This window comes from Calypte anna, chromosome 10 (genome assembly GCF_003957555.1).
Source record: "Calypte anna isolate BGI_N300 chromosome 10, bCalAnn1_v1.p, whole genome shotgun sequence".
Lineage (NCBI taxonomy): Eukaryota > Metazoa > Chordata > Aves > Apodiformes > Trochilidae > Calypte > Calypte anna.
Genome location: NC_044256.1, coordinates 2430507 through 2491454, shown reverse-complemented (window position 1 = coordinate 2491454; position 60948 = coordinate 2430507). Strand labels below are relative to the sequence as shown.

Here is a 60948-nt window from a genome sequence, read left to right as displayed (position 1 = left end):
GTGGTAGGACCAGAGCTGGGTGTCCAGCTGTCCCAGTGATGTACAGGACTGTGAGATGCCTTTTGCAAAGCTGTCACTGCTGGGCTCAGGGCATATTCCTGACCTTTTATTTTGCAGGTGCAATGTTCCTGCCTGCTCCTTTCCAGGTTGGCACACACAGCTTGGGCTGGAGAGGATGATGAGGGAGGACAGCCCCTGCCTGCCCTGCTCTGAGGGCACAGTGACAGCTCTGGTGATGTCTGGAGCTGAGCACAGAGGGGCAGTGCCTTTGGGGGAGCAGTTCTCATGTATCTTAGCTCTGGGAAAACCCTTCTTTTGCCCTTCTTCATCCTGCCCTTGCTGGCTCTGTGGTGATGGTGAGTCCCAGCCCCCCTTGGGCTGGTGGGGTTGCTGAAGTGGGGGCTGCAGAAGTGCTTTGTGCTGGGGATGCTGCTGGGGGCAAGGCTGGGCGGAAGCTTGGGAGAGATGTGGAAACAAAGTGGGAGGAAAGGAGGAGGAAAAAAGCCTCATTTTCTGTGTCTAGGGGAAGGGAAGTGCTCCCCAGGGGCCTGGTTCTCAGCTTTAGCAACAACTGCTTTAGCAACAACTCTCCAGCTTGCATTTCTCAGAGGAAATTTTTGCAGCTGAAACAAAGAGGAGGCTTTTCAGCCTGCAGGGTCTGCTCCGAGGCAGCTGCAGAAATCCTCTGCAAACAGAGCAGCTTCATCTTCCTGCTCCTGAGAGCCCTGCCTGAAGTGAGAAGGACGGGAGTGCTGTGGTTCCAAGGTGGCAGTGGCAGCCAGACATCCCTGCAGCCTGGAGCTTCACAAAAATGCTTCATGAGCTTCAGGGAATGTCTGGTCATCCCAGCAAGGATCTCACCTGAGCTGTGTCTGGCAGGGGCTGGCAAAGGCCTTGGGTGCAGAGCTTTCTTCCACCACTGTTGCAAATTTAATACCATTAAAAAAAAATAAATACCTTTGGGTCTGTGCCAGGGAAGGCTGGGTGGGCTCAGCTGATGTGGCTTGGCAGGGTTTTCCTGACATGGCATTTTCTGGAGCTGCAGACCCCTGTGCTGTGGGGAAAACCTCTGCTCACCCTCCCTTGTTACCCCTTGCAGAGCCCTCAGGGTAATTTCACAACACTTAGGGCAAAACTAAGGTCAAGTCCCACCCTTTCTCTTGCCCCAGCGTTCCCTGGTGCCAACCTGGGGTGCTGATCCCAATAAATTGTTAACTTTTCAAATAGAAGTCAGCCAGATTGGTTCATCTGCAGTTGGGGGAACACCAGCACTGGCAACTCAGCCCTCAGCACCCTCAGCTATTGCTATCCTGAGTCCCATCTGGAGTTTGAGATAAAAAAAAAAACCCAAAACCCTGAATTTAGTGGGGGACCATTTGTTGTAGCCAGCCTCAACGAAAGGACAAACCAAGGCTTGAACCCACCAGTTTGAGCATCTCCTGGTGGTGGGGACCTGCTGGGTGTGTGCTTGGGTAAGAGGCTGAGTGTACCTTGGCCAGATGTGCAGCAGCATCTGGGATCTCATCCAAGTTTTGCTAGCAGGGGTTGCTTCAGCATTTGGAGCCCATTGCTGGGCTTTTTGCTCATGAATGCCCCTTGTGTGCTGCAAAACCAGGGAGTGCTCCAAAGCAGCTCCTGCCACGCTTGCAGACTTCAGACATCTGCTCTGAATGAGTGCCTGTCCCCAGCCCTGACCCTGCCTCTCAGGACAGCCACAGCCAAAGCATCTCAGCTCTGTTCCTCCTGAGGGAGCAGGACTGAGCTTGTCCAGATGCAGCTTCCCCAGGAAAGGCTCAGGAGCCCCAGGTCAGCTTTGTGGTGTGTGTTTGCTCCTGGAACTGGGCTGCTGCTCTGCCTCTTGCTTCAAAGCAGCCTCCAAAGCTCATTCCTGCTTCTCCCCAGCCTTTGCTTTGTACCCTGATGTTCCCTGTCCTCCTTTGAGGCTGCAGCAGAAGCCAGAGCTGTTTTCCACATGTCTGAGGACTCTGTGGCTGCAGCCACTTGCCCAGTTACCAGCACAGGGATCCATCCAGCTGATGGTTGGTTCCAGAGTGCTCCAGCAAGGATCATCTGGGCAGCTTTTGGGGGATGGAAACCTGCATGGAGCCCAGGTGGGATTTACCCTCCACTGCCCTACCTTGTACCAAATAGGTTATGAAGGTGACCAGGTGTGCCAGGTGCCCTTTGATGGAAGGAAAGAGAGGAGATTGGGCATTGCCTCTTTGTTATCAGTGTTATCAGCTGGGAAATGCTGCTCTGCTGTGTGGGTGGTGGGAAGGATCCCCTGGGATGCAGATAGGTGACCTGGTCACTGGGGATACCCTGGTCAGCAGCTCTGGATTTGCAGAGCACCTCCATCCACTCCGGCTATTCCTCCCCTCCTTGATCAAATTATGGCTGAGCATGACATTAAACTTGCAAACTGCAGCCTTTTTCTTTGCCTTTCAGTATATTTTTTGTTACCAGCTTCATTATTATGCACATTTCTTATGCAAATACCTCGGGTACTGCAGGGTCTGAGGATGGAAAATTCGCCAAAATAATAATTTGGGATGGAGAACATCTATGATTTAAATTCCTCCCCAGAAGCCCTTTCATTGTTAATTATAAGCAGGCTTGCAAGCAACATGGATTTTAATTTTTAGCTAGTTTTGATGTTGAAAAACCTGCCTTTATTTCTTTTGTGTGCTTGTATTTAACACTAAGAAAGCTCAGGTGCACACTTTGTATCTTCAAAGCCTGACAGGAGTGGAGTTGCACTTGCAGTTAAGATATCAAAGCCAAGATGCTGCTTTTATCATCTGAACTGCTGGGAGCAGGGACAAAGTGATGGAGCTGCAATGGTGGGAAGCCCCAGGCAGTGCTGGGAGTCTGTGCCTACTTTTGGAGGAGCCTTTGGGTTCCACCTGCATTTTTTAGGGGTTGCTGAGCTTTGATGCTGGAAATCATGGATGCATGAAGCCAGGGGAGAGAAGAGGCTCAATGCAGAAGGTTCCTGGCCACCTACTCCCTGCTGCAGCACTGGGGGATGATGCTTGAGTCTTGTCCATCAGCCCCCAAAAAATAAGGATGGGGAGAAGGTGCCAAGGGGGTTGACATTGCTCACGTCTGGTCTGCAGGAGCTGGGATCCCATCCAGCACTGCCCACGCCAGGCTGGGCACGGAAAGAGAAATCCTCCTGATTCCCAGGGCACATCTGTGAATCCAACACAGATTTAGTAGCAGGCTTGGGGAGGATATTGGCTTCCTCCTGGCTCATTCTTCCTCTTGCCACTCCCAGTGCCTGAGTCAAGATGTGCAGCCTTATTACCACCTCTGTTGCTGCAAAATCCTTCCTTGCCTGCAAAGGGAATAAGAAAAAAAAACAAAAAACAAACAAATGCTTTTAAATATAGCCTGGTTTGGGTTATTTTTATTTGCCTTTCATTTTAAGCTCTCCACCTTTGCTTGTTCTGTCTTTTCCTCTGTAATCAAAGGGGTGAGGCACCTCTGATGCTCGGGAGCAATGAAAGACCTGAACCTCCTGTGTGGTCACCTGGTTCTGAGGCAGCCACCAGAGCCTTGGGGACACCACCAGAGCCTTGGGGACAGGCGACATCTGCCTGCCAGAGAGAAAAACATGGTAAAAGCAAAAGCTGCTTCCTTTGGGGACACAGCCGCTGTGTGTGCAGCTGATGCTGAAAAATTGGTCTTACAAAGAACTCGGCTTCCTCCCAGTGCCCTCCCTGCTCGTCCTCCTCTTCCTCCTTCCCTGCCCTGCCCCGGCTCCGGAGGGGATCCCTGGGAATGTCGGGGAGCGATGCTTGGGATGTAAAAGGAGAAATTTAGTTAAAGGAGCGCGGGGGGCAGCTCAGGACAACGGCCCCGGCCCGGCCAGGAGCAACCCCATGGGCTGCGGGAGCGATGAGGAGGTCCCCAGGAAAACAGCAAAACCCCAAAGGCAGGGATAGGGATTTTCCCCAAGGAAAGGGAGGGGGTGGTCTTGGCATGGCGCCTGCAGGGGGAAGGTTGCCCTGACGCTTCGAGCCTCTCAAGTTTTATTCTTTTTAGGTGGGGGAATCTCAGGGCCGTCCCCTTCCACCGCGGGGACTCCCAGCTCTTTGGGGGATCCCTTCCGATCCCGGCAGCATCTCCCACCCCGCAGGGCACGGGGTCAAACCTTACCCAGACTTCCCCCCCCCCTCCATCCCGGTGCCCCCCCCCCCCCCCGTCCCCTCCTCTTTTAGGCCCCGCCCCCTCCTCTCCGCCCCGGCCGGAAGTGGCCGCAGCCAATCAGGGACGGGGACTCCACCCCGGGACCCGCCCGCGGCAGAGCGCGCGCTCCCGCCGTCCCGCGCCGCCTTCCCGGTAAGTGCTGGGCCCCCCCCCCCCCAACCACCCCAACCCCCCCTACCCTAACCCCCCCCCAGTGCCCCCCAACCCAACCCAACCCCCCCCAACTCAACCCAATCCAATCCCCCCAGTTCAACCCAACCCACCCAACCCACCTCAACCCAACCCAACCCAACCAACTCAACCCAACCCAACTCAACCCAACCAACTCAACCCCACCCCAACCCAACCCAACCCAACTCAACTCAACTCAACCCAACCCAACCCAATCCCCCTCTCAGCCCCCCCCAACTCAACTCCCCACAACCCGACCCAAGCCCGTCCCGTTCTGAAGAGCGGATGGGGACGGGCGGACCCGGGGGGATCGGGAGCTCTGGGTCGGGGCGGGGGGGACGGACCCCGCCGGAGGTGGAGCCGCCGCTCGCTTCCCGCTCCCGTCCCGCCGGGTTGGGGCACGGAAACCCCGGGAGCTGTTCCGGGGCGGTGGAATGAATGAGGTTCTCCCACCCGGGGGGGTGTCGGGAAGCCCCGTCGGGTTTTGGGGTGCCGGGGTCCCCTCCTCTTGCTGTGGGAGCTCTCGATGGGCGGGCGGGGTTCTCTGGTTGCCGGTGAGGCAGCGCACCCCGGGCGCTTATAAATCCACCCCGTCTCATCTCATCTTCTTGTGCCCCCCCCGAGGGGAAGGGTTGGAGCCGTTTTCCCTGGGGATGAGCACAGGGACACCTTTTTTTTCCTTCTCCTTTCCTTTTCCTTTCCTTTCCTTCCTTTCCTTTCCTTTCCTTTCCTTTCCTTTCCTTTTCCTTTCCTTTCCTTTCCTTCTTCCTTTCCTTTCCTTTCCTTTCCTTCCTCCTCTCCTCTCCTCTCCTCTCTTCTCCTCTCCTCTCCTCTCCTCTCCTCTCCTCTCCTCTCCTCTCCTCTCCTCTCCTCTCCTCTCCTTTCTTTTCCTTTCCCTTCCCTTCCCTTCCCTTCCCTTCCTTTCCCTTCCTTTCCCATATTCTGCCAGGGGATGGGGGGCTGCATCTCAGTTTTCCATCCCCTTCCTCCCCACAGGTTCCTGACCATGCTCCAAAAAATTAAATTGGGATTAAAAATAATCTCGGGCCGTGCCGGGCACCATCCCGTGGGGGGAGGAGAGGGACAAAGTGGGGGGATCATCCCAGGCACCTCCCAAAGCTGGGACCGATGGGTGTGCAGTTCTTCTCCCCGGACTTTTCACTTCCTCTCAGGTCAGGAGGAGAATTTGGCAGCTTGGTGGGAAAAAGCAGGAGTTTGGCTGCGTGGTGGTAAAGGTTAAATGGGGAACGGGTGACACGGGGTCCCCAGGGCCCTGCTGTGACAGGGAATTTAATTCCTTGGATTTCAGGAGGGTTTGGCCCTCCTGGCTTGTCATTCCCTCTTCCAAGGGACATAATCTTTTTTGTTTGTTAACATCCCAACAAAAGCTCAGAGCTTCAGCTCACGTTGCAGGGATGGGGAAACTGAGTTACAGAAAAGCAGAGAGATCCACTAAGTGCAGAAGGGAGGCTGGGGATGCAGGTGTCCCGTTCCTCTGACACCTCTGAGGTGGGCTGTCATGAAACCTAGGAATTAGAACTTATTTTAGCATCACCAGGAAAAGAGTCCTAGGGATGAGGGTGAGGAGATGAGTCACGGTTTCTCTTGGCCAGGCAGCTGAGCTGTGCCCTGCCACCCTCTCCCTCCCTTCTCAGCTGCCTGGAGTTTAGTGTGGGGCTCCCTCCAGGCTCCTCTGCTTGGGAAAAGGTGAGAGTTGGGGATATGGTTTGAGAGAAAGAGCTGGATGATTTGTTTTCCCCAAAGGAGCCTTGTGCTCAGGAAGGAAGGAGGGGAGATGCTTACATTTCTTGGGGCAGAACCGGGGGTCTCAGTTTCCTTTTCCCACCGTGCCTTAGATTCCCTGGGGGGAGCTGAGTAGAGCCTCAGGGCTGCCATTTCCCTGATCCGGGGGCTTTTAAGGACGCCTGAAGTTGTTCCCTTTTGCATCAGCCTCTGGATGGAGCAGTGGGGCTGTGGGATGACCTGGGGCAGGGACCCAGCAGCAGGGATTTGGCTGCAGGATCTGTGAGTCACACTCCGAGGGGAGGAACGTGGGTCACGAGCTCTTGGCAGGGCCAGGGAGGGATGCTGGGGAAAGAGCCACAGTAGCCAGCAGTGCCGGGCAGCTTGCCCTCACCTCTCCCCACATCGAGCTCCCAGATGCTTGGGTTTTATTCCCTATTTTCTCGGGGGCAGCTTCGCACCGGAGACTTTCCTACTGCGAGCAGGGCTGAGCCTTGCAGCCCTTGAGCTGCTGGTGGAGCCAAGAATCTGCAAATCTGTTTGGTTTTTAGCCAGCTGGGACGCCGGGAGTGAGTTGCCTCCTCTTGGAGGTTGGGGATGTAGCAGCCCCAGGCTGCAGGGAAAAGCTGGGAAAGAGGAACAAAAGGAGAGGAGAAGCAGTGAGGAAGGGAAGAAACTCACGTGTCTTCTCTGGGCCCCAGGCAGCACCTCTGGCACAAGAGCTGCCTCCGGGTCCCTCCTGTCCCCAGCACAGGTCCCGGGGCTGGTGTCACGCTGGAGCCAATCCTCCTCTGTTTGACCACGAGGTGGGTGCTCTGGTGGCCTCCTAGGACCCCCTGCCTCCTGCTGAGCTCCTGCCCTCCTTTGCTCTCTGCCTCTGGCTCCCAGCACTGGCTCAGTGTTTCTTTTTGTTTTTTTTCCCCAGCTCAGGACATTGGTTGGGAGAGTGCTGGCTTCTGCTCCCCTCCCCTGGCTCTGCTGGCACCAAGGATGCTCTGCCTGCTGCTTGCCCTGAGAGTGCTGCCACTCAGCCTGGCAGGTGAGTGAGGGCTTGGGGTTGGAGTGGTCTGTGTGTCCCCACCCTGTGGGAGGTGTCCTGAGTGCCACCTTCATCCTGACAGAGCTGCCTTTGACCTGTGTATCCCAGTGCCCACAAGGTGATTCTCCTGGTTTCATGGGGATCACCCCAGGGGTGTGATGGCTTCTGGGCCACCCTCATCACACGGGTGACCACCTCTCATGTGCTACAGCTGAATAATGAAGCCATGGGAGGACAAAATCCTGACTTACCTGGCTCTGTCCCCATGTGCTGCCCCTCAGCCCAGGAGAGACGTTAGGACCCAATTCTTTCGGGATGCTCAGCAGTGGTTCTGGCCAGGCTGGGGAATGCTCCTCAAACCTGCTGGCATTTGTCATTAGCTGGAGGTGGATGTGATGCTCTCGAGTCTGCCAAGAGCCTGGCAGGCTGCCCGGGTGCTCCTCTGGCCTGTCTGCCCATCTGCAGCCCCTGGCAGGACTGCTCCAGCCTGGCCTCCTTCCTGTGGGTCCTCAGCCTCCCCACTCAGGCTTTTGCTTAATATTTCAGATCCTGCTGCTGTCCTCATCCCCAGGGGGGGTGTTTGCTGTGGGTGGTGGTGCTGAGGTCAGAATATCAAGCAAATCCTTGACCCAGAGCAAGGTTTTTCCCCTTTTCCACTTTGTTTTTGGGTGGTGCTGGGGGTCTGCTCTGGGGGATGTCTCCAGCTCACTGCCAGTGAGCACCCTAGGACTGGCCCCCAGGGTCCTGCAGCCCTGGTGTGGTTGGCATCGTTGCTTGATGTGGGATGTGGCAGGCATGGTGCTGTGGCACAGCTGTTGGCATTGCACCAGAGCACTGGTGCCATCTAGTGCCTGCCAGCCCAGCCATGGCACTCTGGGGGATGTGGGGCTGTGTCCCCACTGCTGTCACCCTTCAACCTGCTCTCCCCATGGGGAGGAAGGGGGCTGCATGTCCCAGGGAGGTGCCAGGTTTGGGTTTCTCTAAGTGGCGTGCAATGCCCCCAGGTTGGTGCAGGATGCCTGAATCTCTGCTGGCAGGAGAGGCTGGGCTGGGCATTGGTGCTGGGGAAGGTCCTGAGATGTCACCCCTCAATTTGGCTAAATGTTTTCTGGGTGGAGAATCCAGGAAGTGCTTTGGCAGGGTCTCACCACCACGTGCATTTGCCCTTGTCACCTCCCCCAGCTGCCATGGAGATCCAGGTCCCGGATGAGCCCGTGGTGGCTCTTTTTGGCAGGGATGCCACCCTCTCCTGTTCCTTCTCCCTCGAGGCCAACTTCAGCCTGGACAATCTGACCCTCATCTGGGAGCTGACAGACACCAAGCACTTGGTCCACAAGTTCTCTGGTGGCCATGACGAGCTGGCAGACCAAGATGGGGGCTATGCCAACAGGACAACCCTCTTCTACGACCAGCTGGCCCAGGGCAACGTCTCCCTGCTCCTCCGGAGTGTGGAGATCTCAGATGAGGGCAGCTTCACCTGCTTCGTCCAGGTCCAGAAACACAGGAAGGCAGCTGTGACCTTGCAGGTGGCAGGTGAGGTGGTGTCCTTGCATGTGTCCTCCAAAGGGAAGGGTTCTCCATCACGCTTTTGGTCCTTCTTGGAGCCTCTTTCTCTCTCCGCCCTTGCCGTGGTCTCCTCAGGAATTCAGCTCTCTGTTAGAGACTGAACAACTACATCATCCCAAAATACTTCTGATGGAGGGTGCAGTCCCTTCCCTGCCGTGGTGAAGTGGCTCTTGGTTGAGAGGCCACCTAGAAGCATGGGCACAAATGAACCAAAGCTGGGGAGGCTTCAGCTGGTTGGCCTTACTGGCTTGAACAGTCTGTCCCAGGGCTTGCCTGACTTCCTTTGGTTGCTCCAATTCCTGTTCCTTCACCTCATGCCATCTCTCCTCTCCCTTGCAGCTCCCTACTCCAAGCCCAGTATGAACCTGGAGCCCAACAAAGACTTGAAGCCAGGAGATCTGGCAGATGTGACTTGCCACGCTTCCCATGGCTATCCCAAAGCCAGTGTCCTCTGGCAGGACAGTCAGGGGAGCAACATCACAGAACATGTCACCACTTCTCAGGTGGCCAATGAGGATGGTCTCTTCGATGTCCACAGTGTCCTTCAGGTGCTGGTGGAACCCAGCAGCACCTACTCATGCTTGGTGCAAAACCCAGTGCTACAGCAGGAGACCCAAGCCTCTGTCACCATCACAGGTGAGCCACCCAGGGACAATGCCAGGGGAGGGAAGGGATGGACTCCGTCTGATGAAGGTGACTGTGGTGGCACTGGGGTTCCTGCTGTGGCCCAGAGCCACCCTGGGGGTGGCTACCCCTTGTCCCAACTCTGCATCTGTCCCCGTGGACCCACAAGCATCCCTCCTCCTTAGCCTCCAGCTTTGCTAGCTGGCCTGTCCCAGTCCATAGCACCCAAGCAGCTGGCACAGGGCATGGTAGTTACCTTCTTAGCACCTGGCCATGGGATGCTCTGGATTTGGGGTTCTCCATCCCAGCTGCACCAGTTCTACTTCAGGAAGAAATCCAGGCTGGAGGTGTTCATCAAGCACCTCCAGCCTCGTGGCTTCACTTTGAGCTCCTCTTCCTGCCCTCCCTGAGCTTTCTATAGACTTGTGCATTAATTAGAGTTTAATTGCCCTTGGTTTGGTACTTACTGGGTTGGGAAGGTGCATCCCTGCTGGAACATAAATTTTTGGCTGGATACACCAAGTTCTTACTGGAAAACCTGTGTGGCTGGTGCTGATTTGGGACAGAAGGGTGGCTTACATGAGGGCTCCCAAGTACCAGAGCAAATGGTCAGCCTTGGGTGACATCTGTGGAGGGGCAGGGCTTGAGACAAGACCTTATCTGAGGAAGAAGCAATGTTCTGGGGAATAATCAGGTTACTGGTGCTCCAGGAGCTGCCCCTCAAACCCTGGTGGTCCCTGCCAGGCCATCCCAGGCCTTGGGGAGGTGGGTCCCATCCTTCCCCACTCTGTGGCTTGAGACGTGAAGGGGTGAAACACCATCTAATTCTTCCCTTGAGCTTCTTACTTTGAAGTTATTAGTGCAGTTATTTAAAGGTTAACAAAGTATTTTAGGGAGTGACTCAACCTGCTGCTTCCCCAGCTGGGTACAGACCCTGCTGGGGGAGGCTGTAATGAGAAGCACTGATGGGTTTACTTGAAAATCCCACCAAAATCCCTCTATGCCACGTGTCCCCCAGTGTCCTCCCCCTGGTGACATTTCCCTGTCCTCCCCCTGCCAGGCCAGCACCTTGCCTTCCCTGCTGCTGCTCTCTGGGTGACAGTGGGGCTGTCCCTCTGTGTCGTGGTCCTGCTTGTCATCCTGGCTTATGTCTGCCAGAAGAAAATCCGACAGAGCTGCGAGGAAGAGGAGGAAAACACAGGTAAGGTGGCAGCTCTTTCAGTCCTGCTTTTCCTCCCACCCCCCCAGCCCATCTCCTCCCTTCACCTGCCCTGCTCTCAACATGCTCTGGAGGGGCTGTTGCCCCCATCCCCCTGGCGTGGCTGGAGCATCCCCTCCTAGAAGGTGCCTCCAGTATTTGTCATCAGGGAAACACCAACTTCCTTGACACATGGAAATAACAAGAGAGGGGATGCTCCGTGCTTGTTTTCTGCATCCTTCTCCTGGTTTGGCTTTTTGGGTTTTTTTTGTTTTTAATTACACAGAGGTTTATGCACATAAAGGGGAAGCTTTATTGCTTTAAATAAGCTGCTGTGCTCCAAAAATGGCTGCAGAAGCAGCTTTGCTGGCGTTTTCCCTATGTTCCCTCTTGCTGCCTCCCCAGATGTTCTCTACCCAAATCCTTTCCCTGCTGACACTGTGCCAGAGGGAATGGGACCTGCTGCCTCCCTTCTGGGGGGTTCCCACATCCCTCCACCTGCCTGCGTGCCTGGCTCCCCCCAGCACAGGGGGATTTCCCCAGCAGATCCCAGGGAATCATCTGCAGGATAAAATAATAAAAATGTGTTGGGTTTGTTTTGGTTTTTTTCCCCCTCTGTAAGTGAGTGTTTTCTCCTCGTTGGGGGATTTATCCTGCTCAGCCATGGCTCCAGGCCAGCTGACCTCAGTCTTTTAGCATCAAGATGTGGCTCCAAGCCTGATGTTTTGCACCAGCAGCCTCACGCCCTCACCAGTGACCTTTTGCTGGGACTCTTGCTCACCCAGGGGCCAGGCCAGTCCCCTGCCTCCCAGCAGGAGCAGCTGGTTTTCCTGCTTTCTGCTGCCTGGGAACAACATCGTGCCAGGTCCTACCCAGGGGGTGCAAAGCTGCCAGGCACCCAGCTGAGGTGACAGCCTGGGAGCCCAGTGGGTGCTGCATGAGGGAGAAGGGGCTTCTTCTTTGCTGACTTCCCACCCTGGGGTGCAGGGTGGGTCCCAGCCACCTCCTTCCCAGTGGCTTGGGAGTGCTCGGTCCCCAGTGGGACCACCAAGGGATGGGGACAGAGGTTGGCTCCAACTGGGGGTGACAATCCAAGGGACAGCCACCAAGGTGGGCAGGGGCACCCAGCAGGTGCTTCACAGGCTCTGGTTTGCTTTTTTGCAGGGACAGAGGAGCAGGATGAAGAGGGGGAAGAGCCCAAGACAGGTGAGTGAGCGAGTGCTGCTGGTGTGTTATATATGGGAGTGCCTTCTAGTGTGTGCCTGTGCCACTGTCCCCCTGCCAGCTGACACCCAGCACCCTCCAGTGATGCTCAGCCCCCCCCATGCTTGCCCAGTGATTAGCTCTACCCTCTTTTTAATTGAAAAAGAAGCATCAAAGAGGTCGATTCTCTGCCCAGTGATTACCTGTGGGCACAGGGGTGCCGGCTGCATCGCTGCCAGGGGATTTAGGAACCAGGGGTTGGTTTGTGGTGGAAATCAGTGGATGCAATTCTTAGCCTGGGTTCCCCAGAATGAGGCTTTTAGCCTCATCCTCTGGGGAGGCTTTTAGCTACCTCTAGGGAGGTGTTTCCCTGCAAGACCCCCCCCCCTTTCCAATCCCTCCCCGGCGCTGAGGCTCTGACCCTGTCCTGTGCTTTGCTTTTTGCAGCCCTGCAGCCCCTGAAGAGCATGGAGAGCAGAGCTGGTGAGTGCCTGCAGCCTTGAGATGAAGATTTCTGGCCAAGCACCTTCTCAGATCTAAGTGCAAAGCATCTGTTGCACTCCCATCATCCATTGTCAGGGTTGGGTTCTTTATTTCCCTCTCTCCCCCATTTGTTTTCTAATTTTTTGGCCCCAGTTTTCAGTCAGATTTCCCCAGAGATAATTGTTTCTCAGCACTTTCCCACTCCCAATTTGGGCTGTGCTTGCTCAGGCCACCATCCCTACCCACCAGCAGTGATAGACTGAGGTGGCTGATGGCTTCAACGTGGTGATTCTTCTCTCATCCTTCCTTTTCTTGGGCACTTTGGGACTGAGAAAAGACTCCTGCCAGCAGCCCAAGTCCTTGCGAGGAATTCCAGCCTTTTTTTTTTTTTTTTTTGGGGTGTTGCCATGGGTTTGGATCCTCACCTTGCAAAGAGAGAGGCACGAGCTTCGTCCCTCCCCATGCAGATTTCCCCAGCAGCAGCCTCTTGCTGGATTTCTGGAGGACTCTGATCAAACTGGGCGTCCCAGTTCCTGATTTCACCTTCCAGGATCTTCTCCCACCCTCCTGGCTGGGTGCTGCCAACCACCCATCACCCAGCCCAGTGATGGGCACCAGCATTTGCCATGCAGCCCTGCTTTTCCCCAACTCATCCCTCTCCCAAGATCTCTATCTTTTAATTTATTTCCTTATTAAAGCAGAGGCACCTCTGCTGCTGGGGAATTACTGCTAATTTAACCCTCCCTTCTTATTAACATCCCAATTTTGTCTCTAATGCCATTCCCCCCACCCCCATAGGCTTATAAAAGCCTTTTCTCCCTTCACATCTTTAAGGAAGCATCAACCAACCCCACTTTTCCTCCTTTTTTTCCTCCCCCTTGTCCTTCTCACCCCTTTGCAAGCTGCTGCACACTGCTCAGCTTCTCAGCCTGTGTGCTTTACCCCCTGGGCCAGACATCCTCCACTTTTTCAGCAGAAACAAAGCTGGAATACTAATATCTAACAGGGTTTGCTGGCTGTGGTGGGGGGTTGCTAGCTAGAGGAAGGAGGGTGGGATAAAAACACCCCTCCATGTGCCTGGTTGTATTTGCCTGAGGCTGGCTGGGAGGGGGAATCCCAGTTTTCCAGGGCCAGGAGAGCCCAGAGCTGCTGGCCACCAAGTACTGACCTGGGAATTATTCTTCTTTTTTCATGTTTTTACCAATTTTAATTTAGTTGCTTATTGCCTTGTTGTTTTTCCTCCCCAGATAACGAGCAAGAGATTGATTGATGGGAGCTGAGACACCCCCAGGCAGTGCCCTGTGCCCTGGACCAGTTTAGGTGTCTCCAGTGGGGACGAGCTCCATGGAGGTCCCATGGGGAGGGCATGGACCTGCTGCCACCCCTTGTCCCAGGCTCTGTCACCCTCCTCCTTTCCCAGCTGTGTCTTTGGGGCACCCTGGGGCTGGAGAGAAGCTACAGCTCTGTATCCCTGGGAAGCCCCCAGGACCCCTGCATCCTTCCTGGGGAGGGGGTGTGCAGTGGGGAGGCTCCTCCTTGTCCATCTCTCCATCCCCACATGGGCTGTGAGCTACTGAGGTCAACTGATCTCCCAAAACTGACCCCCTCTGCGTCACCACAGCTGAGCCAGCCACCTCCCAGGACAAATTTTGGTGCCTTTTCCACAGCCAGAGGCCTCCAGAGGGGTGATGGGCTCAGCAGAGTCCTAGGGAGCGAGCCCAGAACCTGAGGCTTCATAGGAGATGGTGGATGGGACCTACAGGATCCCCAGGCAGAGGGGGACAGAGTTGGTGCTCCTGGCCCTGATGGGTTCCCCACTCTGGGGACTTCCAGAGACAATGATTTTTTTCACACTGTGCCACTGTGGTTCCCACTGGACTTTTTCTTTTTGCCTTAAATGCAAAAACCAACCAAACAAACCCAAAACCATTGGGGTGCTTATTCACTGCCTCAAATTAAGCCAGGGGATTTTTGCCTAGGGGGACCTTGAGGGGAACCTGCTGGCTGGGTGAAGCCCCCACGTCCTCCCTGTGGTGGCCAAACTGGTGCTTTGGGGGCTGAAATTTCGGGGGTTGGGGGTTTTTGCCCCCCTGAGTCCTGGGTGTCCTGATGTGACAGGGTGCCATGTCCCTGGGCCCACTGCCATGGCTGGAGAAGTCCCCTTGATGCCTCTTCTGCTGGTTTTTGTCCTTATTTAAAATCCAGAATCTGAAAGGGATTATTTTTTTTTTCATGTGTGTGTGTGTGTGCCTTGACAAATAAATTTGGGGGTTGTTTCAGACAGGGCTTGAGGTGATCTCCAGGGTTCATCTTTGGCTTCAATGAATTTCAATATTGAAATTCCCCAAGTGAAACCTTCTTGTCCCCTTTCAGCCCAGCCCTGTGTGTCCCTTGGTCCCCCTGCTGCCACTGCAGCACCCTTAGCCATCACCATGGAGAAAACCACCCCAGGGCTGGAGAGGTTCCATGCCCTCATCCTGCCTCTTTATTTTAATACCTCCAAGAGCAGAACCAAGAGCAAAATCCCAATTTATAGAAAAATATGGCTAAAAAGTGAGACAAAAAAAAGGAAAGGGGAAAAAAAAATGAGACAAGAAAAAGGGAAGCGGGCTGGGGAATCAGGGAGGGGGTGGATGGTGATTTCATTTCAGGGGTTTGATCCATGGCCTGAATTAAGCACCAGGGCTATTTTTAATGAGGTGTCAGGAGGTAATATTAATATTAATTGGATCCCAGATGCTGAGCTGGAGGAATGAAGGTCATTACCCACTCCCAGCTCCTTGGTGGGTGGCAGGATAAGTCGTTCCCATGTCCAGGATGTATTTAAGGGTCCTGAGCTGGTGCCAGCATCCCTGAGGCTGTCTCCTCCAACTGGGAGCTTTTTGGGGCATTTTTAAATGGCAAAATGTAGCTTGGGTCATGCAGGGAAGGGAGACAGTGAGGGTGGCAAGGGAGAAAATCATTGTTAAGCTGTGGCAGCCAAGGGAAAATATTGCTTAGGTGGCTCAGGGTGATGAGATGTCCTGAACTGCTTTGGCTCAGGACTGAGCTGCTCCCTGCTGTCCCTGGGAGGATGCACTGTGCTTTGGGGTGGGATAAAGCACCCCAGGAGGAGCTTTGTTGTCCCCAGGTGCCATCTTGCTTTAGTGGCTGTCCAGGAGATGGGTCTTTTGGAAGGAGAAAACCATCCAGCCTCTTCCTCAAGGTCTCCTGAACCCAGCTGGTTCCTGGGTGCTGTGGGCGAGCCCAGGCAGGGTTGGGGCTGGTTGGCCATGATGCCCTGATCCTGCTGGGGTTTTTTTCCCTTCCCCAAAAGCCCCAACATCCTTCTCCACCCATTCCCAGGTAGCAGTGAAGCTGGCAGCAGTGATTTAACAAGGATGTGAAGTGCAGAAGATAACCAAAGGGCTCCAGCATCTCTTGACCTCACTGCAGAGAGAGGGGAGGAGAGATGCTGAGCTTTGTTGCTTCTCCTCTGATGGATTTCATGGGTTAGGTGCTATGGGATGGGACCCAGCGTTGCCCCCAGATCCCCAGTTCTTGGCCTCAAAATTGCCAGGCCTGGCCTGAATTCAGCTGGAAAGCTCTGAGCAACTTGGCTGAGCTGCTTTCTGATTTTAAGGCCACTGCAAACGTAGCATCTGACTTTCCCAGAGGAAGCAGGGACCCAAAGGAGCCTCAGGTCTGAATCTTCTTGCTCTTTGGTGAAGGTGAGGAGCAAAGTCCTGAGGCCATGACTGTGAGCCTGGGGGAAGCTCATCACAGGGAGAGGCAAAAATTGTTTTCTACCACTTAATCGTAGCTTTCCCTGGGAAGAAATGTCCAAAACATGACTTAAATAGGACTAAAAACCCAGGATTTATTGTTCATGACCAATTTTTATTTAATTTCCCTTGTGGTCCCTCCCAGTGCAACAACTGGGATGGAGAAACCACCCAGCTCTGCACCAATTGTTCTCAGGGAATTTGCTCTCTACAGGCAAGTGGGAGCCAAGGTAAAATGTTGGCACACTTAAAAACTTCTTTTTGGCAAAAAAAAAAAAAAAAAATAAGGCCTTGAAAAAGTCTCCACTTGTGCCATTGACCCCAGTACCCAAATCCTTTGGCTGGGGGATGAGAAGAGACATGGAATTCCCGAGGGAACCGTGTGGAATTGGCACTTCCAGAGCCAGTTTCTCCCTCCCAGGACCCGTTTTCCAGAGCCTGATCCCAAGTGGGTTTTCCCCTGCATCTGGTCCCACTAAATCAGAATTAATGGAGGGGTTGAGAGACATCTTCATTAGGGGTTTGGCTTCCCTGCCTGCTTTACCCACCTCATGATTTATCCATCAGCAGTTAAGAGGGACCTGAAGCAGAGAGGAAGCTCAGGGAGTATTTATCTCCCTGCCTCAAGAAGTCGTTTGGGAGAGATTGGAAAGGAAAAGGTGATGCTGCATAAAACACCCTGACCTGGCAGCCAGAAATCCCCTCTGGCCAGGAAAGTGAATGAGTGATGGCATCTTCCCCCTCTGAGCTGATGGGGTTGGCCATAGCATCCATTCCTCAGGGATGGGGAAGGGAGGTCAACGTTGAGAAGAAACTTGAGTGGAAGAGTTCCACGCTCTGGCCCCACAGGGAGGTGGTGGAATCCCCAGCCCTGGGGGTGCAAAGCCGTGGGGATGTGCTAGGGGACACTGGGGGCAGTGGAGTTGGGTTCATGGTTGGCCTCTTAGAGGTTTTTCCACCCAGAATGGCTCCCTGGTGTTTAATGAATGGTGTCTCAGGTATGGAGAAGTTGCTTCAAGGTTGCCAGAGTTTTCAGTTCACTTTTGGACATGGTGTTTATTTGGTATTTTCTCTGGGGAGAAAAAAGCCCCAGGCAGGCCCAGGGAGGAGCCACCTGGGGAGGTGCTGCCAGAGAACTGGGTTTTCTCAGCCCAGGGGGTGAAGTTGGGTATCAAACTGAAAAAAATCCAGGAGGAGACCCATCCCAAAGAGAGGAGAGGATGTTGCTTCCCAAAGCTCCCACCGTGGGACTCGTCCTGCTCCACCAAAGGTGTTCCAAGGGTCGATGCATCCTTTGGCCTTGCTCTTGGAACGGAGGCTCAGTGAAGCCTCCAAGCTCCTGTTGGCCCAGACCACTGCAGCAAAATGGCAATTTTCTCCAGCATTCTTCATTCCTGAAGGAAATCTATGCTTGGAAGACTTCACAGATGGAAAGGGCTGTTCCTTTGGAGCTGTTAAACACAGATCACAGGGATGGATGCAGCACCAGCTGTGGTGTGAGAGCTGGGAGGTGGTTGATGGCTGGTTTGGTTTTTTTTTTCCTACCTATTGATCTCTTTTGTCACCCAGATGAGAAGAAAAGCTGTTCCCTACCCAACACATTCAGGCTTTGAAGGCCAGTGAACTCTCCCATCCCAGTTTCATCCCAGATGCCTGAATTTATTTCTCACCATCCTGCTCCCAGCCCTGTGACCTGCTGACCAATGGCTGGAGCTCTTTAAAGATCTGAGAAACAGTTTTGAGCAGAGAAACTTGGGTGCATCCATCCACTTAGACCCAGTTTTCAGGAGGTTGGGTGAATCAACTTCCAGTTCTGTGTCCTGCTGGGTGGTGGGGCTGCAGGCATCAGCTCCCGTCCTCCCAGCTGCCTTTGGAATCCCCACCAGCAAACCCAGCCTGTGGGGTAAAAGACACCAAGCTAGGGCAGGGATGAGCTGGGTTTGGAGGTGCCCCACTGCTTGCTGAATTAATAAAAGAAAGGCTGCTGCTGGAGAGGTTTTTCCTGTTGCATCATTTATTCATCACTCAGAAAACCATCAGGGGCAAGGCTGGGACAGGAGGAGGATGCCAGAGAAGGATGACATGTGCCTGGGGCCAGCAGGGCAAGGAGATCCCAGCAGGACTTTGGGTGTACCCCCTGCTCATCCTGCAGTCTCCCCAAAAAGCAAAGGGTCTCCCCCCACCCCACCCCAAAGCCACCCCCAGCTCCTTGACCAAGAGGAAGATGCTTCAGCCAGAAACCCCACACCATCAAGACAACCTTTTAGGTTTTTTAGGTTTAGGGTTTTTAACCCTCCTGGCTGCACCACTGAGGAGCAAAAGGTGCCCAGGGCATCACTCCTGTTTTGGGGAGAGCCCCTCAGCAGGCCCTGCCCCTGCTGGAAGCCCCTCTGGGTGCGTCCCAACCTCTCCATCCAGCTCCTGGGGGGTTGTTTAGTCATCACACCCTCCACACAAGCAGCTGTGCTAATTAGCATAATTAACATGTGAGGGCCAATTAATGCCTTGATTACGCCTGCCATTCACTTCTCAGCTGCTGTGATGGGAAGATCAGCTTTTGTACCTCTGCTTTCTCTGCACATGAGTCAGTTCTGGTGCCTCCAGTACTCAGCACACGATTTCCCAGAGCAGATCCCCAGGAATCTGAGTGTGAAACCCCCCCAGATTGCCAGGACAGCCAGGCCAGAGCCCAGGTGGCTTTTCCAGTAGGAAGTCCTCTCCATTCCTAAATGCTCCACTTCAAGTGGTGCTTCAGGATCTGAGTTTTGGGGAACTGCTGCTGCTGGGGGGAGATGAGTGCAGGAAAGCTTGTGGGGACCTGACTGAGCCCTCTCATGTTGGTGGCCAAAATGACCTTTGAGGTGGCAGAGGCTGATGCCAACCCCCAGAGGCCAGACAGAAGGACATGTCCTCCTGGAGGACATACCCCTGCAGGGCAGTTTCCAGGGAAATTCATCCTCCATGCCCCAAGAGGTGGTCCAGCTGGGTCCCATTATCCTCAGCTGCTCCTGGCTGGGTGGGGGCCCTGCCTGCAGCCCCAGGTGTGCCCTACCTGAGCTGGGAGAGCTGCTATAAAAGGTTCCTGAGCAACAGCCTCTCCATGAGCTGGTTCTTTTGGGGTCAGGATGGGGTCTGGAGGCAGTTTGGGTGTTGTGCTCTTCCCCTGGCTGCTGGCTGGAGTGATGTCTTACAGCCCCTGGGGTGTCTCTCAAAGGGATTCAGGGGTTTTGAGGGGTCGGGGAGACTCCTCTTGGAGTTGGCTTCAGGTGCCTTCCTTTTCCCAGCCCTGGGCGTGGGTGGATATTTCCCAGCTCCAGGCTGCAGCCCCTCTGCACCCCGTGGCTGTGCAGTGCCAGGAGGCTCAGGTGATGGTCACGGTCCACAGGGACCTTTTTGGGACAGGCCATTTGGTCAGGGCTGCAGACCTGAGCCTGGGCTCAGCTGCTTGCCTGCCCGTGGCCCAAGATGCTGCTGAGAACACTGTCACCTTCCTGGCTGGGCTGCATGAGTGTGGCAGCACTCTGGAGGTGAGGTGGGACACCAGGGTGAGGGGCTGCTCCCTCTCTGGGGATGGAGGACCTTGTCTGGGCTTGGAGCAGCTCTGGGTGGGGGGTAAATGGGGATTACTGTGGGGTATTGGGCTCTCATGCTGCTGAATTTGCTGAATTCATCTTGGCAAAGGTCTTAGAAATGATCTGGTGACGGTGATGCCAGGGTTTGAGGTGAGGAGGGGCAGCACCTCTCCTGTGGGAGGTGGTATGGCCATAGCTGAGCTGACTTTTGGAGTATGGGGACTGTCCCCAAGCCCTAGGTGAGGTGAAGGGAGGGAAAGGGGCTTGCTGCCCTCCTCAGCAGGAGAGCAGAAGGGCTGCCTGGAGCTGGTGTGCCACAGGTAACCCCCTGGGGGTAGGACTGGTTTGTTTTACAGCCTCATCAGCTCTCCCAAATGTCCCTTCCAGCTGACCCCAGACTCCTTGATCTACAAAACAAGTTTGTCCTACAAACCTACTCCTTCTGGCAACCTGGTCATTGTGAGGACCAATGCAGCAGTGGTTCCTATCGAGTGTCACTATCCCAGGTGAGCGCCTGGGGGCTGCTTCTCTGCTCCTATGGACCTGAAGAAATGGTGGCATCTTTGGGATCTTTAACATCCTTATCTTCCATTTAGGAAGAGCAACGTGAGCAGTAAGGCCATCCAGCCCACCTGGGCTCCCTTCCACTCCACGCTGTCAGCTGAGGAGAAGCTGATGTTCTCCCTGCGCCTGATGAATGGTGGGTACAGACCTGGCAGCCCCAATTCCCTCAGCTCCTTGCTCCTGCCAGCCCTTGGCCACATGCTGAGGGCCCAAACAGCCATAATCTATCCAAAAACCCCCAAATGTGGCAGAAGTGACCTGGGTCTCAGTTCAGAGGTCCCTCGTGCAAGGTGTTCTTCTCCCCCTGAGCTGTGACTTTGACTTTGCCTTCCAGATGATTGGAGCACTGAGAGACTCTCCAATGGCTTCCAGCTGGGTGAAAGGCTCCACATCCAGGCTGATGTTGCTTCTGGGGGCCATGTACCCCTCAGGCTTTTTGTGGATGACTGTGTTGCTACTCTGAGCCCAGACAGGAGCTCCTCTCCCCGATACTCCCTGATCAGCCTCAGTGGGTAAGGGATGCTCTCTCTGCTCCCTGGGGTGGGCCTGGTGTAGCTGGCTGGGATGTCCCTGATCTCTGCCTCTTGCCCAGGTGCTTGGTGGATGGGAGATCAGATGACAGCACTTCAGCCTTCATCTCTCCAAGGCCAAGGCAGGAAACCCTGCAGTTTGTGGTTGATGCGTTCAAGTTTGCAGGAGATGACAGAAACCTGGTGAGATGTGGTGCCCACCCCTCTTCCTTCAGTGCCCTCAAAGCTCAGGAACAAATTTATTAACCTTGGATGTTGGTTTCATTTCTCTTCCAGATCTACATCACCTGCCACCTGAAGGTCTCCCCAGCTGACCAAGCCCCAGGTCCATTGAACAAGGCTTGTTCCTTCAACAGAGCCAGCAGCCTGTGAGGAGCTGGGGTAGGGAGGGAGGGAGGGGGCCCAGCCTGGAGCAGAGCTTTACAGGTAATTCTCTTTTCAGCTGGGCTCCTGTGGAAGGTACCGGGGACATCTGCAGCTGCTGTGAGACAGGCAACTGTCTGACCTCTGCAGGATACTCCTGGAGAATGAATCCTGCAGCCCGATGGACAGGGAGGCGTCTGAAAAGAGGGGTCCCTTCCAAGCATGGTAAGGCTTTGGGGCCCAAAATCTCAGTCCACCTCTTGTGGTGACCAAGGTGCTGCAAGATCTTCAGCAAATGCATCTTAAGATTCATCTTGCCTTCAAAGTCCTTGAGTATGAATCATGTGTCCTGTGTAAAGCTACTGGAAACTCCTGGGGGGCCACCCTGAGATCCAGGCTGAGCAGGAGCTGCCTCAGCTGAGCTCCATCTCTTCTCTAGGTGGGCCTCTGAGGGCAACTGAGGCTGAAGTCTCTGTTGGACCACTGTTAATTCTTGATCCAGCTCGGGGATTACAGAGTTCCTTGGGAGGTCTGGCCCCAGCACAGGAGACCTTGCAGGGTATGTGTGCCTTCTGCTGCACCTTCACTTCTCCGCTGAAGGGGATTCCAGGTTCACCTCTTCATGAAGCCTCCAGGGGTTCACTCCTGGGCAGAGAGCTTCTAGGATAATCCCCAAAAGGTGGTCTGGTGGGGACTTCTTAAAGTTCAGATGGAAAGCCATTAAATGTCTGCTAAGTGACTCCTGTCCCTTACAGGTGCTGCTGAAGGGCTTCCTCTGCTGGTCCCAGTTGCCCTGCTGGTGGTGGCCACTCTGCTGACTTTAACTGCCCTTGGGCTGGTTTTTGTGTGCCAAAAGTGTAGCTGTCTTCCTGGAGTGTCATTGTAACTCCCTGACACTAATAAAGAGAAATATTTGTCTCTCCTCATCCCCTGTGAGGAGGGAGATGCTCTGAGATGGGAGACAGGGCTTTGCTTCTGCAGCCTCTGCCAGGTAAAACACCTCCAGGGGTGACCTCAGCTCCTTGGGAAGCCACCAAAGAACCAGTGGTGGGACCAAAGATGCCTGGACAGCTGCTGCTGCCTGAAAGCACCTCCCAAGCCACAGCAGTTGGAGGGGGAAGGTGCTTCTCTGCAAGAGAGGACTTTCCACATGCTCAGGGCTGCTGTTGGGGCTCAGCCCACAGCTCTGGGCTTCACAGGTGATGCTTTGCCTTGACAGCAAGGAATCCTAAATACTGCCTGCAAGAAAGGGCTGGCTCCTACATTTCAGGCAAATGTAAACTGAGAGGTGCCAGATGGGTTCCTGGCTCTAGGAGTCCTGATTGCTGCTCACAGGCAGGGGTGATGCTGGAGAACCTGAGTCAATATGCAGAAGGTGGGCCTTAAATTTTGTTTTTGATTGTGGCTTTCCATCCTATGCAATGTGGGTTTGTCCTGATCCCTTGGGTCAGGCTGCTGAAGGCTTGAGGTGTCTTGTGCCTGGGGGAATTCAAGCTGGGGGTGAGCTCTTGGTGTCTCAGCTCCTTGGGGGGGAGGGGGGGTGAGTTTAAACACCAGCTCTATTTCCCAGGCTCTTGAGTAATGCAGATGTTCCTCAGAAGTGGTTTGCTTGCCCTGGGCTGCAGGGGACACCCTGAGAGCAGCTCTCACCCCCAGGCCAAGCTGGAGGCTGCAGAATTCCCTCATCCCATGGCTGGGTGCTTGGAGGTGCTGCCTGGTGGTGATCTTTGGGATCATCTTCATTGTGCCAGGTGACCAGGGTGTCTTGGTCTAAGCCTTGGCATTCTGCTGGTGGAGTTTTCCCTGTGAAGGGGTTTCCTGAGTACCTGTCTATTGGAAATAACCTCCATTTCCCTTGTGCAGACCTTGAGAAGGAGCCAAAAAGGAAAATTTTGGGAGTTTATTACCATCTAAGATTAAAAAAAAAGCCTTTCTCTAAGAAGCTGGAGTTAACTCCCTTCTCATTCTTGCTGCCAGTAAAAACTCATGGTGGTGTAGATGGGGACAAAGGAGCAAAAGCCATTTGAAAACATCCCCAGTAAATTAAAGTTTTGCTGTATTTGCCCAGATAATTCAGTGTAATTCCCAGCTAATGAATTAATGCACCACTTCTTGTTCATTATAGCTTCCCTAATTTGATTGGAGCTCTAAGGGCTAGCTAGCTTCATTGCCAGCAAATATTAATATAATAAAGAGTTTTATTGGAGTTCTTCGTTCCCAGCCAGCTTTGTACCCTGGGGTATCCTGTGCTGGGAGGAAGAGGAGGGTCAGAGGTTTCAGGGAAACCCATCAGCTGCTCCTGGGCAATCTCCAGGTGGCCACATCCAAGGGCTACAGGGTCACCCCATCCTTAGTCACATCCCAGCCCTAAATGGAGGAGAACAAGGAGCTAAATAAAAAGATGTCTGGGGTATTAAACACCTCATCAACTGAGGGCTCAGGGGTGGAGCAAGGAGAGCAGCTCCCCCCACAGCCCCACCTTAGTTTATCCAGAAATAGAGTTTATTCTTTAATAAAAAACTTGGAGGAAAAGTAAGAAAAAAGCAGAGCACTGGTGACACTTGGCACCCAAGTGGCTTTGGGTGTGCAGGGGACAATTCTGCTCTGCAGCCCCTTGTGTTTTTGCCTTTCAATTTTATTTCCTCCCTTGCATTTGCTCTGGCCAAGGCTGAGGTGAGGAGGGAGGGGGGGGATGTGTAGTCCCAAGGAGCCTTCCCCCCCCCTCCTGCTTGTGGGGTCAGGAGGGAGCAGACAGCTCTGCCTCAATCCTATTCCTTGATGCAAATGGCTTCATGCATAATTGAAGCTCAGTGTTGCTTACACTGAGTAATCATCCCTACTCGAGCTGAGCTGGGGAGGGAGAGCTTGCTTCTTGCAAGCCTCTTATTTTTATTGTTGTTTTTCTCCCCAAAGTGTCTCTGAAGTGCTGGGGGAGCAGGTTTTTCCCACCCTCTATCTGGTGCTTGCTGGAGCCTGAGCTTCAGAAGTGACCCAGGGCTGATGAACCATGGGTGGCATCCCATGCTCCTGCATCCAACCAGGGGGGATAGAATTATATTTTTATATTTTTTTTTTTGCAGCTGTGGGAGCTCGTTGGGATGAGTTTTAACCCCAAACTGAGCTGGGGATGTCATTCCCTCACTCCAGCTCACCCCAACCTCAACTTGAAGCATTCTGGGACTTTGAGAACAGATTCCAATGAACACCTTGGGTTCCACCTGGCTCAGGTGGCCTTGGGGACAGAGCTCTGCTCCTTGGGGCATGGCAGGACCTACCAGCAGTGCTGCTTATTATGGGCTGGTGCCACAGCCTTTGATTTTTTTTCTCTCTTGTCTTTGTGGTTTGGTGGGTTTGTTTTTTTTTTTTTTTCCTCCCCTTTCAAAGAGCTTTAGCGTTTTAATTATTTATTTGGAGCGTGATTAATGTTTTGCCTGACGCTGTTCTGCCAGGGGAGCCCCGGTACATTTTGGTTTAGTGAGAGCTAATTAAGAAGTCCCATCAAGCATGTCATCCCTTGTCTTACAAGTCCCCCCAGGGCTCCTCCAGCAGGGCTGGGTTACAAAAAGGCAAAGCTGGAACCCAGGGCTCTGGGGTGCTTCTGGAGGGTGCCCCCTTCCAAACTGGGGGGGTTGTTCCAGCCAAGCACCCTTGTCCTGGGGGGTCAAGGCAAGATCCAGAGGCTGCTGCCTCCAGGAGATGGAGATACAAAGGGATTTTTGTCTCAAATTCGCCTTTTCTGGGTGGATTTTAGGGGGCTGATGCTCTCAGGCTGGAGCTGCTGCGTCCCCGTGTGTCCCCCCCCGAAGCAGGGTGTGATGACATCATTGCCCCCGCATGTGACGTCACACGGCGGCAGGGGTGGCTGGAGAGGGGCAGCAGGGCGCGTGGCGTGTGGCATCCGTGTGTTCCCACTGCCACCCAGTGGTGGGAGAGCACCCAGCAGAGCCCGTGGGGTGAGGGGGGGTCATGTCCCTGTGCCAGGGGGGCTGAGCCGTGGGCACGGCGGCCACGGGAGGAGTGGGTGGTGGAGCAGGCAGAGCCCCTCACCCCAGCTCTGGCCTCCTGTGTCTGGCATTAGGGGGGTCAAATGCCCCACACTCTGGGGGTGCCAGGAGCCCAGGGAAGCTCAGCCTGGGGTTGCAGGTCCCTGCTCAAGCTTTGTTGCTCCCCAGCAGAGGTGCTGCCCGCAGCCTCCTTCTCACCTTGCCTTGGACCTGCTGCATCCTCCCCACCTTGCCTGAGCTTTTCCCCTCCACACCCTTCTTTTTTCCCCCTCCACACCCTTCTTTTTTCCCCTCCACACCCTTCTTTTTTCCCCTCCACACCCTTCTTTTTTCCCCTCCACACCCTTCTTTTTCCCCCCTCTTTCCCCCTCTTCCCCCCTTTTTCCCTCCTTTCTTTTTTTCCCCCTTTTCCCCCTTTCTTTTCCCCCCCTTCCCCCCCTTTCTTTTTCCCCCTTCCCCCCCTTTCTTTTTGCCCCCTTTCTTTCTTTTTGCCCCCTTCCCACCCTTTCTTTCTTTTTCCCCCCTTCCCACCCTTTCTTACTTTTCCCCCTCGCCCTCTTGCTGAGGGTGGGGTGAAGGCTCCTTTCAGCTGCTGGGTATCCATCCCACCTCTCCATGTTTATTATTCCCTCCTCCTGGCAGAGCAGGAGGGTCCCTCCAGCTGACACAGCTCCATCCTTGGGTATCAGCCCTGGAGGAGGTTGGAGCTCACCCCTCTGTCTAGGAGCAGGGGGAAGCTGCAGCCATCATCCTACACTCTGGAGGCCTCCAGCAAGCTGTGAAATTACCAATTGGCAAGCACCAAGTGCAAATGAGGATTAATTAGCATTCCAGAGCCACGAGCACCCCTCTCAGCCCCATGTCTGTCTGGGCTGGGCTTATCCATCTCCAACACATGGCTGCCAGGAGGGCTTGGCTGGCAGAGCCTGGAGAGGAGCAGGGGAGAAGAGGCTCTGGGTAGGGTGTGGGTGTCAAGTTGCAGCAGAGGGAACTCCATAAACTGGGCTGAGGCTCTCAGTGTCCTGATTTGTAGCTCAGGGGGAGCCTTGAACCCCTGATTCTCCTCTGCTGGGAGTCCCCTGGGCTAGGGAGGCAAAGGGCTGCAGGAGAGGGTTGGGGCTGGGCATGGGTTTGGGGTGCTGTGTGCAGCAGGGATGCACTCAGCTGCCTGCAAACCTCCTTGCCTCCTCATCTTTTTATTTATTTATTATTTTTTTGTGAGGAGATAAGAGCCATCAGTGAGTTATCCAGCTCTGAGGCTGGAGATAAGCAGAGATGGGGAGAAGGTGACCCTCAGCTTGCTTCACCGTGGAGCAAAACCAAGCTGGGGAATACAGATGTTGGGGATCAGCTTTTTGGGGACGATTCTTTTCTCCCAGTGGAGTTTGATCCTCCTGCCTGGAGAGGTGAGGATGAGGAGGCTTTGGTGAGCCCCTGGCAGGTGGATGTGGATGTTTCCAGTTCCAGAAGGTTGGAAGGGGAGGCTGAAGGCTCCTCTTGCAGCTCCAAAGAAGCCTCTTGGCACCAAGCCCCTCTCCATCACTTGCAGTATTTCAGCTGTGGAAAAATGAGGAACAAAGGAAACAAGATGCTGTACATGAGCTGAGGCAGGAGGCACAGCCCCTCCCTCCTAAACCAAAACATTTATCTTCCAGCCTACCCCAAGCTGCAGCTAAAATCCAGGGATGTTTTCCCAGCTGATTGGAGCCTGGTCCCAGGCCAGGCTGTGAAAAATAAAGCCCAGCTCTGTGGGGGGAGAGCAAATCAGAAGAGATTTGGGTAAAGCTGATGCAGCTGTGTATGGGGGCAATTTAGAGTTTGGCTTCCTGGGTGTTGAGGGCAGCCACCCATGGGTGCAGTCTGGGCTCCTCTTCCCTGGAGAACCAACCTTCCCAAAGCACAGCCCTGAACTGGAGCTCTTCCTTAGGCTTGAAAATCTCCCCCTTCTCCACTTGGCTGCTTTTCATGGCAGTGAGCTCAGAAGTGAAGTCCCCAGGCAGTCGGGGTCTATTTTCAGCCCTTGCTGAAGAGAGCTGGAGTGAGACAGCTGATCCTGAGGTGGGGATGTGGACAACTTTCCAGAGGGATTTGGTGTGTCAGAGGGATTGGGTGATCTCAGAAGAGTTCCTTCAAAACACAGAGCTCAGCAGAGTCTCTCATAATTCAGGTCAACCCAAATAGGAGCTGAGGGGTGGGTCAGAGCTGGAGGAGTCAAAGGAGAAGCTGAAATTCTGCTTTAAACTCCATCAAGCCCTGGCTTCAGGCAAAGCAGCCACCAAGCATCCCTTCCTGGCCAAGAAACCAGCTGGGTGCATGGCAGAGGAACCTCCAGTTCTGGGTCACTGGCCAGGCCCTGTCCTCATTTCATTCACTGATGGTTTCTTTATTGCTTCTTGAAGGAAACACAAGGGCTTTGCTCTTTCTGGTTCCTCTCTGGTTGCTGTTCCAGGTGTTCCTGAAGAGTTTTCTGGGGACAGGGAGGGACTGGGAATGGAGGACATGGACATTACCAGGATGCTGTGGGGAAAAGGCTCATTAATTTGTTATTATTTAGTGGCATGACAAAGACAAGTTTCCTTCCAAGTCCAGCTCCTGCTGCACCCCCCATCACCCTCCCCATGCCCACGGACTGACCCTGATGAGTTGGATCTTGTCCCTGCAAGAGCAAAGTCCATTAATTCAACCTCATTAATAATGAGGTTGGTGGTGCAATTAATAACATCATTAATCACTTTGTTCCTGGTGTAGCCAAGCCATTTTTACCAGCTTGAATGCTTTCTCACTATTTGTCTTAATAATCATTCCCATCCTCTTGAATTTTACCCTTTAAAAACACCCCAAAACAAACCCCAAACCAGCAGCTTTTCCAACTAAATAAAAGCCAAACCCCCTCTGAGTGTGCAGAGGACCAGCAAGGACATCTGTGGTGGTTCCCCATCTGCCAGAGCTGCCTTTTCTTCCCCCTCACCCCCAGCAAAGGGGAGCAGAGGAGCTGCCCCTGGCTCTGTTGACCCCGTATTTATGGAGATTTTTCCATCTCTGGGTCCTTGAGGTTAATCCAGCCCTTACTGCCACCCTCGCTTGGATTTATCGGGGAGCATGAAATGAAACCTGCAGGGCCATAAATTAATTCCTAATAAAAACAGAAGGGAGAAGCTCTTTACCCTTGTCTGCAGGGCTCCAGCTGCAGCAATTGGTTTGAAATCCTCAGCCTCAAGGTGAGAGGCTTTGCCCTGTGCTGTGTGGGAGTTGGAGCTTTGCATCCCCCTCCGTGCCTCAGTTTCCCCTCCAGCTGCTTTTGCAGCTCATCCCGGGCCTGCTGGCCATGTGGCCTCCCCCCAAATCCTGCTCAGTGGAAAAGCAGCTTTTCCTGCAGCTCTGAATTTTGCCTCATGCTCTTCCTGGAGTTACCATAGCCCAAATAAAGCTCTGAAAAATAAACAAGTGACCAGCAGAGAGGAGTTGTCTCATCCTGTGTCTCCTGCTGCCAGGGGACCTTGGCTGTCCCCTCTCTGACAGGTGAGATGGGGACATCCCACCCTTCCTTGTGACAAAACCTGGGCTGATCTTCCCCTCAGGGTCCCAGCCCTTGGGGTAGAGGAAGATGATGCATTAGGAGCATTTTTGCTGTGGTTTGCTTTGCCAGACACTTCCCTACCCTGGCTTTGTCCAAGGATGGAGATCCCAAACCCACCTAGGAGCTGCACATGATGGGGACATGTTGGATCTTCAGGTGATGCCATGGCCCTTGGGTCCTAAAAATACATTTTAAAAAGTAATAATTTAATGTAATTTGGGTGAAAGGCTTTTCTCCTGCTGCGACTTGGGGTGGAATCAGAGAGTTTTGAACATGGTCACTTCCTCTCTGGAGCCTTTCCCGTGGGAATCTCTCCCCTGTGGTGGTGACACTGGGTGGCAGCGAGGGTCCCAGCTCTGGGGTGGCACTGGGAAAAGGCTGGAAACAGCTTCTCTGGCTCGGATTTGAAAAAGGAGTCAAGAGGGTAGGTGTTTTGATACCAGGCTTGGAAAAAACCCCAAAAAACAACAGGGCTGGAAGGCTGGGGTGGGAAAATGCATCTATGGGGAGGACATGGGGCCTCCCTTTGGAGGCTGAAGGCTTCAGCAAAACCATGAAGCCAACAAGAATTCTGGGGGTGGATGTGGGGACTCAGATTCTTTCATTTTTATAGAACAAATCCACTTCTTTCCTTTTTTTTTTTTTTTTTTCTTTTCCCCCAGGTCGGGGCCGTGGCTTTTGAAATGCAAAACCTGAAGCAGGTGCCCATCCAGTGCCTACATCCAGTTCAGCCTTTGAGATCACTAAAATTTCCCCTGGCCATGGTGTAAAGAATGGAAACTGGGGTGAGGGGTCCCTACCCCAACTCCTTGGCACTGCTGTTGTTTGGCTCTTTGCAAACCCCTTTCTTGGGCCTTTTGCCAGCCAGGGAGGTGAAAGCTCAGGTGACATCCCTGCTCTGGTGACATCAGTTGTGACAAAGCAGATTACACCATTTCTTCTTAAGGGATAAAATGTCCCAAGCAGGGACATTCACCTTCACCTCAACCCCTCCCTCAGCATCCCCAAGTCCCCATCTGTCCTCAGGGTATGGCCTCAGATGTGCTGGTTCTCCCCTTCCCCTCCTGGTACATATATACATATATATATATGTTATTGCTGTTACGATGGACAGTTTATTTATCTGAAGCTTCTGTCCAAAAAAAAAAAAAAAAAAAAACCAAACCAAAAAAACCCAAAAAACCCTAAAAAACCAAAAACCAACAAAAAAAAAAAAAAACCCAAACAAAAAACCCTAAAAAACCAATTTAAAATTTCCCTGAGCCTCGATAATGACGGGTAGGTAGTTGGAACATTTGTCTTCTTTGCCACCTTTTCATGTTGGTTTTATTAGTAGTATCGATTTATTTAAATATATATTTATATATATATATTTATATATATATATAATTTTTTTTTTCCTCTCCCTCCCACCATTCCCCCACCCTCCCCGATTCCTCGGCCCGGAGCCGGTCTCAGTTTTTATTGTGGATTCTTTGCCTGGGGGGGACGTAAGGCAGCACCGTCTGGGTGCTCTTATCCGCCACGGTCTGGGTGCTGCTGTTCCTCGTCAGCCTCCGGCCCGGGGCTCCCGTCCCCCCGCTGCCTCCAGCACGTCTGGGGGGTGGCCCCGCCGCCACCTTCCTGCCGGTCTCCTCGGGGCCACCCTCCCCGGGGGACACCGCCTCGTTGTCACCCTCCCGGTCGTCGTCGCAGCACAGGGCGTGGTACAGAACTTTGTCGCTGAACCGCACCCGTTCCCGAGTGCCGGGCGGGCGGGCTGAGGGGACCTTCTGGCTGGTTGGTGGCCCGAAGGCTTCCTCGCTGGATGAATCCGGGGTCCCCCCCTCCCGGGGCCCGTTGGCGATGGGGATCCCCCCGTTCATCAGCCGGTAATCGGGCTGGCGAGGCGGGGGGGGCTGCGGGTGCGGCCGGGGGGGCTCCGCTCCGTCGCCTGGGTCGGAGGGGGTGGAAGCATCCAGGAAGGAGCAGAATTCCCAACTGTCAGAGAGGATGTCGGAGGTGGTGAAGTCCAGGGGTCCCAGCTCGAAGGTGCCCCCCCCCCTTCTCGCTGCTGGAGGAGCTGCTGGCTGTCGCAGTGGTCCAGTCGTCCGGCTCCAGCTCGAACTCGAAGTCGGATGTCAGGCGGTCAATCTGGCTCACCACCTGGGGACAGAGGGACAGAGGGACGGGCAGGGGGGAGCACCCGCCCCGGAGCTTTCCGTTTTTTTACCACCGCATCCCCAAACCTCTGCCATTTCCCCTGGCATCACCAGCGCCACGAGTTGCAAGGTCTGGCAGTGCCTCGGCAGGGACTGACACCCACCTGGTGGCCTCAGGTGCCCCTGGGTGCTCGACCTGGCCCTTCCCAGGGTCTGCCCTGTCACTGGACACTGAGTTTCACCTCAGCTCCCCATGCCTGGGGTGTGTCTTGGGCCCTTGCACCCATCTCTGAGGAGCCACCAGCAACCGTCACCCCTTCCCCCTGAAAAAGGCAAAACCTGCAGGTGGAGAAACTGAGGCAGGGAGTGGAATGTGCCCCCAGGTGACAAAATGTGCCCCGCGTGACAAAATACAGAGCAGCACGGGGAGGTGGGGTCTGCAGGGACAGTGCTGTCACCCCCTGCCTGGCTTGGGTGGTGGCTGGCTCTGTCCCCACTCCTCCATCTCTTGGAAGGGGCTGAGTACAAGACCTGTGTTAGCTTGGGGACAGGGATGTGGCCCCACCATGCCACAGGGGACACACCCCACGTGAGGCATGGATGAAACAAGCCCTTAAAAAATTAAAAATAACAGATGCAATGGCCTGGGTGGGGCTGGAAGGGTGGAAGGATGGAACTTCCATGGCTTCCACAGGCTGTGGTCTCCATCTAATGACCTCGATGAGGTTTTTGGATGCAAGAGGCTCATCACCCCCCTTCAAATCTTTCATCTCATCCAGCTCAACAGCTTCCCAGCACCAAGCACAGCACTAATCCTGCCCAGGCCACCCCAACCCCACCCCAGCATCTGGCTGGAGCCATCATGGTGTCTCTGGGAGCCTTGTGGTTGTTTCTTGGCTGCTGTTTCTGTCAGTATAGATGTGTGAAGGGGGGGTGGGGGGCTTTATTCTGTGTAGGAGGCAGAGCACTACGTGACAATGCAGCTCAGTAGCAGTGTGAAGTGCAGATTTTTGGCAGGTTCCTGGTTCACCTCCATCCCCCAACTCCGGAGGAGCTGGAAGAGGGCCTGGCCAGCCCCAGCGCTGACAAGAAGGGGGTGGGCAGTGGCAGACAAGTGTGTGGGGAGGGATTAGGGGGAACCCCTCAACACCCTACATACCCAATTGTGCACCCAGTCGATGTGGGGTTTTTTCTCCCCTCCTCCCCATCATGGCCATCTGTGGGCATCAGCACCCCCAGCACCCCAGGGCTGTGTCCCTCTCACTGCTCCATGCCCCCCCCATCCCAGACTCAGGGCATTTGGGAGTGAAAAAAAACCACCAAAAAAAAACCACTGGGATTTTCCCATATGGTTTATCCATCCACAATATATTTTTTTTTTACTATTTTGCATTATTGCCTTTCTCTCCCCAGCTTTTTCCTTCTCCTGCTCTGTCATCCATCCTCTACTGGTGGAAATCAGCCACAAAATACCAGAGGGAAAACAAATCAATGGGCAATATCTTGCCAGACACATTTAGTTTCCTTCTCCTCATGCCACCAAGAAGAGGCCTTCATGTATCTCCACCAGTCCCCCCACTCAGGAACAGGTGTGGGACCTCCTCATCCACGAAGAATAATTAATCACAGAATGCCTCTGTCATGTTTCTGCTGCTGCTATCTCATAGCTCCACTTCCGTGAGCACTTCTGCCAGGGGAAACTGAGGCCTTGAGCTCAGACACCCCATCCTATCCTTGTGCTGGGTGGCTCAGATCAGGCCACCTGAAGGTGCTGTCAGGGTGGCAGATTGCCCTGGGTCTCTGCATCACTTTGCAAGCTGTGCAGAGGTCCCTGTCAACACCAGAAATCAGTAAAAATGCCTTAGAAATCCCAGCTGAGGAGGGCAGGCCCCTTGCAAGGCACTCATGGAAGATGAGGAGGCAGTGAGGACTCTTCCTCAGGCCACCAAATGCTGTGGGACAACCTGGATGAGCATCTCTGGAGGACTAAATAGAGTCCCCTCCATAGGGACACAATCCTGATGGACACAGAGGTCCAGTACAGTTGGGGTGAGAGTGATGGAGCTGGATGTGTGGGTACAAACGGGGAGCAGAGTGACTGGGGAGCTCCCAGGGACAGGGAGCCCCATTCTGAGATGGGACCAGTTGGTGTCACCAGGCAAATGGAGGCTGAAGGGCTGGGGATCACTGCCTGGGAGTTTGTCAGACATGCTGGCTGCTAAAAAAAATCACCTTGCTGGGGGGGGGGGGGGGGGGGGGAAAAAGGGTGTAGTGAAGCTTACATGAAACTTGGGTTGGAAATGAGAGGAGGGTTCCCACCACCAGAGCTGAGGCCACGGTGATGGGTGCTTAATGAACCTTAATGGCCTCCATCAGCCCCACCTGGGATGCCCACCTCACTCCTGGCCCATAAAAGCTCAACCTGGAAGCTGGATGGGGGCCTGTCCCTCACTCCATGTGTGGCTGCTCTCCTGGATGAACCTCCTGAAGGTAAAAGTTCCTAGTCCTGCCTTGGGGATGAACCTACAATGTGTCACTGTCACCTGGAGGGGCTCTGAGTCCCCAAAGCAGGAGGGCACTGAGGACAGTGAGCTGAATGATCCTCATCACAGGTAGCAGAAGGCTTAGCTCCAGCTAAGCTCCTCACCCAGCATCTCTGATTTATTTTTCCTGCCTCCTTGCCCACGCAGGACCTGCGGGGAGGGGACTCGTCCATCCTTCAGACTTTGGCTTTGAAGGGTGCTGGAGGCAACTTGGGAGCATCTGCACCAGCAATCCCTGAGAAAATCTTGAAGTTACACCAAGCAATTGCTTCTCTTCCCAATCCCCACCAGGCTTTTTTGTTGTGTTGTATTTTGGTTTTCTTTCCCCCTTCTCTCTCTTCTTTTGGAAGGAGATGGGGTGAAAAATTGAAGAAAAGGGAGAGGGGAGGTGGGGGCAGAAAGGAGAGAGAGAGAGACCTTTTCTTTTTTTGGTAGCAAGAAAGAATTAGGAAAAAGGGCAGGAGAATTGCTGTCTCTGGGAAACACCCAGCTATTATTATTTTTTTATAAGGTAGAGAATGATTCTGCTGAAAATTGGGGCTGAAATGAGCTGCCCTCTGCTCCCCCCAGGCTCAATGCTCCCAGCATCAGGCTCAGGGCAAGCATCTCCCTGAGTTCCCAGCTGGATTTTCCTCATTAAAGGGCCCCACTGTGCTTCAGGTGAGAGGAAGGAGCATCCTGGTCCTCCCCCCAGCACAGGGGATTAGTGTCACATCAGTGGTGCCTCATGTGGGGCTATTTTTAGGAGGGCTTTCCATTTGCAAGGGGGAGTGGTGATGTGTTAAATACCTCTGGGACACTTGGTACTTGCTGAGGATTGAAATGGGCAGCAGGATTTGGGCCCTTTTCTCTCCTCCCTGAGGCAGGTTGTCAGAGATTGTTAAAGGAGTCCCTGGCTGCTGGCAGGGGGAGCTGGGGTGAGGGGCTTGGGGAGGAAGGACCAGAGCTGGAGTTGGGTGGTTTGAGGTGAGGAGCTAGTGATGGTCTCACCACCACCCCTAGAGAACTGGGGTGGTTTTCTCTCCCCACAAGCAGGTCAGGGGGGTCCTCAGCATCTCCTGGAGATGCCACAGGGGTGCCTGAGGGTGTCTGTGTCCCTGTTCTTCCTCACCTTTAGGTTTTACCTTGCTGCAAAGTGCTACCTTGCTGGTGACAGCAGAGGAGCCCTGGTCAAACCAGGGATATCTGGCAGTGGGGAAAACAGGGAGCAAAAAAATTAATTCCCCTGGAACTTGTGTGGTGTCACCAAGGGGCCTCATCCTGCTACTCCTGAGGGCCCTGAAAGCAGGAGCTGGGTGGCCAAGGGATGCTGAGCTCTCACCCAAAGTGATGAGCTTAGAGAGAGGCAGAGAGATGGCTCCCTGATTCATGCTGCTCCAGAAAAATGAGCACGGAGCAAGAATGTACTAAACCTCCACCCCAAATCCCAGCTACCATCGTTCAGCCCCACTGGGAGTTCTGGGTGCTCCAGCCCCTGCACCCATGGGTGCTGCTGGCGGCCAGGAGCTTCCCAAGGAAAAGCTTGGATGCCCTAACTGGGAGGTTCATCTCCCCAGCTGAGGCAGATGTTGAACAGCTGAAGCAATATTGGTTTATAAACACTATTTTTTTCTTTTTTTTTTTTTTTTTGTTATCAGCTGCAAAGCAGCCCCAAAGGTTCCTGGCTTGGGGCCCCCAGCTGCCACATTTTGGCCATGGCTGTTTCCCAGCAAGCTGGAAGCTCAAGAAGTTGCTGGAGAGGGGAGGGATGAGGCAGGGAGGATGAGAGGGGACTTCAAAGGCTTTCATGGCCGCTAATTGCATATATTCCCGAGGCTGGGGAGGAAGCTGGGAGAGGCTGGGATCAAAGAGGGGGGATCTAAGGGCCCCTTCATCCCTGCTCGGCCTTTGAAGCAGATGGGAGAAGAAGATGGGTGCTCAGAGTGCGTGCCTCTGGGCAAAGAAGGGGCCCAGGGTAGGGGAGATGAAAGCAGAAGAAGGTTTTGCTTGGATATGGGTCAGGGAATTTGTGTGTTTGTCCCCTTGCTGCCCTCCTGTGAGGTGAAACTCTTTCCCCAACCTGGAGCAAAGCAGGGAGAGGAGCAGGAATTTTGTTCACCCCTCCCAGACTCCATGTGTTCCCTGGGCTGTCAGCTCAGTCTTCATCCCAACCACCACCCTGGGCACCTCCAGCAGTGCATTTCGGGGTCCAAAGCATCTCCTCATGCCACCCAGCTCCTTTCCCAAGCTGGATCCAACCCACCCGGCCCTGCATCCTCCTTTGCTTCCAGCTGGAATGTGCTATGGGACCCGTGCTTAAAATCCCCAACCCTATTCCCTCCTCATCCCAGAGGCAGCTGACACCATCACCTTGAACATCCATCCCTCCTTCCTTGGGGAAAAGAACCACCCCAAAGCCTCCGGCAGAGCCCCTGTGACCCCACAACCAAACTCCCTGGAGCAGGGACCTTCCCGCATCTCCCCAACCGCTTCCCCAGCACCAGCAAGGTGAGTAAATATTTAATAAGGAATAAATGATTAATTGGAGCTCCTCACAGAGAGGAGCTGGGTTGCAGGGGCCTCTCTTCCCTCAGCAGAGCTTTATAAATGAGTGTGCGGCAGCTCCCGGCAGCGTCTGCTCCATCATCAGCCACTAAAGAGTTGGAAATCACCAGGCACAGCTCCCAAATATGGGGTTATTGGGATATTAAGCTGCCTGCTCACCATGAACTGTCCCCAGCAGTCCCAGCTAATCACCCAGTGATGACAATGTTAGTAAGGGATTTATTCTCCTCAAGGGGTAGGGGGGAGGATTTTTCTTCCTGCCCAAGGCTTGGAGGGAACCCCTTGGTGCTGCTTCCCCACACGGATGGACCCTGCTGCTGCAGGGGTGATAGGACATTCCCCATGGAGGTTTTTTTTATTTTTTTTTCCCTGAGGAGAGGGCTGCACATGGATATCTTGCACTGTGTCCTGGGTTGGGCCAGGACAGAGCTAATTTTCTGTCTTGTAATTTTGCTTTCAGCTGAGTCTTTTGTAAGTATCTGTATCTGTTGAAATGAACAGCAAGTTTCTCAGGCAGTGTCTGTGTCTGGGACTGATAACACTGATGTTTATAGTTCCTGCTGGAGAATGGGCTGCAGAACCAAGGGCACAGCTCGCTTCTGAGGAACATTTTGTGCTCCAGAAAGAGAAAAGGAGTAAAGAGGTCACACCTGAAACCCTCCTTTGGGAAGGAGAGGACAAGATAAATGACCAAAATTGACCATCCCATACACCTCATCCTCAGGATAAATTTGAGGAATCACAAGGATCCAACCCCTTCCTGCCTCCCCTTCTTCTCCTGTCCCTGTTTGCTTCAGCATCCTGGGAGGATTCCATCCCTTCCTCTGCCTGTGCTCCTGATCCATCCCAGCCTGAATCTGTGTGTTCCTGCCTCCAGTTCCCAACTGCTGCTGACCCCAGGATTCCAGCCTGGACTTTCCCAGGGCTGCCCTGCAGCCTCAGTGGGGATGTGAGAGTTATTGAGGGAAAGGGGTGAGGAACCTGGGATCAATTTTCCTGTATATTTGTATCGATTTAGTCATTTTTCCTATTTATCATTACTGCTCTACCAAAGCTGTGTAGTTTAGTTTCCAACCCATCAGTCTCTCTCCCTTATTCTCTCTCCTTTCTTTATCAGGGACGGGAGGGGGATTAATACAGAGCATCTGCCATTTGGTTAATTGTCAGCCCAGAGTTAAACCCTGACACACTGAGGTTTGTTTTTATTTCCCAGCACTGCTTGTACCCTGTGGATGGTTTCCAGCCCCAGCACTACACCCCAAGCCATGTGCTGGAGCTACCCAGGACCTCCTGGGATATCTCCTTCCCTGTGGCATCACTCTCCTTCCCATGGAGGAAGGGGCTGGCTGGAGGAGCGTGGCGGAAGCTCCTTCCCTGCCTGCCTTCTGCCTGATTTCTACTTCCAGTGTGTGATTTCTATCAAAGATTTTAATAATAATTTTCCCTGCACATAATACAGCCCTGTCTGGGAGTGCTGAGGGATAATTATATACACAAAAGGGAAAAAAAGGGGGGGGGGGAGGGAGAGTGGGAGTGGAGAGATTGGTGAAACAGCATCCTGCATCAAATGGACATCTGGAATGACAGCATTCAGGTGGGAACTGCTCCCAGGAGCTGGGGATGGAGCTGGAAACAGGGATCTGATCCTGCATCGCATCCCCAAGGATGGGCCAGCAGAGTGGGGTTACCCTTCCTCCCTCACTGAAGTCTCCTCCTGGAGCATCCCACTATCCTGGACCATAGAAGGGACAACCTGGGAGAAAAGCCTTCTGTGAGCAGGGGCTGACTGTGCCTGAAGCTGGCAGGTAGGCTTGGGGCTGGATTCATCTCTGGGTCCAGGAATTTTGATGGCTCGAGGGGTTATTTTTGTTGAGGTGTTTATGACCTGGCTCCTCCTTCCAGACCAAAGTCCTGCTGCTCAGCTCCTCTAACAAGAAGAACCTGGAAGGACCAGGTCCAGCATCACCCAGGGAAGGTTTTCCAGCTCTGCAGGTACCTCTAGTGCAGCAGGATCAGGCCCACATCTCTTCCCCCCCCCCACCCCCCCTCAGCACACCCAAATCCCATGCCCCAACCCACCCCAGCCGAGATGGCCATGGAGGGGTGGACGTTCCCAAAGCCTCCACAGCATCTCCATTGGCAAACACCCCAGCACCACAAGTGCCAGGGCTCTGGGGGGGAATAATGATGTTTAATGACCTTGAGCAGCCCCTCCTGGGACACACCCCCCCCCCCCAGGTGCTGATTTAGGCTCAGGGCCACCAGTCCCTGCCTGGGGCTTCAGGGCTGCCTGTCCCCAGCCTTGTTTCCATTTCCTTGGATGGAGATGAGGGACAGGAAGAGCATCACTAGATGTAGCATAGAGAACCACAAAAGCTTCATTTATAAAAATTCTTTTCCTTCACCACTATCCTGAAGCTTACAATTTGCCAGCCTGGTGTCTATCACCTACTTTTCTGGCTGAGCTTGAAAGAAATTTCCACATAACCTGCTCCCATCCAGCTTCCTCTCAGCAATCCAGAAGGCAAGGGGTGGAATTTCCAAAGCCTCTAATGCCCAACATCTGCCTGGTCTTGGGAATACCAGACCTGTGTGTCTTTGGGAGCCCAGTTTAGCCTGGTTGAACTGGTGTGGTTCAGCTCCAGAGTCTGTTCATGTACTGAGTTTTAGGGTGTTTGGTGTAAATCCAACTAAAATTGTTGCAAGTTCTATGGGTCTGTTGTAGGAGCTGTTGAGAGGAGTTTGAGTTTAGGAGTCAGTTCATGGTGGGGACTTTGTGGCTGGCTCTACACTGACCTCACCATGTTGTCCCATGATGTGAGGGCACATCCTCTTCCAGGGCAGCTATGGGACACCATTTGGGAGGCCATCAGTGCCAGCTCCATGGAAAAATCATCTCCAGGCCTCAGTGCTTCCCAGCACCCTCTGGAGAAATCATCTCATGGGGAATGAACCCTCAGCCTGGCCCAAGAGCCAGAGTCTCCCTGGAGGGAGGGATGGTGGCTGGATGTCCCTCAGAGGACAGGGATCTGCTGCACCCAGCTCAGCTTTTTCACCCTCCAATGTTATCCCACCTCCTTTGAGCCTGCTTCCCAAAGAGTGTCCCCTGGGAACACTGAAAGCCCTCTAGAGATGCCACAGCCAGGTTGAGCCCTGGTGGGGACCCAAGGGGACAGTGTTGTGGCATGTTGTGGGGCATACCCCCCTGGTGCTGGCTTTCCTGGTGGGATAGCTTCCCTAAAATCCCTCAGACCAAGCAGAGCCATCACAAGGAGGACACTACCTCCCAAGGGATGCTTCAGGCTGGAAGATGTCACCTCCCTGCTCATGGCCTCATCTGCACAAGGGTGACATCAGTCCACCCGCATCAACGCTCTCTCAGTGGTACCCAAATGCCACTGACCTGAGTGGGGCTGCTCCATCATGGCCCTCCAAGCAAAACCTCCACCAATTTCTGCCATTCCTGGGGGAAATGAGGTTTCCCACTGGAAACAGCCTCCTGCTGGGCTCCACTCACCTGCCCCATCACAACCCCAAGCTGCCACGCCAGGCTCGAGGCTACCGCACGCTTTCCATCCCCCACTTCCCCCACCACCTCCTCTGGAGATATCCCAAATTACCAGCCTCATCCAGGTCCCCTTCTCCTGGACCCTTGAGCCACAGAAATATTAATCTCCCCACCAAACTGACTCGGCCATGCTGGGAAAACACTCCCCAACCCCCCCCACCTCACCTCCATCCCAAACTGTGGCAAAGTGCTGGTGGCACCAGGTCCCCCAGCCCCAGGGTGTGTGACCCCATGGTGCTTCTCCCACCCCCCCACGTGGTCTCCTGACCCCGAGCAACCCTTGTGTCAAGGTCAAGAGCAATTTTGCAAACCAAATCTGTCCTTTTTTCCCTCCTTCCTCTTTTTGAAACTCCTCTTGCAGGTCAGCTGGGCTGTGCCCCATCAGCTCCCCCTGGGGCCTGATGGGCTTGGGGGGTTGTGCTGGTTCTGCTCCCCCCAGCCCAGCCCCAGGAGCCAGGGGAAAAGCAGGGGGACAAGGACATTGGGACAGGCAGCTACCAGGACCCATGCAGGGATGCCATGGCACGCCGGGATTTTCCTACCTCCCGGAGCTCCTTGGCCACCTCCTTGAGCTCCTGTAGGATGCCTTCCAGTTGTCCGATCACCATTTTCATCTGATTCCGGATCCTTTCCCGTTCACAATGACTTTTGCTGCTGCTACAATTGCTGCTGCTGCTGGGCTGGTCACTGGGCTGCCTCTCCTGGCAGGTCTGGGAGTCCATCCTTCCCTACCGGCCTCGGATCCCGGTCCCAGCGGCTCTGTCCATCCTGCTCCCCGCTAGCCAGGTGGCCTGGTGTCCGCACAGCCCCTCTTGCCCGGGGAGCTTTCAACATCTTAACGTCCCCCTGCCTCCAAGAAAGTCCCAGCTACACGCTCGCCTCCTTCCGAGGTCGGGGGGCTCTGGTTTGGAGCAGGGAGCAGGGTTGGGATGCAGCATGCGGAGTTGGGAACGCTGCAGAGGAAGCTCAGCCGGTGGCCGTGGGGAGACATGAGGTGGCCATGGGGCGAGAGGTGAAGGAGAGAGCTGCCCGGAGGAGGAGGAGGAAGAATAGTCCCTTGGATGTCCCAGGAAGGTAAAATTCAGCAGCTCACCCCTTGCCTGCTCCCCGAGGCCACGGAGGGGGATGCAGGGCTGGGTGTCCCCAGGGAGCGATGCTGCCCCCCACGCCGGGCCCTTGCTCCGGGGTCGCCAGCTCCAACACCGGGTGGTGGTAGTGGGGGGGTCCCAGTTGGGTGCAGGTGACCTGGGGAGTCCAGGGTTCCCTCCTGCAAGGACAGACAGACAGACAATGTGAGGGAGCCAGCCCTTGCCTTGCCTTCATCTCAGCCCCAGCATAAGGACGAGCCCCTGGGGACCTCCCCAGCAGCTCCCCCTAATCATGGGGGGGGGGAACACCAGGATGGGGTCTTACACCCTCTCCTTTGCCTCCCCTCTCGTTTGAGACCTGGTGACTGGGCACAGCGAGGTCTTGCTGAGCCAGATGGATCGATAGACAGAGAGACAGAGACAGACGGACAGACAGATGGACAGCTCAGGAACTTACTGTCGCAATCCAGACCCCCCTTGGCTCCAGCCCAAGCTCTTTCTTGCCCTTTTTTTGTCTTGTCTTCTCCTCTTCTTACTTCCTCCCCATCCTCCTCTTCCTCCTCCCGCAGGGCTCTTGGCTGGCACAGGAGGAGACCGGGGGCCACTTTCCTTCGGTGGCTGTCAGGAAGGATCAGACATTACCAGAGCTGACGACCCACCGCGGGGGGTGGGGACACGTCCCAGGAGGACCCCTTTTGGGGGGGAGGGGGTCAACGTCCTCCTTCCTCAGCGGGGGCCATCCCACCGCCATCCTCCTCCTGGGTTCAAGCCTCCGGACAGGAGAGGGGGGAATTCCAGCTTGCCCCCAAATGCTCCCCGTTCCCTCGGGGCCGGTAAAGCAGCGGAGGCGGAGTGGGGCGGGGGGTGCAACCCCCAGCTCGGGGGTGCGCGCAAGGAAGGGAGGGGGGGGATGTCCTGGCATGCTCGCGTCTCCATCTCCGGTACCTGCATCCTCCATCCCCGCTAACCGCACCTTCTGTCCCCGCTTCCCGCATCCTCCGGGGCGCCGAGATGGATGATGCCAGTACCCGCATCCTCCATCCCCGGTCCCCGCATCCTCCATCCCGGGTATCTTCATCCTCCATCTCCGCTCCCCGCGTCCCCTCATCCCCCATCCCCGCTGCCTCCATCCTCACCACCCGCATCCTCCTCACCGTCTCTCTCTCTCACCCTCCCCCGGTACCCTCGCTGCACACCTCCCTCCCCGGTACCCCCGGGACCCACCGGCGGTACTGATGGCTGTTCAGGGCCGGGAGCTCCCCGGGCGCCGGGCGGTCGGAGCGGGGCGGGCACCCCCCGCCCCCCCAGGAAGAGCCATGGGGCGGGCGGAGCGGCGGTGGGCGCCCGGCTCCCCCCACCCCGGCCCCGGCTGCAGCCTCCCCGCTCCCCGCGGCTCCCGGTTCGGCGGCTGCTGTGTCAGTGAAAGGGGCTGAGCCTCCGCCGGGCGCGGAAGGGGGGTGGGGGGGGGGCGGGAGGAGGGGGTTTAAAGGGACCCGGAGCCCCTTTTGCACGGTGCGGCAGCGCCCGGGGAAACTGAGGCAGCGCTCTGTGTGTGTGTATGCGTTTGCTTGGAGGGGCTGTGCCTCAGTTTCCCTACTCAGGACACCCCCCTCTTCCCCTCCCCCCTCCTCTCCCCTGAATGAAAGGTTTATTAAAGCTGCTCTCTTCTGAATGCACGATGCGTGCCTCTCTTCCCTTTGTGGGTCATATTTGGGGCCAATTTCTGCAGCATCTGGAAAAAAAAAAACAAACCAAAAAACCATCTGGGATGTGGGATCCTCATGCCAGCAAAGAATCCTTGCACAAGGCTTGCCTGAGTAGGAGGAAAATAACAACCACGGACCAGTGTTTTGTGAGACTGTGGGGGCCTGGGGGTGAGCAGCAGGAACAGAAGCAGGAATCCAGCCTGGAAAAATTCATCCAGTCGTGGGAGGAAGGACACATCCTTGTCTCAGAGCTGAATGGTGATGCTGGGTGGCAATCCCAGGCCTGGGAGAGGCACAGGCACAGGCACACAGACAGGTTATTTATTGCCTCCTGCTGGGGATGTTTAAAAAATGCTGAACAGGCTTTTTGGCACGGCCCCGGCCTGGCTCCTCCTTCAGCCAGCAGCTGGACCTGAGCTGAGGCATTGGGGGTTCTTCCCATCCTCATGAAACACTGGGGTGGGGGTCTGGGAGGGTGTTGGTGAGAAATCCCTTGGGGCACTGCCTTAGTGTAAGGATATTTTCCGGGTTAAGCATGTGGATATTGCTCGGCAGGAACCTCCTCTGTGCAAAAATTGGCACCTGAAACTCAGCCCCTTAGGTCCCCAACACCCCTGAAACTCCCTCCTTAGCTCCCAGGCTTTGATGCCTCTGGTAGGAGGGAATGCCAGCTCCCACTCTGCCTCTGCAACCAGCCAGCTGAAAATCATTGGGATATTAGGATAATAAATTGGGGAAAAGAGTGGAAGTGGTAAAACTGAGATGTAGGTTCTACTGCCAGGAAACCCACTTTGGAGCAGGGATGTTGGACCAGGTGGGTCTCACCTCTGAACCTGCACAGCAGATCCAGGGAAGGTGATAAAAGATAAAATGATTTTGACCAGAGGAGGAGCTGAATAAACTAAAGCAGGGAATAAACTGAGTGGCTGAGGCCTGGGGTCAGCGGGGAAACACAGCTCCATCTGGGACTTGTACTTCCCCTCTCCTGTGGGCATCTGATTGTCCCCTCTGTGATGGGTCTCAGTAGCCTGGGGGGGTTCATTCCAAGCCAGGTTGATAATAGATGCTCAGGAATTATTTGTACCATGTAGAGAGACATTGTCAACCAGGTGCCTCGAGTTGCCAGTGAGTGGGTGTGAGCCTCACTATTTATTGGCCCCCTGATGTTGCTCATGCCCAATAGGGGCCTGTCCTAATCAGACACAGGTGGACTCACACCCACTCACTGGCAACTCGAGGCACCTGGTTGACAATGTCTCTCTACAGTGCCGCCCCAGCAGCCACCTGGGAAAGTCTTGGAGAAACACAAAGTAGCAGCAGTGTCCCTTGGGGATGTCCAAAGCCTCCATCCCAGATTCAAGGGGCTGATGGACCATCCTGCTCTCAGCATCTCATGACCTTTGTGACCGATGGTGTTTCCCATCTCTCTGCCAGAAATATTCTCCTACCCCATCCCTCCTTCCCTGGGGTGTCCCAGAGGAGCTGGGGGGGTTCCCCAGGTGCTGCCCAGCTCTGGTGTTCTGCTGAGAGAAGGTCAAGGTTTCCTCACCAGAGGGACATGGTTGGCGTGTGATGGAGAGAGGAATGGTTTTATTCCCTAATCTCCCTCCCTCATTCTGCAATCTTTATTTATACCTTCCCTTAGATCTGATTTACTGGGGATTTCCCCATTTCAGCTGGAAAAACTGCTGGCAGGGAATTTCTCTGCAAGGCTTTTTGTGCTCACAGGCTTTTTCTTTTCCAGTGTCATGCCAGGCTGGTTCCTGCAGGGTGGCTTTTAGCTTGGGAAGGCTTAGCAGGGAACTTCCATGGCAGAAGGTCTCCCCTGTGCCCCCCAAATCTCCTGTGGTGGCCCTGGGATGGAGCTGTCCCCATTGTCATGCTGCTGGCAGGTGCTCTTCACTGATTTATTGCCTCCCCGCCGAGGCTCGCTGGCACAGATGTAATTTCTAATTAAATAGCCATTCTTTTCAGACCCATTTATTTCTGTTTCTTTTGTATTTTGATTGGAGTGTCAGTCAGTCAGTTTTTCACCAGTTTGTCAATTCCCCTTTCCCTGAAGATTAAGCAAGGAGAGATGGGAGAATGCAGAAATGTGTGTTAGCAGCACTGATCCCAGCGAGTGCCTCAGGTCCCAGCCACCCCGGGGGGAAAAACCTGCCAAAAATATGGGAAGAAACCAAGGAGGAGAAAGAAAATCCCTGCAGAAGGCTCATCCCACCCTCATCATTTCTAGCCCAGTCTGGGATTTATCCTCGGGTGGACAAAGCTGGGAGCATCCTTGCTTTCCCAGCTGGGGTCTCCGGGTCTGGAGCAGGGGAAATAAATGCAGCTTCCAGGCCAGATTAATTCCTTGTCAAGGAAAGCCCATGGGGCTCACACTGAAGTATGAAATGAAGTAGGCAGGGAGTAGGGAGAGCAAATATTAGTGTTCTTAATGGCCTCTTGTTTTACTGGCAAAACCACTATTAATCACCCCTGCTCAGGGCTGGCTTCTCTGTGCAAACAGGGCTGGAAATCAGTGGTGGGCAGCTCCCTGAGCCTAATCCTGCTGGGGCTTGGGCTGGGGCTGAGCCAGGGGTGTCCTCTGTGGGTTTAGGGTGGCAGAGCTGAGGGTATGTACCCAGGGAGCAAAATTTTATTGGAAAGGATAATAATAATAATAATAATAATAATAATAATAATAATAATAATGTGGTTGGGCTAAAGGACAGCAATCTAAAAACTGAGTCTGAGCAATCTAACAGCTCAGGCAACTACTTATTAATTGGTATTTATCCCAGCTCTAGAAAAATAACCAAAGCATGAGTTGAAAGCAATACCTTAAAGCAATAGTTTAAAGGCTGTTTAATTAGGAGGTAAGGATTGAGGTTGCTTTAACCCACCTGATGACTGGGGGTAGCTCCCTTTCTCCCAGCTTCCCTCTGAGGGGGTGATACCAAGAGATGCTCCATGGGGAAAGAGTGTTAGAATCCCCCAGGATCAAGGATGAGACTGGGCTTTTATGGAATGATTGCAGTCAGTCATTGCTGAGCCTAACAGCTCCTTTCTCAGGGATCCTCCTAGATTAGCAAAACCCTTCTGTCTCATTAGGAAAAAAAAGCAAAAACCAAACCCCCCCAAAAAAAGAAAAATGAACCCAAAATTAGACAAAACCAAAAGAAAAAAACCCACAAAAACAAAACAACAACAAAAAATCCACTGTCTGTTTCTTCAGCAGTTTTCCTTTCTGTTTGAGCACAGCATCACCTGACTTTGCTAATTGTTTTGTTGCTAATTGCTTTGCTGCTAATTGTTTTTCACCAGAGAGCACCCTCAGGCCCCACCAAGGGCCCCCTCAGGCACCTGGGGTTGCTCTTAAATGGGCACGTTTTTGGCTGTGGGGAGGTAGAGGTGTATGCTGAGAGGTGAGGGGCTTCAGTGGAGATCCTGGGGCTGCAAATCCCTGGGGGCTGCGTTCTGCTGAGCTGGTAGGCTGCCTACACCCACCCCCATAACCCGTGCCTCAGTTTCCCTCTGGGTTCTGAGTTAGGGGGAAAGTGCTTGAGCAGAGCAGGGGAAGGTGTCAGGAGGGTGAATCAAAGTGATTCTGGTCCTCAGCCTGAGCTCAGAGTTTAGGTCCTGGGGAACATTTAGTGGGGTCAAGCCTTAGAGCCTCTCCTCTTCTATCCTGAGCTTGCACATGGCTCTGGGGTTGGAATTTGGTATCTTGTCTTTTTGAGTGGAAACCTTTCCAAAAGGTGGGAAGGAGCAGGGAGGAAGCAGGGATGCAGCCAGGCTGGGCTTGGAGGACCCCCAGCAAAGTGGGCTTTTCCAGATGCTTTGAAAAAGACCAAAAAGAAAAATAAATAAATAAAAATAATTAAAAAAAAAAAAAAAAAACAAAACACAAAAAATCCTACCCAAATAAATGCTGGAAGGAAAAATGAGCCTTTCCCCAAAGCTTTGGAAGAGGGTTTTCCAGCTTCCCTTCCACTTTCCTTTGAGGGATGCAGCATCAGCAGTGCCTGGTACTGAAATGATGATTTGACCCAAAACTACCCCTTTTTTCCCCCCATCTGACACCTGTCAGGATGATTATGTCTGAGCTGGGGTGGGAGATGTCCTTGGGATCTCTGAGCTTGTACCTGTCCTCCAGGAGACCTTCTGCAAGGGGAATACCAAGCAGATGGACCCTGCCTGCACCAAGGGGACCTTGTGCTAATCTCATTTTCACGTGTTGCAGAGTGCCTGGCTGCAGGATTAGGTCAACTCCTTGGGCTTCATTTCAATTTTTAAAAGCTTTGCTCATGACCTTATCTGAATTTCTGCCTCTCCTCCTTCCTCTGTGGGGACAGAGCTGGTGAGGGCTCAGATGCTCTGGTGTGGCCAGGCTGGGGAGATACATAAAATAACCCTCAGATGAATATTTTAAATGGACTTTAGTGAGATAGGGTTAGTGCCGTGGTGTTTGGGGAGCTGAGGGGGTGACCATCCACTCATCCTCATCCTGGGAGAAGCTGCTGGAAGCTCCCCCAGTTCCCATCCCTGCCACGGGAAGCTGGATGTGCCCCTGCCTGTAACACATTCAAGAAAAGGAAAGGGAACTTCAAAAAACCATTAAAAAATAAACCTGTGATGAGGTGAAGGAAGGGAGAGTGGTGATGGGGAAGGTATTAAGATCTGGCCATGGTTTCTCTTGATCCTTGTAGATTAAATTAGATTTTATTTTTTTTTTCCTTCCCAAGTTGAACCTGTATTTGGCCTTTTCCAGTAACTGGGGAATGGAAAGCTCCCTGTCCTGGTCTGGATTAAGGTGCATTTGGGTGGATTTCATCCTCCGTGTCTCCATGCCTATAAATACAAAGGATAAAATCTCTGTGTTTCAGACTTGCTGCCTCGTTGGCTTTGAAGACCCCAAATGGCCAAGGGGGTCTCTAAAAGCAAAGTGAAGATTCCCAGAGCCAAATCTGCAGGAGCCATTGGAGCATCCCTTGGAATCGGTGGTCCTGGCAGAGCCTGGTCACAGGGGCTGCTCAGGGAGATGATTTGGATTTAAGGATTTCTGGATGTTCACTCCCCAAAGGCCATTCAATTCCTTGTTTATTGAGATCATTGTGGAGCTGGGATGAGGAGATGGAATCTCTGGTTGCTGGGTGTAATTCCAGCATCACCCACCTGCTGCTTGGTGTCTCAGTGTTGAGCCCAGGAATAGGAGAGCACAATCCTGGCAAGGGAGAGGTGTCCCTGCTTGTGTTGCATGGGAAAGTTTCCTTTTCAACTGTTTTTATAGTGAGCAATGATAAATAATTAACCAGGGGGACCAGAGAGTGGTACTGAATGGGGCTGCTTCCAGTTGGCAGCCGGTCACCAGCGGTGTCCCCCAGGGATCAATGCTGGGCCCAGTTCTGTTCAATATCTTCATTGATGACTTGGATGAGGGGATTGAGTCCATCATCAGCAAGTTTGCTGATGACACCAAGCTGGGGAGAAGTGTTGATCAGCTGGAAGGCAGGAGGATTCTGCAGAGGGACCTGGACAGACTGGAGAGATGGGCTGATTCCAATGGGATGAGGTTCAACACGGCCAAGTGCCGGGTCCTGCACTTTGGCCACAACAACCCCATGGGGAGCTCCAGGCTGGGCACAGAGTGGCTGGAGAGCAGCCAGGCAGAAAGGGACCTGGGAGTCTGGATTGCCAGGAAACTGAACATGAGCCAGCAGTGTGCCCAGGTGGCCAAGAAGGCCAATGGCATCCTGGGCTGTATCAGGAACAGCGTGGCCAGCAGGTCCAAGGAGGTGATTCTGCCCCTGTACTCAGCCCTGGTAAGGCCACACCTTGAGTACTGTGTCCAGTTCTGGGCCCCTCAGTTCAAGAAGGATATTGAGGTCCTCGAACAGGTCCAAAGGAGGACAACCAAGCTGGTGAAAGGACTCAAACACAGATCCTATGAGGAGAGGCTGAGGGAGCTGGGGGTGTTGAGGCTGGAGAAGAGGAGGCTCAGGGGAGACCTCATCACTCTCTCCAACTCCCTGAAAGGAGGTTGGAGCCAGGGGGGGGTTGGTCTCTTTTCCCAGGCAACTCTCAGCAAGACAAGAGGGCAGGGTATTAAATTGTGCCGGGGGAAGTTCAGATTGGATATTAGAAAGAATTTTTTCACGGAAAGGGTGATCAGACATTGGAACGGGCTGCCTGGGGTGGTGGTGGACTCTTCGTCCCTGGAGACATTTAAAAAGTGACTCGATGTGGCACTCAGTGCCATGGTCTAGTGACTGTGGTGGTAGTTGATCAAGGGTTGGACTTGATGATCTCTGAGGTCCCTTCCAACCCAGCCTATTCTATGATTCTATGATTCTATGACCTCTTGGCCTGGGAAGCTGCTGCAGAACTGGCTGCAGGCTGTGGGGGTAGGACTTAGGATGGGGGACAAAATCTGCTTGTTTAGGCCACCCCCTCCCTCTTATTTCATTAATCAGTGATACCAACCTAGAAATAAAAAAGGAGTAATACTACTTAATAATAATTAGTATTAATTACTGCTTCTCTCTCCCCCAGCAGTGCCCATCCCTAGTGGTATCTGGTCCAGGAGAGTCTGATGTGTCCCAGTTGTGATCTGCTGGTTACCCAGTATGGAGATTTCTATCAAATTGCTTTGAAACCAAATCTCTCTCTCTCTTTTTTTTTTTAAATAGGACTGGAAAAGCAAAATCCCAGGGAGCTTCTGGATGCAAATTGCCTTTTCTGTGGTGGCGGCTTCTTTGAATGCTGCAGCAAACATCTCTTTGAAACTCAGACAAAAGCACAGAAATTCGGGTGTTGCCAACACTTCTGTGGGGTTTTTTGGGTTGATTTTTTATTTTTTTTTCTTTTTTCCCCTCCCTGGAAAACTTCTGCTGCCTCTGCTCCAGGGCCCTGCTTCAGGTGGTGGATTTGCAAATGAAAATCCTTTAAGCTCGAATGGTTTTGTTCCTTGGGGCTGGGTGTGATGGCTGAAAGGACATTAGGAACCTCAAATCTTTCTCATCTGGATGTTTTTTTGTGGATAGATGTATTAAATCTTCCCAGTTTCAGTGGGAAACCCCTCCTTGCAATGGGCTTTTTCATTTCATGTCATCACCCCTTGATTGCTCTGGCCAAGATAACTTTGCTAATTAAAAAAAATACAAAGCATGCCATGTCCTGGCTGTGGCTTAGCAGGTGGGCTGGACAAGGGCAAGGTGCCTGGCACAGCCTCATACAAGACAACAGAGAACTGTCCCTGCCACATGGGAGTCTTTAAAATCCAGCAATAGCTTTTTTTTTTTTGCTTTTTTTTTTTTTCCCTAACAAACAAAAAAAGCAAACAAAGCCAAAACAAATCTTAAAACATCTTTTTCCTCCTTCCAGTTTCTGCCCCAGCCTGGCCTCGTGGCTGCCTGGGGTATCCCTGGGAAACTCAGTGCTGGATTCTCCAGAACAGGGATGATTTCAGCAGCGTTGGGTTTCCATGACGACCTGTGCAGCATCCCTGGAGCCAGGACATGCACACCCCAAGATGCAAGTACCTGGGAAATTATGGGAGGGGGGGAGGAAGAAAGAGCTACAGCTTTGCTGAGTCACTGCTGTCTTGTATTTATAGGCACTGGCAAAGCTCCCTTTGGTTTGCTAATAATACCATTTGTTAATCACAGGCCACAGCAGAGAGGTTCTTGCCTTCAAATTCCCCACTGTGGCAGAGCTGGGGTTTGCTAAATAAACAACCAGGGTGGTTTTGCAGGGGAAAAAACCAAAAATTGCTCCCAGGATCTCCTGTGAGATGGTGGGGGGTGGAAATCCCTCTGGGATTTGGGCTGGGCTGCTGGGAATGAGCCTTTTGATGCCACAGGGTCTGCACATCCACCCCTTCCCGTGCTGTGGGGACCTGTGGATGCAGCTGAGCTGGAAAAGCAGCACCAGCAAACCAAACTTGGCTCTGGATTTTATTCCTTCAGAGCTCGAGGGGCTCCTTCCATTGCTTGTCCCTTCCCTTGGGCTTCCCCATGTTCTTGTGCCTGCTCCAACCCTCACTAAACCCTCCAGGAGAGTGGACACAAGGTGGCTGGGGATGTTTTGCAGAAGCTTTTAAGCCGTGGCAGCAGTTTTGCATAAAATATCCCCCAGATGAATATTTGAAATGGACTTTAGTAAGATGCTAATGGATTTTCACAGCTGATGAAATTAAGGTCACGTTCCTTCAAACCTTGAGGAGCTGACTTTGAAGGGCTTCCATTTATTTATTTTTTTAATTTTATTTATTTTTTATTTTTTGATGGTGCTGCTTTTTTGCAATTCCTTCTCAGGTTGATCTTTGCTCTCCTCCTTCCAGGAAGAAATGGCCATGTTGGTGATGGCAGCTGCTGCACTTTCCCCTGCCCTGGTGGGATGCTCCTAAGCAAGGCCCATGGCCAGGAACATCATCCCATCCCACTGGAAAAAAACCCATGGAGCTGCAGGCAGGGTTGGGTCGTGTTTGGCTTAGCAAGGAACCATCCATCCACCAGCCTGGTGGAAAGGGCTCATGCAGCCTACAGAACTTGGGGATTTACATTGTTTTTGGGGACCATCTCAAGAGCTGAGGGAATGAAGATGAGCGAGGTGTTGCTCTTGTTTCCAAGCTCTACTGGGAAATGAGGAAAAGAGGCTTTAAATGTCCATCCCTTTTTCTGCTCCTGGCCCTGGGTTTACAGCTCTTCCCCCAGCAGCTCCTTCCTACCTTCTGCTCTTGCCTTGCTCTTCACATGGCTGTAATTCCCCCGGATTTCTATCAGCTTCTAACTTACCCCTGGCATCTTGGCTTAAAAGCAAAAGCTCCTGGAGCCAGGTGAGCTGCCTGGGGGTGCTCACTCATCCCAAAGGGTGTGAAGGAGGAATGGAATTCCTCTCCTAACAGGGCTGGGAGGGTTTAACAACCCCTGCAAGAGTCACGTCTCAAATTCTTTTGTACTCCAGAGAAGTTGGGGCTGGGAACTGGGCGAGCTGGTCTGGATGGTGCTGGGAGCACCAGGACAACACGTGGTCTCCTTTTCCTCTCCTTCCTTCCTCTTGAATCCCTCCAAGAAAAAATGGGGACCTTGCAGGGATTGGGACAACCTGAGGCTTTCCCAGCTGTGCTCACTCCTGGCTTTCAGAAGCATCCAGCACGTGTTCCATCTCCTCTTGGTTGGAAGCCTTTTGGGACAGGCTGAACAAAATACAGCTGGCTGGTTTGGAGCTTTTGGGGGAAAAAAAGCCATAAATAATGCTGTGAGAGATTTATTTTTCTACTGAAAGGTCCTGTGAGGCCACCATGAAGCAGCATTCCTAACCCCATGCATACTTGACTCTGCTTTTCTTGCTGTTTCTTACAGAGGATCCGTTCCTCCTCGCGAGCTGCAACACACTGGATGGAAATGCAAAGAATTTAAATCTTCCTAACTTGGAAAGGATTAGACAAATTTGCCTGAAACCTTCTTTGCTTCAGAGCCAGTGATGAGATGCGGGTGCTAGTGTCTGAAACTTCAGAGAGCATCACTTTAGTTCCGGGCGTTCAACCTCTCCATCTTAAAGACATTTGCTACAAGGCTTGGATTACCCATGGCTGTCTGCTTTGCTCCCTTGCTTCAGGAAGAGCCAGGTGCTTAAGGACAGAAGCAACTCCAGTGCCTGCTTGTTTCTTTTCCTGCCTTAAAAACTCCTAGGAAAAATAGACTGCTTTGTTTGAAGAGCTTCGTGGGTGTGTGGGCAGGAGCGAGGGAGGGTGCTGCGTGTTTGGGTGGGGTGGGGATGGGTGTCTGAGCTCCTGGCAGGGGGTCTGGCACCCTGCACCTCTCTCTGCCTGCCTCACCTCCAGTTTGGGCTCTGGTTGGGTTTTGGCTCTGGGGGAGAAGTGTCAGTGGTGCTGGTACATCTGGAGGATGCTCTCCAGATGGATCTGTTCCACTTCTGCACTGCCAGAGGGAAGCGCCAGCTCTGCTCATGCTGGAACTTGGACAAAATTAATCCTTGTTAATTTTGGAGCTGCTGCTTTGTGTCCCATGACAGTTCTGGGAGATTTGAGCTGTGCCATCAGCTTGTATCAGGGCTTGGAGGCTCTCGTTGCCTGGCTTGCAGCTCTGTTGGGGCTGTCCAGAACTCCCCGAATCCCAGGTCCTGCATTTGGGTGCCGTGTCTCCTCCTCAGAGCATTGTATCTGCTGGACAAACCAGAGATAAAATCCATCCTCCCATGGGATAGGGGTACCCTGGGGGCTGAGGGTGCTCAGAGTTGGCTGCAGGTTGCTATCTCACCAGGGTTTTCTTCCCTTCCTCCCCCACACGAAGCTCTCCCAGGTGGAGGGAGGCAGAGGAGGTGTTGGGACCAGGCAGGAGGGATGGATTTTTTTCTTTTGGAGGCACATCCCTGCTGCAAGCCTGAAGGCCAAAGCTTGTGAGATGTCTCCTGGATCTCCTCCTGGCCCATCTCTGCCCCCTAGAATTGCTGTAGATGTGGGGTTGCTTTTCAGCTGCAGAAGAAGTTATCTTGGGAAGATGCCCTCCTCCAGAAAGTGTCTGTCCTGTCTTCCCTGCTCCCCAAAAATGGTCTCAGCTCTGGTGTTGAATCCCAAAATGAGTGTCTGGGATGGGCTCTGAGAAGGAGTGTGTCCTCTGGGGAGCTCAGGTCTGAGGAAACAGATCAGAAAAACCAAACTGGCATATTTCTCCTCACCTGCTTCCTTTCTTTCCATTACAAAAAATTTCTCAAAAATAAAAATAAAAATAAATAAATAAATAAAAATCTATGTAGCTGTTGTTTTAGAAGCTGTTTCAGCAGGTATCAAAGGTGAGCAGCCAAGCCTGGGCCGTGTCCCCTGGAGAAACTCCACTTACTGGGAATTACCTCCCTGCTGCTGGCATCAGCATCTGTCCTGGCATGAAATAAGCTACCAGGGCTCAGAAGTACCTCTGAGATGTTATGTCAGCCTGCTAGAAAAGAAAGGAGAGAGGGAAACCCACAAACTCCACAACATCCATTACTTCTGTCTCCAGAACTGTCTCCAGACTCCTTTGATGGTAATTCCTGGTGCTTGTATTCCTGGGAGTCCTTTACAGGAGATTTTTCCTGAGGTTATGTAGTCCTTTTTTTTTTTTTTTTTTTTTTGGGGGAATTTGGAGAGGGGCAGTAAAATAAACCAAAATAAAGTAGTGTGCTGGGCTGATGAGGGGAGCAATTGCAATAAACTGAGCCTGCAAAAACATTTCCCCATGTTCTGTGCTCATGCTGATTGTTTTAATATCTCCCAGCTTCTGCTGCTGGGCTATTTCCCTGCCCAGAGACATCTTTTTTTTTTTTTTTTTAATGCTTCCTGATGATGTTCAGAGCTGAATGAGTTTTTTCCAGCCTGCTGCAGGGTGGGATTTGCCAGGGATAGCCCTGCGTAGGGACATCTCTGCCGGGCTCTGTGGTGGGGGAGTTTTGCCTGAGTGGTAAAGGAGGTGAGAGTAACTCTGTGTTCTCCTTAAGTGCTATTAGAATGGCTTTTAAGTGGTAGAAAACCCAATGCTGGCAGCCTGAGGCAGGAGGGGAAAAGCTGGTGTGGGCTGGGTTTGATCTATGAAAGAAGAGACAGTCAGACAAAAAAAAAAATTAAAAAAAATAAAATAAAAAATAAAATAATAATAAAACAAAATCCTTGTTGCCTTCATCCTGCACTTGCAAAAGGGTTGAGTGTGGTTTCTGCTGTGTTTGTGATCCCTGGCTATGGATCCTTGTGTTCCTGGAGGATAAAACCTGGATGAGGTGTGGTGGGAGCAGGACCAGGCTGCCCAGGGCTGCACACAGTGTTCTTTCTGCTCTGTATTTTAATATCCTTTGGAGTTGTGGGGTTTTTTTGTGTTTGGGTTCCCCAGTCTTCAGGCTGAGTGTGGGTCTCTTTTAGTTTAGTTTTTTTTTTTAATTTACTCCTCCCCTACACAGCATCTCAGGAGCAGGGAGCACCCAGAGCTGGGCAGGCAGGGCCCCAGGGGACATCCTAGAGGTGGCAGAACACCCCATTCCCCACCCTCTGAACTTCCCAGGACAAAATTAGGGCAAGGCAAAGCTCCTGAGCCAGGTTTTCCAGCTGCTGCCCTGCCTGAGTTGGTGCCAGTGGCAGGAGCAGCTCTGGGCAAAGGAAAGGCTGTGAAAACATCCTGAAATCACCATTTTTCCTGGTAGCTTCCTCCAGCCCAGAAGTTCAGGCTTCTCCCTGCTCTTGACCACGAAGTGTCCATCCTTCCCCTGCTTTCTTCAAGGAGGCAAAGGAACAAAATCCACGTTTTTAAGCGGGCCTGCAGCCTGTTCCCAAAATACCAGAGGTCTGCCAGGGCTTGGGATGGAGCTGGGTGACTCAGTTTCCTTGCCCCTTGCAGGTGGAATAAAACCCACGGTTTTTGGGGAGAGGAAACTGAACTGTGCTAAGAGGAGGGGCACTGGGGGTCGCCTGAGTGGGTCAGAACATTGTGTTCTCACAGAATCACAGAATCCTTGGGGTTGGAAGGGACCTCAAAAGATCATCTAGTCCAACCCCCCCTGCCAGAGCAGGGCCACCTAGAGCACTTCGCATAGGAACGTGTCCAGACGGGTTTTGAATGTCTCCAGTGAAGGAGACTCCACGACCCCCCTGGGCAGCCTGTTCCAGGGCTCTGTCACCCTTACAGGAAAAAAAATTTTCCGGATATTCAACTTGAACCTCCTATGCTCCAATTTACACCCATTACCCCTTGTCCTATCACTGGTTCTCCTTTTGCCTTGAGCAGATCTGTCTCATCATGTCTGATGCAGCACAAAACCAGAGCCCAAGCAAGTGACTTTACAACTTACAATCTCCTTACTTATAATTACTTTATAAGTTACTTGTAATCTCCTCGTGTGGTTCCTACCTCATTCCTTTAACTTTCCCCTAGTAAATGCCTGGAAAAACCATCCTGTTCCCCCCAACACCCCTCCAACAGTGTTTCCCAGCAGGGGTAGGTACAAGCAGGAGGAGTTTTTTAGCCAGCTTTTTAACAGGGCGAGTTAAATTCTTTGGAAAATGTCACCTTCTGTGACTTTGCAAGGTCTGGCCAGGCTGACGGTGCCAGGGAGCAACGCCAACCCTTTGGATGTGCCTGCTGGGAAATGTCACCTGGGTGTAATGACCTTGGCTCAGGTGTTGGCACATCCCTGTGTGGGACACGCTGTTGTCCTGGCTGACACAGAAGAGGGGACGTGGTTAGCAAAGCTCTGGCAACCCCCCAGAAAAGCAAATGGTGTAAAAAAAATTCCTTTTGTCTTTGATTTGGAGGGGGAAAGGATGGTGCGGGAGGGGATGCTGCAGGAGGGCAAGGTGCCCTTACCAAAATTCCGATGTCTTGGGGCAAGATGGAGTCAGGCAGAGCTGAGCAGGCTGTGGATGCTGGTTTGGTTTTCCTCTGGGCAAAACTGCAGACTGCTGGCTGAGGGATAAAAACGTGAGATCAGCACGTCCTTGCCCAGCCAGCCTGGGGAAAGGGAAAGGATGCTTTGCCCCATGCGGGGGGTGCACAGTAAAGGCTGAGGGTTGGATCCACACCTTCCAGCAACCTCCTGATTGTCCCTGGCTCGTCCTGGGGAGGTGCAGGTTGGGAGGGTTAAGTTGGGAGGGACACATGGCTGAGAGAGGAGACATCGTGGGATGCTTCCTGGCCCTGGTGGTCCCCAGAGGCTCTGTGCTGGGATGGAGGGACCAGGCTGGAGTGGACCAAGAGAAGGACCTAAGGAGAGGCTCTTTAGGACCCTGAAAGATCCGAGAGGGGCGGAACACAGGGAGATCGATTTTCCCTCCCATTTCCTGCCCACAATCTATATAATTAAATCAAGCAGAGGAGGAGCCGCTGCCCTTCTGCCCTCCCCTGTGCTCCTTTCCTCTGCTCTTCAGAATCCGCATCCATCGGGGGCTGGAAGAGCCCTGGAGCCCTCAGGCACCCGTCCCTGCCAGCATCATGCCCGGGATGTATGTATCATATTTGTATATATTCGTCTTTTTGTTCCTTATCCCACTGCCCTTCGATTTTCCAACTTCAAAGCCTTTCGTCCTCACTCCCCTTTTTCTCTTCTCTTGGAAGGGTGGAAGGAGGGGGGGAACAGAGCTGAGTTCTGCCCTCTGGTTTCTGGGCTGCCCAGGCTGCTAAACTGGGACAGAATCCCTGGCACCAGGACAGGGGGCATGAATCCAAAAGTTCTTAATGGGAAGTCCTGGGAGATGGGAAATGGAAACAAATTGGTTTCAAAATGGTGTGTGTATGTATATATATATATACATACATATATATATATATATAAAGAGGACTATGTACATACACAGAGAGGAATACAGAGGAATATATATATATATATATATATATTGCTTTATATATTGCTTTTTTCCTCCGAAATGTACTTCTTGGGATTCTGTCCTGTCTCCCATCTGTGTTACTTTGCTCTTGTGCCAAAAGGCTGATTTCTGTTGCCATGAGTTGGGCTGTGAAGTTGAGCAGGGAGTTTGAGGGCTGTTTGATGGATGTTGTTAATACATGTCAGGGTTCAGGCCCAGCTGGTACCCCACCCCCTCTTGGAGACACGGAGGGTGAAATCCACCCAAAGGCTCCTTAATCCAGACCAGGACAGGGAGCTTTCCATTCCCCAGTTACTGGAAAAGGCCAAATAACAGGTTCAACTTGGGAAGGAAAAAAAACACACCCTAATTTAATCTACAAGGATCAAGAGAAACCATGGCGAGATCTTAATACCTTCCCCATCACCACTCTCCCTCCCTTCACCTCATCACAGGTTTTTTTTTTTAATGTTTTCTTGAAGTTCCCTTTCCTTTACTTGAATGTGTTACAGGCAGGGGCACATCCAGCTTCCCGTGGCAGGGATGGGAACTGGGGGAGCTTCCAGCAGCTTCTCCCAGGATGAGGATGAGTGGATGGTCACCCCCTCAGCTCCCCAAACACCACGGCACTAACCCAAATCACTTACAAAAAATTATTCTGCTCCTTGCTACACTTTGGTGGCCTTGGTGGTGGCTGGTGTCACTTGTTTTTATTATCCCTCTCCTGAACGTGCTCCAGTGGTGGGTCACTGTTGGATACTTGTGCAGGAAAACTGCCCTGCCCATGGCACCCATCGTGGGTTGGGTGGGCAACGTCCTGGTTGCTCCTGGTCTGTCTTGGAGGAGGTGGCATCCTGGGTGGGTTTGGTTGGTGAAGCCTATGTGGCTGACAGAGGAGAAATCCTGGGGTGCTGAGCCTTGCAAGCAGCATCTGATGGTCCATGGAAGATCTGTGCTGGGATGGAGGGAGCAGGCTGGGTTTTATGGGTGCCTGATGCTCCCAGTCATCCCAGCAATGATCTCTTCTGTGCTCTTCCCCCCCAGCTCAGCAACTGGGGCTTGAGCCAGTTGAGAACTTGTGGGAGGTTTGTGGCAGTGGAGGAGATAAAACCAGGGGGGTTTTGATGATGTAGCTCTTGCAGGGTCTGATTGTGGGTCCAGTGGCCCAGCAGCAAAGCTGTTGGGTTTTAGTTGATGGGTTTGGGGAGGGGATCAGAGTCACTCAAAGCTTGGGCCTTGGAGTTTGATGCTGAGTGATAAGAACTGGGGTGTGTTGGGACAGGATGTGGAAACACCATGAATGTTACTACAGAATCCTGGTTGGAAAAGAGTTTTAAGGTTGTAGACTCTGAGTTAGATAGGATATGGTCCTCCTCCAGCTCAGGAGAGAGGTGATAGCACATGGGTGGTTTCCCTGGTCCTCCCCTTTGGGTGCAGCTGGTGGGCTGGGTGGGGTTGGCAACCATCATGTAGGTCTTGGAGTCCTCTGGAGGATGTCCTTGGGATACTGGGGAGAAGTGGGACAGGGTGTGCTCTGCCTCTTCTGGTGGTCCTGACAGTGAGGGTTGGGGCAGAGGGAAGGGAAATCACCTCAGTTTTGAGGCTCTAAATTCCTCCCCTCTGCCTGAGCCCTCCTTTTAATGGGAACACAGGGTGCAACAAGAGTTGTTAAAGCTCTCCTCGTGCTGAGGCTTTTGATCAGGGAAGTATTAATTACATCTGAAAGCAAAGGAGAAAGTCTAATGAAGGGGAGATCAAAGGAATTGAGCTCCAAACCAGAGCTCAGTGTGGGGGTTGCTGTGCAAGGACCTGCCCCAGGATCTTTGCCTTTCTCCGAGCTGCTGAAGGTGATGGGGCATCCATTAGAGGCTGATCTCCACCAGGAAGCTTCCCGTGGTGGGATCTTGGTGATGGCCTTGCTAATTACGGGATCAGAGGAGGGATTATTAATTATTTAGCTGGTGGAGGGCACGAGGCTTTTGCAGCTCTTGGGTTATGCTGGCCCAGAAACACTTTGGCTCCAAGGAGGTTCTGCAGCCCATGGGCAATGCCCTGGTGGGGGGGGGGGAGAGCCCCAGGAGTGAGGGAGGGGGAAGAAGTAATTAAGCAAAAAGACAATATTGGCACAAGAAGGAAATGGGGAAAACCCAATGAGGGATGTTATTAGGCTGGAAACGGGGAAAAATGTGCAAAGAATGGATGGACTGGCAAATGTGTAGGGTGACTGCCATGGAGAGAAGCTCTTGGGAATGTTTCCTCACTGCTGAGGACTGGGAATGGGTATTGCCTGATAGTTTGCTTGCTAGAGAAATAAAAATATTATCCCTGATGCCTTGTATCTAGCCAGGGGGGCTGCTTGAATAACCAGCTGCTTCCACACAGGCATTTTGTTGGTGTGCTGGCAGGAGCTGTGTTAGTGGTTGGACCAATATGGGAAGATGATTTGAGCATTGGTGGCACCTCCTGCAGGCAGAAGCCACATGGGAGGGGACTGAGATGATACTTGGGGTCATCCCCAGGCACTGGGCTTCATCACGGGTGGATGTCCACTTCCTCAGCACCCATTTTCCCTGCATTGCTTTTCATCCCTCTTGACTTCTCTGTTGCTAAGCGTGGACCTGCTTTGCCTTTAATTTCAGAGAAACTCCTCCTTGGTGTCTCTTAAATAGTTTGCTGGCTTGGGCAGGCAGGATTCCCCCAGGAGCTGTATATTTTTAGTGCCTGATATTGTTTTAATCATAGTGAGGAGTGCTGCTCAGTAAATACTATTCTGGGATGTGCAAAATGAGGGATCCTGCTGTCAGGGAAAAATCCGAGGGCAGCTAACGAGTTTGGAAGCATGAGCTGGGTGAAGGATCCACCATGGAATTAAAGCAGCTTTCAATTTTCCCTTTTCCACGAAAACTTTGGCTTGCCTTGGGCTTCTCTAAGAGGTAGACAGTCCAGTTCCCTGATATTTTTTTGCAGGACCTGTTTGATAGGTGCCTGGGCTCCTTGGTGGTTTTCTTCACTAGGTGTCTTCTGCAAGATTTACCTGGATTCTTCTTCTGGCCTTGCCTTAATCCATAGGGTGAAGTGCTGACCTAGGGATGAGCAGAGCCCTTCGTTGTTCTCAAAGATGAGCAGCTCTGCAAATGTTGTCTGAGTTGGTCTCTTCCACCTCTTGAGTCTTAAGGAGACTTTGGAAAAGTTTGGGTTGTTTCTCCAGCATCTCAAGAGTCCATCTGTGTCATGTTTTCCAGGCTTTTTTTTGGATCCAGGATCCCACCACAGTCTCTGCATGCTGCAAGGATGGGTTGGGGACATCCCATGTGTCATAGAGGCAGCAGCAGAATTTGGGGCTCCTTTGCTGGGAAGGTGCTGGGAACAGGAGAGCTGCTGCAACCACCTCCTGCAGCCTCCCAACACCACTCCAACTCTTGGCCACAACTGTGAAACAATTCCCAACCCCACTGAGAGCAGGGTGGAGAGGAGAGGGGGATTTCTGGTTGACACGGGTGCTGTAGCTTGATCTCCCCCTTCTCTTCCTAAAGTTTAAACATGACTTTGCTGGAAGCAGCAGCAGTCAGGGCACAGAGCTGCTTCTGGCCTCTCGATGCTGTAGTTCCTGGGTGTAGAGCAGAACATGGTGCATAGGCACCAAAAAAAAAAAAGAAAATGTGTTTTTTTCAGAGCTGGTTTGAGGGCTTGTGTATCTTCTAAACCTTGGGTTGGCTGTCTGGTTGCAGCTGACTGGCAGCCCCCTTCTACGGGTTGCTCTCAGGTACTGACTGTCTTGATGCTTGGCACGCTGATGCCACTTCTGAAACTGCCCAAAAAGAAACTCAGCCCGATCCCATCAAAGCATGGGTCAAACTGATGATGCTTCAGCCTTCCTTAGGGGGCAGCTGTGGGGTGAGCCCCCCCCAGGACCCCTCCAGTCTTTCAGAAGTTGTTGCTTTTGCCAGTGATGATGAATTTCAGCAGCTGGTGAGTGTTACCCCCAGGGCTGGAGAGTCCCTGGAGCCCCTCGAAGACTCCTAACTTTTCAAAGTGATGTTTGTGGGCTCCCCCCTGGGGTGCAGCTTGGCATTAGGTGTTCCCCAGCTTGTTTTCCACCCCAGGGCTGGCTCTGCTGGAGTGATGCTGTTCCAGCCTCGGATGTCTCTGTGGAAGGGCTGTGGTGCTCAGCAGGGAGGGATCGTGGCCATGGAAAGACAAGTGACTGATGTGTCCCCACCTGCACCTTCTCAGCTTGGGCTGGAACAGCTGGTTTCAAGCAAGTTCTGCAGCTTGTTGTGAAAAGTGGATGCTGAGTGTTGGAAATTACCCTTCTCATCATTTCCATGAATAATCTTTTTTCTGTTGCTTGTTGGGACAACCCTGGTTTCAGGACGAAGGACCTGGCAGTGGATTTCTCCTCTTCACTGGGACTGTGCT

At 53.1% G+C, this 60948-nt stretch overlaps 3 protein-coding genes across 4 annotated transcripts; 2 read left to right on the top strand and 1 right to left on the bottom strand.

The window, feature by feature from the left end:
- Positions 1–4291: 4291 nt before the first annotated feature.
- On the top strand, positions 4292–14106 carry CD276 (CD276 molecule). Of its 2 annotated transcripts, none has more exons than XM_030457233.1 (8): positions 4292–4347; positions 7055–7168; positions 8351–8701; positions 9074–9370; positions 10419–10559; positions 11721–11762; positions 12207–12242; positions 13490–14106. In XM_030457233.1, exons 2-8 carry the CDS (start codon positions 7120–7122, stop codon positions 13510–13512), a joined length of 939 nt encoding a protein of 312 aa, XP_030313093.1. In that variant the 5' UTR covers positions 4292–4347; positions 7055–7119; the 3' UTR covers positions 13513–14106. The 2 variants fall into 2 exon arrangements, with proteins under 2 accessions (XP_030313093.1, XP_030313094.1); XM_030457234.1 differs by lacking the exon at positions 4292–4347 and adding an exon at positions 6837–6935.
- A 5025-nt stretch (positions 14107–19131) lies between these two features.
- On the top strand, positions 19132–21921 carry LOC103529825 (zona pellucida sperm-binding protein 3). Its single transcript, XM_008495318.2, has 9 exons — positions 19132–19533; positions 19966–20084; positions 20175–20278; positions 20477–20654; positions 20735–20855; positions 20949–21040; positions 21115–21260; positions 21475–21594; positions 21791–21921. The coding sequence occupies exons 1-9, from the start codon at positions 19132–19134 to the stop codon at positions 21919–21921; spliced, it is 1413 nt and encodes a 470-aa protein (XP_008493540.2).
- Positions 21922–30070: 8149 nt separating this feature from the next.
- On the bottom strand, positions 30071–40134 carry INSYN1 (inhibitory synaptic factor 1). Its single transcript, XM_030457235.1, is given in 3 exon segments — positions 30071–30658; positions 30660–30761; positions 39955–40134. Coding segments are annotated over 3 exon segments (870 nt in total).
- Between the last annotated feature and the right edge of the window lie 20814 nt (positions 40135–60948).

Coding starts and splice junctions, on each gene's coding strand:
- CD276 (XM_030457233.1), top strand. CDS start 7,120: ATGCTCTGCCTGCTGCTTGCCCTGAGAGTGCTGCCACTCAGCCTGGCA. Junction 8,702..9,073: donor TGTGACCTTGCAGGTGGCAG/GTGAGGTGGTGT, acceptor TCTCCCTTGCAG/CTCCCTACTCCAAGCCCAGT. Junction 11,763..12,206: donor GGGGGAAGAGCCCAAGACAG/GTGAGTGAGCGA, acceptor TGCTTTTTGCAG/CCCTGCAGCCCCTGAAGAGC.
- LOC103529825 (XM_008495318.2), top strand. CDS start 19,132: ATGGGGTCTGGAGGCAGTTTGGGTGTTGTGCTCTTCCCCTGGCTGCTG. Junction 20,655..20,734: donor TCCCTGATCAGCCTCAGTGG/GTAAGGGATGCT, acceptor CCTCTTGCCCAG/GTGCTTGGTGGATGGGAGAT. Junction 20,856..20,948: donor CAGGAGATGACAGAAACCTG/GTGAGATGTGGT, acceptor TTTCTCTTCCAG/ATCTACATCACCTGCCACCT.